The following is a 64,252-nucleotide window of genomic DNA, read 5'->3' as shown; positions in this document are numbered from 1 at the left end:
ATGTTGATGTTGGATGAGATGAGAATATACCAGGCATGATTAGTAAGTTTGTAAATGACACTGAAGTGCGTGGTGATGTAGATAGTGAAGATGGTTATCAAAATTACAGCCGAATCTTGATCAGGTGGGTAAGTGGATTGGGGAATGGCTAATGGAATTAAGTGCACAGAAGTGTGAGGTGTTGCATTTTGAGAATTCAAATGAGGGCATGATCTTTACAGTGAATGGTAGGGTCCTGGGGAGTGTTGTAGAGCAGAGGTATCTTCGAGTACAGGTGCACAGTTCTCGCACTGGTGCACATCGTACCCATCGAGAGTCAAGAGTACATTAATATAATGTGCTGGACAAATAGGAATCATGCCCATGCAAGCTCGGGATTTGGAGACTCGCCAGTCAGAAATCGTGAAACTATGCCCATGAAAACTCGGGAAGTTACTTAGAGTTTTGATAAATTACATCGCCATCATTATTAAATTGTATAACAGGAACCGTGGTCATCTTACTTTGTTTGTTATCATATATGATAAAAGAAGGGAATGATCATAGAAACATAGAAAATAGGTGCAGGAGGAGACCATTTGGCCCTTCGAGCCAGCAAATTCATTCATTCATTGCGATCATGGCTGATCGTCCCCTATCAATAACCCGTGCCTGCCTTCTCCCCATATCCCTTGACTCCACTAGCCCCTAGAGCTCTATCTAACTCTCTCTTAAATCCATCCAGTGATTTGGCCTCTACTGCCATCTGTGGCAGGGAATTCCACAAATTCACAACTCTCTGGGTGAAAACGTTTTTTCTCACCTCAGTCTTAAATGACCTCCCCTTTATTCTAAGACGGTGGCCCCTGGTTCTGGACACGCCCAACATTGGGAAAGGTTTTCCTGCATCTAGCTTGTCCAGTCCTTTTATAATTTTATATGTTTCTATAAGACCCCCACTCATCCTTCTAAACTCCAGTGAATACAAGCCTAGTCTTTTCAATCTTTCCTCATATGACAGTCCCGCCATCCCAGGGATCAATCTTGTGAACCTACGCTGCACTGCCTCAATCACAAGGATGTCCTTCCTCAAATTAGGAGACCAAAACAGTATGCAATACTCTAGATGTGGTCTCACCGGGGCTTTTTCAACTGCAGAAGAACCTCTTTACTCCTATACTGAAATCCTCTTGTTATGAAGGCCAACATTCCATTAGCTTTCTTCACTGCCTGCTGTACCTGTAAGCCAGCTTTCAGTGACCGGTGTACAAGGACACCCAGGTCTCGCTACCTTACCTAACCTAACCCCATTGAGATAATAATCTGCCCCCTTGTTTTTGCCGCCAAAGTGGATAACCTCACATTTATCTATATTATACTGCATCTGCCACGCATCTGCCAACTCACTCAACCTGTCCTGGTCACCCTGCAACCTCCTAACATCCTCTTCACAGTTCACACTGCCACCCAGCTTTGTGTCATCCGCAAACTTGCTAGTGTTGATCCTAATTCCCTCTTCCAAATCATTAATATATATAGTAAACAGTTGCGGCCCCAACACCGAGCCTTGCGGCACTCCACTCGCCACTGCCTGCCATTCCGAAAAGGACCCGTTTACTCCTACTCTTTGCTTCCGGTCTGCCAACCAATTTTCTATCCATGTCAACACCCTACCACCAATACCATGCGCTCTAATTTTAGTCACCAGAATCCCGTGCGGGACCTTATCAAAGGCTTTCTGAAAGTCTTGATACACTACATCCACTGGCTCCCCTTCATCCATTTTACTTGTCACATCCTCAAAAAATTCCAGAAGATTAGTCGAGCATGACTTCCCTTTCATAAATCCATGTTGACTTGGACTAATCCTTTCACTGCTATCCAAATGTCCCATTATTACCTCTTTAATAATTGACTCCAGCATCTTTCCCACCACCGAAGTCAGGCTAACTGGTCTGTAATTCCCCGTTTTCTCTCTCGCTCCTTTCTTGAAAAGTGGGATAACATTAGCTATTCTCCAATCCACAGGAACTGATCCTGAATCTATTGAACATTGGAAAATGATCACTAATGCGTCCACTATTTCTTGAGCCACTATTTCTTGAGCCCCCTCCTCTACTCCCTCTTCACCTATGACTGCACACCTGTACATGGTACTAATACCATCATCAAGTATGCAGATGATACAACGGTGATTGGCCTCATCAGCAACAACGATGAGTCGGCCTACAGGGAGGAGGTCCAGCACTTAGCAGCATGGTGCGCTGACAACAACCTGGCCCTTAATTCCAAGAAGACCAAGGAGCTCATTGTAGACTTCAGGAAGTCCAGGGGCGGCACGCACACCCCCATCCACATTAACGGGACGGAGGTGGAACGTGTTTCTAGCTTCAGGTTCCTGGGAGTCAACATCTCCGATGACCTCTCTTGGACCCACAATACCTCAACTCTGATCAAGAAGGCTCACCAGCGTCTCTTCTTCCTGAGGAGACTGAAGAAGGTCCATCTGTCTCCTCAGATCCTGGTGAACTTCTACCGCTGCACCATCGAGAGCATCCTCTTACCAACTGCATCACAGTATGGTATGGCAACTGCTCTGTCTCCGACCGGAAGGCATTGCAGAGGGTGGTGAAAATTGCCCAACGCATCACCGGTTCCTCGCTCCCCTCCATTGAGTCTGTCCAAAGCAAGCGTTGTCTGCGGAGGGCGCTCAGCATCGCCAAGGACTGCTCTCACCCCAACCATGGACTGTTTACCCTCCTACCATCCGGGAGGCGCTACAGGTCTCTCCGTTGCCGAACCAGCAGGTCCAGGAACAGCTTCTTCCCGGCAGCTGTCACTCTACTCAACAACGTACCTAGGTGACTGCCAATCACCGGACACTTATTATTATTTATTCAAATCATTCGCTCTTCCAGGGAGATGCTAAATGCATTTCGTTGTCTCTGTACTGTACACTGACAATGACAATTAAAATTGAATCTGAATCTGAATCTGAATCTGAGGACCCTGGGATGCAGACCATCAGGCCAGGGGATTTATCATCCTTCAGTCCCATTAGCCTACCCAATACTATTTCTCGCCTAATGAAAATTTCTTTCAATTCCTCCACCTCCTTAGATCCTCTGTCCTCCAGTACATCTGGGAGATTGTTTGTGTTTCTCCTTAGTGAAGACAGATCCGAAATACCTATTCAACTCTTCCGCCATTTCCTTGTTGCCCGTAATAATTTCACCTGTGTCTGCCTTCAAGGGACCCACATTTGACTTTGCTACTCTTTTTCCCTTAACATATCTAAAGAAGCTTTTACTGTCCTTCTTTATATTCCTGGCCAGCTTCCCTTCATACTTCATCTTTTCAGCCCGTATTGCCCGTTTTGTTTCCTTCTGTTGTCCTATGAAAGTTTCACAATCCTCTGGCTTCCGGCTACTCTTTGTTGTGTTATACATCTTTTCTTTTAGTTTTATTCTATCCCTAACTTCTCGTCAGCCACGGTTGCCTCCTACTCCCCTTAGAATCTTTCTTCCTTTTTGGAATGAAATGATCCTGCGTCTCCCGGATTATGCCCAGAAATTCCTGCCATCCCTTTCCAGTCGACCTTGGCCAGCTCCCCTCTCATGCCTTCATAGTCCCCTTTGTTCAACTGCATCACTGACACTTCCGATTTAACCTTCTCCTTCTCAAATTGCAGATTAAAACTAATCATATGATCACCACCTCCAAGCGGTTCCTTTACCTCGAGTTCTCTTATCATATCTGGTACATTGGACAACACTAAATCCAGAATTGCCTTTTCTCTAATATCAGGCATTTTGGGTGCTTGACAAAATTTCTGCTTCTGTCAACCTGCTTGTCATCAAGGATCATGGCTCCAGAAAATCTGTGGCCTGGGAAGGGGTTGAATGGAGGTTGATGTCCAGATGGCCTTTAATTGTTTATATATATGAGATTTTGCAGAAGGAGCTAGATCCTGTTGCAAATGCATGGTTGGGAAATGATACAATAATGTTGCAGACTATGTTGCATAGTCTTTGGGCCGTTACTTGTGATTGGTCAAGGAGAGGGGCCTTACCCAAAATGTTTACTTTCCCTGGGAGAATGTTTCTTTACCGAACAGAATTCTTTCCCTCTAAGTGATTTTGTTGAAACTATGTTATGTGATATTTTATGATTAGGTTAGGGAACTGTCCTTCAATGTATTTTGTAATCCTTATGGATGATTGGCGTGTAGGGGTTTCCCCCCCCTCACCCTCATGTATTTTTGTGACAAAGGTAAGGGTATAAAAGTGGGGAGAGCACATTGAAGCAAAGAGGCTCCTCTAGTATATTTGCATTGAAGTGTGCCAATCTTCTGGAGTTGTTCTATTCGCACGAGGCTAATGGGCTCGAATGAGCAGAGACAAGGGTCGGACCCGCGACATTGTATTGGTGTTGGATAATAAAGAGTGTTGGATTTACAGTGTTCGTATTCGGTGTTTGACTGAACAGACTAGGGAGGCAAGATAAGGACCAGAATTACGATTCCTTATGCCCACCACCCTCAGAGTGAAATAGTTGCCTGGCAGTTTCCTATTAATTCTTTCCTCTCTCTCGCCTTAAACCCATCTTGCCTGGTTCATGATTCCTCTTCTCTGAGTAAAAGACTATGGTGGATGTACAGAAGAAGCAGCCAGAGGAGGTAGTTGAGGCAGGGACAATCCCAACATTAAAGAAGCACTTAACAGGTACATGGATAGGACAGGTTTGGAGGGATATGGACCAAATGCTGGCAGATGGGTCTAGTGTAGGCATGGGGTAGGTGTAGGTGGCTGGGATCAAGTGCATCCCTGGAAGAGTTTTGGGAACTAAGGAGTAAACTGAAAAAGGGAATCAGAAGGGGACAAAGTGACCAGGAGATAGTTCTGGCGGGTGTCATTAAGGATAATCCCAAAAGATTTTATGAATACTTTAGTGGGAAAAGGGTAACTAGAGAGAGAGTGGAACCTCTCAGGAATCAAAGTGGTCTCCTCTGTGTGGAGCCACAGGAGATGGGAAAGGTCCTCAATGAGTATGTCTCCTCAGTATTTACCGAAGAGAAAGACAGTAGGACGGAGGGACTTGGGGCAGTCGCTGGAAGTGTCTTGAGTGCAGACTGTGTTACTGTCGAAGAGGTGCTGAAGGTACTGTTGTGTATGAAAGTAGACAAATGTCCAGGCCCTGAACAGATATATCCGAGGACATTGTGGGAAACTAGAGAGGAAATTGCGTGAGCCCTGGATTAAATGTAGGAAAAAAGTAATAGGAATACTTTATTGTCACATGTGACTAGGCAGAGTGAGATTCTCTGTTTGCATACACAATATACACAAATAGCAGCCAGCTATGGTGCTGACAAAGTTACAAAGCACGCCGGCTCCCCCTTTTGTTCCTCCCCTCCCCCCCACGCGGCTCCCCCTTTTGTTCCTTCCCCCCCCACGCGGCTCCCCCTTTTGTTCCTCCCCCCCCACGCGGCTCCCCCTTTTGTTCCTTCCCCCCCCACGCGGCTCCCCCTTTTGTTCCTTCCCCCCCCACGCGGCTCCCCCTTTTGTTCCTTCCCCCCCCCCCCACGCCGGGTCCACATTGTCCTTTATCTGCACCCCCCCACATTGTCCATTGTTCTCCCCCCTCCACCCTCATGGTGGTTCCCCCATGCCGGGTCCCAAGTCGTCCTTAAATACAGGAGAAGTTTTGGAAAACTGCAGGGTGGCAAAGAGCCTCTATTCAAGAAGAGCTGCAGGGGAAATGCAGTGAGCTATAGGTCAGTGAGCTTAACATCTGTAGCTGTAAAGTTACTAGAGAGTATTCTGAACAGAACTGCCCTGGCAGACCCATTGTTTTTGGTTGCTCCTGTCCCACTGAATTAATTTCCACATACCTCGACCCTATCCTATTCCCCCGGTCCAGTTCCTCACTAACTATGTACAAGACACCTCACGCACCCTTCTGTCTTTAATTACTTCCGTTTTCCATGTGTCCACTCCCTCATCTTTACTCTGGACGTTCAGCCAATCGACACATCCATCCCCACCACGATGGTCTTAAAACCTTCCGTTTCTTACACAATCGACAGACATCTATTATAAATCTACTGACTTCCACAGCAATCTGGATTACACTTCTTCCCACCCTGCCTCCTGCAAAGACTCTATCCCCTGCTCCTAATTCCTCCGTCTAAGCTACATTTGCGCCCAAGATGAGTTGTTTCATTCCAGGACATCTGAGATGTCCTCATTCTTTAGGGTACGGGGGCTCTCCTCTTCCATCATAGATGAGGCCCTCACTAGTGTCTCTTCAATATCTCCTCGAACCTGGGTCTCTGGCACTGTGGGGCAGCAAGTCTACCGCTGCGCCACCGTGCCACCTGTAAAAGAATACTGAGTACATAGTGATGCACACTGGTGTGGGAGGTGGCAGGGAAATATGAGGAGATGGAGGGATTCAACGGAGCGAGAGAGAGAGAGAGAGAGAGAGAGAGTCAAGTCAAGTCAAGTCACATTTATTTATATAGCACATTTAAAAAACAACTAGTTGGCCAAAGTGCATTACATTTGTTATAAGAATAGTATAAACAAACAAACTACACACATATAGACAATAAGCCCTCGCTCAGTGGACATCAGGAAAGGCTTGGGAGTACAGATAAGTTTTTAGTCTTGACTTAAAGGAGTGGATGGAGGGGGCAGTTCTGATGGGAAGGGGGATGCTGTTCCACAGTCTGGGAGCTGCAACCGCAAAGGCGAAAGAGAGAGGAAAGGAGGGGGGAGGGAAGGGGAGAGATGAATGGAAAGAGGTGGAGAGAGCAGGAGGGAATTCATAGAGAGGGGGGAGAATGTGTGGAGGGAGAAAGGGAGAGGAAGAGAGTGAGGGGGGCAGATCTTAGAGAAGGAGGGGGATGGGGAAAGCAGAAAGGGAAGCTGGTCTGGCGATGGCAAAGAAACTGGAGAGGCCGCGAGGGATGGAGAGAAAAGGGAAAAATTGCAGATGGAAGGGAGGGAGAGAGAGCACAGAGAGAAGGGAGAAGAGAGAACAGACAAGGTGAGGTGGAGGGAGGCAGCAACATTGGATTAGCCTGGAGATAGAGTGATGAGACGTTGTGATATATGGGCCGAGGGGAGGGAGTGTCCACAGACAGTGTGAGCCCCCTCCACATCCCCTCTGGGCTCAGTCCACATCTGCTAATTATTGACCAGGTAAACAAGAGCTGGGTTCAACAAACTTTACACAAGAGTCAACAACAAACGTTATCTCCCTGGCCCTAAAGGTATCTCTGGACATCTAGATAACAAGCACACCCACGTTAACTTCCAATTTATTGACCATAGCTCCATCATTAACTGTAATCTCATCCAAACCCATCTCCAAACTCCTGGGCCAAGGCGTACCCATCCCCCTCTGCCACTGGATCCTCTGCGTTATGACCCACACACCACAGTCAGTGAGTATGGGCGACAACACCTCCTCCACAAAATGCATTTTTAGCCCACCTACACTCCCCACACATTCACAACACCATGGGCAAATTTGGCTCTAACTCCATGTACAAGACAATGGACAATAGGTGCAAGAGTAGGCCATTCAGTCCCTCGGGCCAGCATCGCCATTCAATGTGATCACGGCTGATCATCCATAATCAGTACCCCGTTCCTGCCTTCTCACCATATCCCTTGACTCTGCTATCTTTAAGAGCTCTGTCTAGCTCTCTCTTGAAAGCATCCAGAGAACCAGCCTCCATCCTAAGGCAGAGAATTCCACATAGTCACAACTCTCTGTGTGAAAAGGTTTTTCCCCGTCTCCGTTCTAAATGGCTTAGCCCTTTTTCTTAAATGTGGCCCCTGGTTCTGGACTCCCCCAACATCAGGAACATGTTCCCTGCCTCTAGCGTGTCCAAACCCTTAATAATCGTAGATGCTTCAATAAGATACCCTCTAATCCTTCTAAACTCCAGAGTGTACAAGCCCATCCGCTCCATTCTATCAACATGACAGTCCCGCCATCCTGGGAATTAACCTTGTAAACCTACTCCGCACTCCCACAATAGCAAGAACGTCCTTCCTCAAATTGGGAGACCAAAACTGCACAGAATACTCCAGTTGTGGTCTCACCAGGGCCCTGTACAACTGCAGAAGGACCTCTTTGCTCCTATGCTCAACTCCTCTTGTTATGAAGGCCAACATGCAATTTGCTTTCTTCACTGCCTGCTGTATTTGCATGCATACTTTCATAGACGGATGAACAAGGACCCCCAGATCCCACTGTACTTTCCCTTTTCCCTGCTTGACTCCATTTAGATAATAATCTGCCTTTTTGCCACCAAAGTGGATAACCTCACATTTATCCACATTAACCTGCATCTGCCATGCATCTGCCCACTCACCTAGCCTGTCCAAGTCACCTTGCATCCTCATGTAATGTATATTGTAAATAGTTGTGGTCTCAGCACTGAGCCTTGCGGTACCCAACCTGCCTGCCATTATGAAATGGACCCGTTAATCCCTACCTAGCTATCCAGCATGTAGCCATCTAGCTAGCTATCTAGCTTTTCATAATGTATCAGGTATATAGCTATCTGGGTATGTAGCTCAGTCGTGCTAGCTATCTAGCTCTCCAGGATGTAGAATAATCCAGCTCTCTACCCAGCTATCCAGTATGTAGCCATCTAACTAGCTACATAGCTGTCCAGTTTGTAGCTCAGTCTAGCTAGCTATGTAGCTAACCAGTATGCTGCTCAGTCTCGCTAGCTATCTAGCTATCCAGGTATGTAACTCAGACTAGTTAGCTATCTAGCTATCCAGTATGTAGCTCAGTTTGAAGAAGGGTCTCAACCCAAAAAGTCGCCATCAGTCCGAAGGGTCTCGACCTGAAACGTCGCCTATTCCTTCTCTCCATAGATGCTGCTTCACCTGCTGAGTTTCTCCAGCATTTTGTATCTACCTTCAGTCTAGCTAGCTGGATTATTAAGGGTTTGGACACGCTAGAGGCAGGAAACATGTTCCCAATGTGGGGGGAGTCCATAACCAGGGGCCATAGTTTAAGAATACAGGTGCACAACCTTTTATCCGAAAGCCTTGGGACCAGACACTTTTCGTAATTCAGAATTTGTCGGCCTTCGGAATGGAAATTTTTTAGCGTAGATTTTAATGGCTGGCTCAGTGGTAGAGTGCTCGGCTCATATCCGCAAGGTCGCGAGTTTGCGCCTTGATCCCGGCAGTTACTCGGTCGCGAGTTTGAGTCTTCAATGTCGTTTTTTCTTGCAGAATAAATGTCTGTATGAAATGCAGTGTGTTGAATGAATTCCTGAATTTGTAAATGTGCCCGCAGCATTGAATCACCTCTCGCACTCATGTCACCCTAGCGGGGCTACATGCCCTTAGGCGGCCTAGCTCAGGGAACCCCCCGAGCTAGGTCGCGAGTTTGCGCCTCGATCCTGGCAGTTACTCGGTCGCGAGTTTGAGTCTTCAATGTAATTTTTTCTTGCAGAATAAATATTTGTATGAAATGCAGTGTAGGAGAGGTGTACTGACTGTGTGGGCAGAACTTTGGAAGTGATTGCCCACCAGTCTAAAAAGCCGCTGTGTCTCCCTGTCCCTGGGATAGCAGGGGGCGATCAAACAGCACAATACCCCCCTCCCCCTCCAACTCCAGAGGAATCCGCTCCCCGATGGGCCACTACGGCGACAAGTGGCAGTTTGCCCACAGCCCGAGCTGCGCCCCCTCATCCGCCACCCCAAGAACAAGACGTACCTTGCACACCATCAGCTTCTGCCCCTACGTGTTCCTCTGGAGTTGGAGCGGGGCTGGGCTGGAGTTGCTGCTGGCTGTGGGTCTCTGGGATCTCCGTGCTTGCAGTGGGCCTGGGGGTCGGTGTCCCGTTGGTCCTGACGTCTCCGGCCACCCCCCTGGACTGGAGCTGAGACTGGGAACTGTACCGCCCTTGCCCCTTCCCTCTGCAACTGCAAACAACCCCACTCTCCTGCAAGGGCGGTACAGTTCCCGGAGGATGGCAGGTGGCCGGAGACGTCAGGACCAACAGGAACCCGCTCCCCGATGGGCCCCTACGACGCCCCGAGCTGCGCCCCGTCATCCGCAACCCAGGTTCCTCTGTAGTTGGAGCGGAGCGGGGCTGGGCTGGGCTGCTGTTGGCTGTGGGTATCTGGGATCTCCGTGCTTGCAGTGGGCCTGGGGGTCGGTGTCCCGTTGGTCCTGACGTCTCCGGTGATTGGCACTGACCTGCTGGTATCGCCGACGTGAAGACAGTGCAAAGCCCCCACGCTGGTGCAATGAGCGGGGAGCTGGAGAGGGGAGGGAAGGGGTCACACACATGGCCGGGAAGCAGAGGGGTGTAGGTGGGGTGAAACTGAAGGGAGCGACAATCTGCTCCCTTCAGAGGTGACAGCGGAACCTCCGGTCGGTCCTCGAAGAAAGGGGAACTAAATCCCCATTCATAAAAGCGAAGGTGAGGGTATATTGTGTGGGAGGGTTAATAATATTGTCAATTATTAACCCTCCCGCGCAATATACCCTCACCTTCTCTTTTATGAATGGGGATTTAGTTCCCCTTTCTTCGAGGACCGACCGGAGGTTCCGCTGTCACCTCTGCGGGCCGCCCTCGGTGAACGTTTTCAAGGACCTTTCTTCAAGGACCGAAAAAATGTCCACTATTCGGAGGTTTTCGTTATTTGGATCTTCGGATAAAAGGTTGTGCACCTGTAATGGGTAAGCTATTTAGAACAAAGACGAGGAAACACTTTTTCTCACAATGGTAAGCCAATTAGAACGGAGATGAGGAAAAACTTTTTCACACAGAGAGTTGTGAGTCTGTGGAATTCTCTGCCTCAGAGGCGGTGGAGGCTAGTTCTCTGGATGCTTTCAAGAGAGAGATAGATAGAGCCCTTAGGGATAGCAGAGTTAAGGGATATGGGGAGAAGGCAGGAACTGGGTACTGATTGTGGATGATCAGCCATGATCATATTGAATGGCAGTGCTGGCTCGAAGGGCCGAATGGCCTACTCCTGCACCTATTGTCTATTGTCTATTGCCTAACTCTCTTATCCCTTCTCGAACTTTCCTTCCCATTAATTCGGGAATCTTTTGTAACTTTCCTGTACTCACTTCCCCTTTAACTCCATCTTTATACTCCCAATTTGTCATTCCCTCCCCCCGACTATTTAGTTTAAACCCACACATGTAGCATGAGCAAACCTGCCTGCCAGAACGTTGGTCCCCCTCCAGTTAAGGTGTAGCCCGTCCCTTTTGTACAGGTCACCCCTGCCCCAGAAGAGATCCCAGTAGTAGGGAGACGAGTGTGTGGCCAGGATGGTGTGGGTCTTTGATGATACTGCCATCCTTTTTGAGGCAGCGACTGCGATAAATCCCCTCGATGGAAGGAAGGTCAGAGCTGATGATGGACTGGGCAGTGTTTACTACTTTTTGTAGTCTTTTCCTCTCCAGGGCGCTCAAATTGCCGAACCAAGCCACGATGCAACCGGTAGCATGCTCTCTACTGTGCAACTGTAGAAGTTAGAGAGAGTCTTCCTTGACAAACCGACTCTCCGTAATCTTCTCAGGAAGTAGAGGCGCTGATGAGCTTTCTTGATAATTGCATTAGTGTTCTCGGACCAGGAAAGATCTTCAGAGATGTGCACGCCCAGGAATTTGAAGCTCTTGACCCTTTCAACCATCGACCCGTTGATATAAATGGGGCTGTGGGTCCCCCTCCTTCTCCTTCCAAAGTCCACAATCAGTTCCTTGGTTTTGCTGGTGTTGAGGGCCAGGTTATTGCGCTGGCACCATATGGACAGTTGCTCGATCTCTCTTCTATACTCTGACTCATCCCCATCAGTGATACGCCCCACAACAGTGGTGTCGTCAGCGAACTTGATGATGGAGTTCGCACTGTGACTGGCTACGCTGTCATGAGTATAGAGTGAGTACAGCAGGGGGCTGAGCACGCAGCCTTGAGGTGCTCCCGTGCTGATTGTTATCGAGGTTGACACATTTCCACCAATGACTCTGGTACAACCATTCTGTAACCCCACTTAATGCATCCCTGCTCGCATGATAATCATGGCGTCGATTATGGAAAGGCTTCAGCTCTGAGTTCAATCCATTATCGATTTCAGTCCATCCGTTCAATGTCTCTTCAGACCCACTTCAACACATAGTCTGTCTTTGTTTCTGCTGCAATTTCTGTTGCAGTCACTGGAAAGTCTCCATCTACAACTTGCAGTGTGTAGATTGAGTTCTCACTTCCCACGTCAGAGTTTTCATGGGGCAACCGGGACAACGCATCTGCAACTGCGTTGCACTTGGAGCTTCTGTACTCCACCTTGTAGTCATATTGGGACAGCAACATTGCCCAGCGCTGCATCCTTGATGCCGCCATGGAAGGTATAGCTGACTTGGGACCAAGTATCACTAGTAGTGGCTTGTGATCAGTCACCAGGGTGAATGGTCTGCCGAGAAGAAACTGAAGGAATTTCTTGATTCCGAACACAATGCTGAGTGCTTCCTTTTCTATCTGTGCATAGTTGCGTTCACTCGGTGACAGGGTGCGGGATGCAAAAGCAATAGGCTTTTCCTGTCCGTCATTCATTACGTGGGAGATCACTGCACCTACACCATAACTTGAGGCATCACAAGCAAGTTTCATCTCGTGTGTCGTATCGTAGTGAACAAGAAGTTTGTCACTTGTCAAGTTTTCCTTGCAGATGTCAAATGCACGTTGCTGCTCCATTCCCCACATCCATTTCGCATCTTTTTGTAGCAGATGATGAAGTGGCTTTAGCACAGTTGCTAAATCTGGAAGGAATCGTGCATAGAACTGCACCATCCCAAGGAATGATCGTAGCTCTGACACATTGTTGGGTTTTGGAGCATTCACTACTGATTCCACTTTCGCCTTCACAGGGCGAAGACCGTTGGCATCTACCTTGAGTCCAAGGTAGACCACCTCTGACTGTGCAAATGCACAGATGCAGTTTGACATTGTGGCAGTTCAGTCGTGTGAGGATTTCCAGATGTTCTACCATGCCCTCTGTGAGGTCATCCTGTAGGTCATCCTGGTTGCACACACAGTGCGGAATGCCTTGTAATGTTTGGTCCATGACAGACTGGAAATATTTTGGGGAGGATTTCACACCATAGGGCAGCTTTGTATATGAATACAAGCCCTTATGTGTGTTGATAGTCAAGTACTGCTGACTTTCCTTGTCGACATTGAGTTGGGCATAAGCGTGTGACAAATCCAGTTTAGTGAAGACTCTTGCGTAAAGATCTTGTGAGGTTGGTAACGGATATTGTTCGTCACAACGGCTTGGTTGATTGTGACTTTGTAATCACCACATAGTCAAACAGTTTTATCAGCCTTGGGTACGGCCACGATTGGCGTTGCCCAGTTACTCTGTTCTGTCTTCACAAGTACTCCATTACGCTCTAATCTGTCAAGTTCTTCCTCCACTTGTTGCTTTAGTGCATATGGTACAGGTCTTGGTCAACAATACACAGGTCTCACATCTTGCTTTAGTCGAATGTGTGCGGAGTATCCCGTTATTCCCGTGTAACTGTCAGCAAAAATGTTTGCATGTTTGCTTATGACGTTTTCAAGACGTGATTTGGACAAATTGACGCGGAAAATGTACTTCCAGTGTAACTCAGCCATTCTTTCATTCTGCTCAGCCAATCCTTTCCAAGGAGGGTTGGTTTATTTCTGTAGCTGGCCACTATGATGGGCAGTGTTACTGACTGACCATTATGCTGAACTTTACAGTTCATTTGTCCACATGTCTCCAAAACTTCGCCCGAGTAGGTTCTCAGTTTGACCTTACTCTCAAATAATGGTATCTGTGGGAACTTTGTTTTGTACAGGTCTCTGATCATGACCGAACAATATGCTGCCGTGTCAATACACATATCGATTAACTGTTCATTAATCAATAGTTTAGTTCGAAAGTCCTTGCCTTGACTGGTTGTATGCTTATCGATGTTGGTTGCATAAATGGTGTACAACCCAAGTTCATTTCCATCTGGGTTCATCTCCAAGTTGTGAACTCCTCTCTGGTGTTGTTGCTTGTTTCCCGCAGATTGTTGGTTTCCTGTTTTATGCTTGGCCCGACATGCTGAGGCGATATGGCCTTTCTTCTGGCAGTTATAGCACTTGGCCATTTTGAACTGACAACATTGGGATGAGTGATTGCTGTTGCAATGATAACAACTGGCTGAACTCGGCTCCCCACCATATTTTGGTTTTGGTTTAGCGCCTCTTGGTTTGGCCATAGGCACTGCCTTGTGACTGTAAACGGCCACTGCAGTCTGTGGTGGGCGAAACTCGCGAGCATTCTTTGATGCCATCTCCATTGTGGTAGCAATCTTGCATGCTTTCTCGAATGTGAGATCTGGAGTGTTCATCAGTTTGGACTGAATTCGTTCATCCACTAGACCACAAACAAATCTGCTCCGTAGTGCGCGTCCAAGAAAGGTTCCAAAGTTACAGTGTAAACTTAAGTTTTTCAAGTCAACAATATACTCATTGATTGTCTCATACTGCTTCTGGTTTCTAGTGCCAAATTTATAGCTTTCTGCAATTTCCAGAGGCTTTGGGTTGAAGTGCTTCTCCAACTTCTTCATAATGTCATTGAATGGCACGTCTTTTGCCTTTAAGGGCGCAAGGAGATTCACGAGTGTGCCGTACACTTCAGGACCAATCTCCGTGAGCAGAATCGCAAGCGGCCTTATTTGTTTCAGTCACTATCTCTCCTTCACCACTAATCTCCATTATGTTGTTTGCCGTGAAAAACATGTTTGCTCTCTCCATATAGGAGCTGAACAGCTCCCTACTCTTGACAAAAGTGCCAAGGTTTCCGATGCAGCTCGTGGATGCTGCCATCGTATTGCTCTCTTTTTTTTAAAACCCTGAATTCCTGTCTGTTCTGGTGTAACAATTCACCTAAAACTTTGCTGTACAAAGGCTATTCAGCTTGAGGAATTCAACAAAAAAAACTCAGTCTAAAATGGCAAAAGGATTTGAGTATAGGAGCAGGGAGGTTCTACTGCAGTTGTACAGGGTCTTGGTGAGACCACACCTGGAGTATTGCGTACAGTTTTGGTCTCCTAATCTGAGGAAAGACATTCTTGCCGTAGAGGGAGTACAGAGAAGGTTCACCAGACTGATTCCTGGGATGTCAGGACTTTCATATGAAGAAAGACTGGATAGACTCGGCTTGTACTCGCTAGAATTAAAAGATTGAGGGGGGATCTTATAGAAACGTACAAAATTCTTAAGGGTTTGGACAGGCTAGATGCAGGAAGATTGTTCCCGATGTTGGGGAAGTCCAGAACAAGAGGTCACAGTTTAAGGACAAGGGGGAAATCTTTTAGGACCGAGTTGAGAAAAACATTTTTCACACAGAGAGTGGTGAATCTCTGGAATTCTCTGCCACAGAAGGTAGTTGAGGCCAGTTCATTGGCTATATTTAAGAGGGAGTTAGATGTGGCCCTTGTGGCTAAAGGGATCAGGGGGTATGGAGAGAAGGCAGGTACAGGATACTGAGTTGGATGATCAGCCATGATCATATTGAATGGCAGTGCAGGCTTGACGGGCCGAATGGCCTACTCCTGCACCTATTTTCTATGTTATTATGTCTGTCATACAATCCCAAGGAAAACATCTTGCCACATAGACACAACATAGAGATAGCCTGACAAACTCTGGCCGATTTGTACAGCTGATGTTTTAAACTGCAGTCCCCTGCATAGAAGGATCTGCGGCCTACCGAGTCCAGCTCCAAACAACTGCAACACAACTCCATATTTACTGTTTAAAATGTTAAACAATACTGCGTGTTGCAAAATAGTCCTGCACTGTATTTAAAGGATGAGTTTACAAACTCTATCCCATCCTCGTCACCAATTTTGTTATATTCCAGACGGCAGAATGAATAACAACTTACATGCAGGCTGCCTGGATTTGTGCCTGGAAGGTCATGTTTGACTAATCTTCTTGAATTTTTTGAAGAGGTTACCTGGGAAATTGATGCGGGTAAAGCGGTGGATGTTGTCTATATGGACTTCAGTAAGGCCTTTGACAAGGTTCCTCATGGAAGGTTAAGAAGGTTCAATTGTTGGGTATTAATAGTGGAATAGCAAGATGGATTCAACAGTGGCTGAATGGGAGATACAGGGAGTAATGGTGGATAACTTTTTGTCAGGTTGGAGGCCGGTGACTAGTGGGGTGCCTCAGGGATCTGTGTTGGGTCCACTGTTGTTTGTCATGTACATCAATGATCTGGATGATGGTAAATTGGATTAGTAAGTATGCAGATGATACTAAGATAATGAAGTAGATTTTCAAAATCTACAGAGAAATTTAGGCCATTTGGAAGAGTGGGCTGAAAGATGGCAGATGGAGTTTAATGCTGATAAGTGTCAGGTGCTACATCTTAGCAGGTCAAAATCAAAATAGGATGTACATGGTAAATGGTAGCGAATTGAGGAATGCAGTTGAAAAGAGGGATCTAGGAATAACTGCATAGTTCCCTGAAGGTGGAATCTCATGTAGATAGGGTGGTAAAGAAAGCGTTTGGTGTGCTGGCCTTTATAGATCAGAGCATTGAGTATAGAAGTTGGGATGTAATGTTAAAATTGTACAAGGCATTGGTGAGGCCAATTCTGGAGTATGGTGTACAATTTTGGTCGCTAAATTATAGGAAAGATGTCAACAAAATAGAGAGAGTACAGAGGAGAATTACTAGAATGTTGCCTGGGTTTCAGCAACTAAGTTACAGAGAAAGGTTGAACAAGTTAGGTTTTTATTCTTTGGAGCGCAGAAGGTTAAGGGGGGACTTGATAGAGGTCTTTAAAATGATGAGAGGGATAGACAGAGTTGACATGGATAAGCTATTTCCATTGAGAGTAGGGAAGATTCAAACAAGAGGACATTATTTGAGAAATAAGGGACAAAGGTTTAGGGGCAACATGAGGGGGAACTTCTTTGCTCAGAGAGTGGTAGCTGTGTGGAATGAGCTTCCAGTGGAAGTGGTGAAGGCAGATTCGTTTTTATCATTTAAAAATAAATTGGATAGGTATATGGACGGGAAAGGAATGGAGGGTTATGGTCTGAGTGCAGGTAGATGGGACTAGGTGAGAGTAAGTGTTCGGCATGGGCTAGAAGGGCCGAGATGGCCTGTTTCCGTGCTGTAATTGTTATATGGTTATATATCACGAGAGAGAGTTTTATTACCCAACATTCCCTGCTTATATTGAGCACCAACTCATTAAAAATATACATGAATATGCATGAATACATTACAAACAATGATGAGACAGAGTCCAGGAAGGAGATAGAGAACGCAGATTCATGGTGTCAGGACAATAACCTCTCCCTCAATGTTTGCAAGACAAAGGGTGAGGTGTAGTACATGCCCCAATCAATGGGAAAAATATTTGATACATATACATAAATGTTCGATCAATGCTAGACATAACTTAATTCAATTTAAAATATTACATAGATTATATTATTCCAAAACAAGGTTGAATAAATTTTATCCAAATATTTCTCCCATTTGTGATAAATGTCTCTCAAAATGCCAATATTACGCACTCATTTGTCTCTTGTTCAAAACTTTATAAATTTTGGTGTGTTATATTTGATATATTCTCAAAGCTATTTAAGACAAAAATGGAACCTAACACTGAAATGATTATATTTGGAGTAAGTGGAGATGGGAACAAATTAAATACACACCAAAACTCATTTTTCAATTATGGGTTAATGACAGCAAAAAAACTTATACTTAAATTTTGGAAAAATGCTAATATACCAACATTTAAAATGTGGATCAGTAATATGCTGGACACAGCACATTTGGAAGACCTATTCTTAAGGAGTTGGTCCCCATTTATTGATTTCTTGGATTCATGTGGTGATATAGTATCATGAAAACCAACAGTTTCAGGTATGGGTGAAAGATGATTTAGAATATTAAAAAAAAAATCATCTCACTGTGGCGATGGAATAATCTCCCTCCTGCTTTCCTTCTTCACTTATTCCTTCGCTTTCACTTTTTCTTTATTGGTTTTTCACCCACGCTCACTAATCTATTCTTCACTTCTCACAACCTCTTTTTCTTCTCTCCTTTCTCACTTCTCTCTTTAAAAAAAAAAGGGAAGTTGTACAGAGAATGTAATATGTTAACATCGTTTTTGTGCCAATGCATTGTACTCACTTCTAATAAATAAAATATTAAAAATAAATAAAAAATGCCCCAATCAGCAGCCAAAGTGGAAATGGTTGAGAGCTTCAAGTTCCTTGGCATTAATATTACCAACGAGACCAACCACCTTGATGCGACAGCCATGAAAACACACCAACGCCTCTCTTTCCACAGAAGAATAAAGCGTGGCATGTCTCCAAAGGCTCTGAGCAACTTCTCCAAATGCACTGTAGAAAACCAACTGTCAGGTTGTATCACAGCTTGGTTTGGGAACAGCTCTGCCCAGGATTGCAAGAAGCTGCAGAGAGTTGTAGATGTAGCCCAGTCCATCACACAGACTAGACTTGCCCCCATTGGCTCCATGTACGTTTTACACTGCCTTGGGAGAACAGTCATCATAATTATGGACCACTCATATTCCGGTCGTTCCTTCTTCTCCCATTGCCCTTCAGGCAGAAAATACAGACGTTTGAAATCACCATATTCAGGAACACATTCATCCCCTCTGTTATCAGACTTCTTATAAGGTCATAAGTGATAGGAGATGATTTAGGCCATTCGGCCCTTTAAGTAATTCAGCCATTCAATCATGGCTGATCTATCTCTCCATCCAAACCTTATTCTCCTGCCTTCTTCCCATAACCTCTTGACACCTGTACTAATCAAGAATCTCTCCACCTTAAAAATATCCACTCTCGGCCTCCACAGCCTTCTATGGCAAAGATTTCCACAGATTCACCACTCTGACGAAAGACATTTCTAGGACTAGAAGTAATGGCCTTCTTTTAGAACGTCCTCTAATTCTTTGGCTTTGACCGCTAGACCTAGACTCTCCCACAAGTGAAAACGCCCTCTACACACCGCTCTATTTAAGCCTTTCACTATTCAATGACATTCCCCCTCATTCTTCTAAACTCCAGCGAGTACAGGCCCAGTGCCGACAAATGCTCATCATAGGTTAACCTATCCTGGGATCATTCTTGTAAACCTCCTCTGGTCCTCTCCAGAGCCAGCACATCCTTCCTCAGATATGGTGCATCAAGCAAGACCTCCCCTTCACAAAGCCATGCTGACTTTCGCCTATTTTATCATGAACTTCTAAGTGCTCAGTAAACTCATCCTTTATAATCATATCATATACTTATTAAAAGACTGATCTTGTATGTGTGTGCATATGTATGTGTGTATATGTATGTGTGTATATATGTAGTTGTCTTTAAATCTTTGCAAAAACACTATGCGGTGACAATTACATTTTTACATATTCAGATTGACATTTTTCCCTCGAGGCAGAGAACACCTTCACTGAACATTTTATGCTTTATTTCACAAGTTATTCTCGACTCATTACTGATTAAAAGTTTTTAAAAATCGAAAGACTTTGAATTTAAAACAACCAGCTTCAACTGATGATGTCACAATGGCTCGGCTAGCAGTGATCAGCTTTACTTACTTTCGGGAATGGCTTGAGTTGGAGGACTATGCCTCCCGTGGGGGCCATGGGTAGGGAATGGGTGCGTTGGGGAAGCAGACCCAACGGGTCTGCACTTGGTCTAGTGGACTCTAAAATCTTACAAACCACCAAAGTCAGACTAACCGGCCACTGTTCTGCATTGCTCCCTTGTGCAGTGCCCCCAATATGCAGTCCATCTGATCTAGGTGACTTATCCACTTTCAGCTCTTTCAAGATCGAGTTAGATATAGCTCTCAGGGCTAATGGAATCAATGGATATGGGGAGAAAGGAACGGGGTACTATTTTGGAAGATCACTCATAATCATTATGAATGGCGGTGCTGGCTCAAAGGGCCGAATGGCCTACTCCTGCACCTATTTTCAATGTTTCGGCTTCCCAATCACCTTCTGTCTAGTAATAGAAACATAGAAAATAGGTGCAGGAGTAGGCCATTCGGTCCTTCGAGCCTGCACCGCCATTCAATATGATCATGGCTGATCATCCAACTCAGTATCCTGTACCTGCCTTCTCTCTATACCCCCTGATCCCTTTAGCCACAAGGGCCACATCTAACTCACTCTTAAATATAGCCAAGGAACAGGCCTCAACTACATTCTGGCAGAGAATTCCAGAGATTCACTACTCTCTGTGTGAAAAATACTTTTCTCATAGATACATAGAAAATAGGTGCAGGAGTAGGCCATTCGGCCCTTCGAGCCTGCACCGCCATTCATTATGATCATGGCTGATCATCCAACTGAGTATCCCGTACCTGCCTTCTCTCCATACCCCCTGATCCCTTTAGCCACAAGGGCCACATCTAACTCCCTCTTAAATATAGCCAATGAACTGGCCTCAACTATCTTCTGTGGCAGAGAGTTCCAGAGATTCACCACTCTCTGTGTGAAAAATGTTTTTCTCATCTCGGTCTTAAAAGATTTCCCCTCTATCCTTAAGCTGTGACCCTTGTCCTGGACTTCCCCAACATCGGGAACAATCTTCCTGCATCTAGCCTGTCCAACCCCTTAAGAATTTTGTACGTTTCTATAAGATCCCCCCTCAATTTCCTAAATTCTAGCGAGTACAAGCCGAGTCTATCCAGTTTTTCTTCATATGAAAGTCCTGACATCCCAGGAATCAGTCTGGTGAACCTTCTCTGCACTCCCTCTATGGCAATAATGTCCTTCCTCAGATTTGGAGACCAAAACTGTATGCAATACTCCAGATGTGGTCTCACCAAGACCCTGTACAACTGCAGTAGAACCTCCCTGCTCCTATACTCAAATCCTTTTGCTATGAATGCTAACATACCATTCACTTTCTTCACTGCCTGCTGCACCTGCATGCCTACTTTCAATGACTGGTGTACCATGACACCCAGGTCTCGTTGCATCTCCTCTTTTCCTAATCGGCCACCATTTAGATAATAGTCTGCTTTCCTGTTTTTGCCACCGAAGTGGATAACCTCACATTTATCCACATTATACTGCATCTGCCATACATTTGCGCACTCACCCAGCCTATCCAAGTCACCTTGCAGCCTCCTAGCATCCTCCTCACAGCTAACACTGCCCCCCAGCTTAGTGTCATCCGCAAACTTGGAGATGTTGCATTCAATTCCCTCGTCCAAATCATTAATCTCAGTCCTAAAAGATTTCCCCTTTATCCTTAAACTGTGACCCCTTGTTCTGGACTTCTCCAATATTGGGAACAATCTTCCTGCATCTAGCCTGTCCAACCCCTTAAGAATTTTGTAAGTTTCTATAAGATCCTCCCTCAATCTTCTAAATTCTAGCGAGTACAAGCCAAGTCTATCCAGTCTTTCTTCATATGAAAGTCCTGACATCCCAGGAATCAGTCTGGTGTACCTTCTCTTTACTCCCTCTATGGCAAGAATGTCCTTCCTCAGATTAGGAGACCAAAACTGTACACAATACTCCAGGTGTGGTCTCACCAAGACCCTGTACTGCTGCAGTAGAACCTCCCTGCTCCTATACTCAAATCCTTGCTAAGAATGCTAACATACCATTCACTTTCTTCACTGCCTGCTGCACCTGCATGCCTACTTTCAATGACTGGTGTACCATGACACCCAGGTCTCGTTGCATCTCCCCTTTTCCTAATTGGCCTCCATTCAGATAATAGTCTACTTTCCTGTTTTTGCCACCAAAGTGGATAACCTCACATTTATCCACATTATACTGCATCTGCCATGCATTTTCCCACTCACCCAGCCTATCCAAGTCACCTTGCAGCCTCCTAGCATCCTCCTCACTGCCCCCCAGCTTCGTGTCATCCGCAAACTTGGAGATGTTGCATTCAATTCCCTCGTCCAAATCATTAATATATATTGTAAATAGCTGGGGTCCCAGCACTGAGCCTTGCGGTACCCCACTAGTCACTGCCTGCCATTCTGAAAAGGACCCGTTTACTCCTACTCTTTGCTTCCTGTCTGCCAGCCAGTTCTCTATCCACATCAATACTGAACCCCCCAATACCGTGTGCTTTAAGTTTGTATACTAATTAAGTTTGTATACTAATAGCCACACCACTAACTTCCAACCCCTGACTCTTGAATTTCAGGCACGTTGCTGGTGTGAAGACTGATGCAAAAACGTTTTTCAACATCTCTGCCATTTCTTTATTCCCTGCTACCATTCTCCAGTGGTCCAACGTCCACTCTTGCCTTTTTCTGACTCTTTATATAACTGAAGAAATTCTTGCAATCATTTATATTTTTGGCCAGCTTGCCTTCATATTTCACCTTTTCTCCGTATTGCCTTTTTAGTTACCTTCTGTTGCTCTTCAAAAGCTTCCCAATCCTCTGGCTTCTCACCAATCTTTACTATATTACACACCTTCTCTTTTAGTTTTATACTGTCCTTGTCTTCCCTTGTCAGCCATGGTCGCCTCTAGGGCCTGTCGCACTTGGTGATTTTTTCGGCGACTGCCGGCGTCACTGATTGATGTATCAGGGTCGCCGAGAGATCTTTGAACATTTCAAAATCCAAAATGTTGCGACACTTGAGGAAACACCGCGCGTCAATATGTCATCACGCCGCGTCACCGCTGTGTCACCGCCGTAGCTCGCCGCAACTTTTTCTGTGACCTGGCACAGGCCCTTCTTTCTCCCCGTGGTGTCTTTTGTTCTCTTTGGAATGAAAAGATCCTGCATCTTCCGGACGATACCCAGAAATTCCTGCCTTTGCTGTTCCACCATCATCCCTGCTAGGGTCCCTTTCCAGTCAAGTTTGTCCAACTCCTCCCTCATGCCTGTATTCCCCTTTGCACAGCTAATGAGGCAAAGCAAGCAAATGCAAGGAAGCTTGGCTGACGAGGGAAATTGAGAAGTTAAAGACGTCAAAAGGATGCATGCGACAGGTATACACAGCTGGGATCAAGTGCATCCCTCGAGGAGCTTCGGGTACCAAGGAGTAAACTAAAAATGGAAATCAGAAGGTCAAAAAGAGGCCAGGAGATTGCTCTGGCGGGTAAGCATTAAGGACAATCCCAAAAGATTTTGTAAATACATAAGGGGGGGGGAAAGGATAACTAGAGAGAGAGTGGGATCTGTCAGGAATCAAAGCGGTCACCTCTGTGTGGAGCCACAGGAGATGGGCAAGATCCTCAATGAGTATTTCTATGAGAAAGACAGTAGGCCGGATGAACTTGGAGCAGTCACTGGAATTGACTTGAGAGCAGTCAGGGTTCCTGTCGAAGAAGTACTGAAGGTTCTGTCGTGTATGAAGATAGACAAATCTCTAGCGTCTGATCTGATATATCTGAGGACATTGTGGGAAACTAGAGAGGAAATTGCGGGAGCCCTGGTTGAAATTTACAAGTCTTCCTTAAATACAGGAGAGGTGCCGGAAGACTGGAGGGTGGCAAATGTTGTGCTTCTAGTCAAGAAGGGCTGCATGGAAAATGCTGGGAACTATAGGCCAGTGAGCTTAACATCTGTTGTTGGTCAGTTACTGGAGAGTATTTTGAGGGATAGGATATACAGGCATTTGGATGGGCAAGGGCTGATTGGGGATAGTCAGCATGGTTTTGTACGTGGGAGGTCGTGTCTCACAAATCTGATTGATTTTTTTTGAAGACGTGACCAAAAACATTGATGAGGGCAGAGCTGTAGATGTTGTGTACATGGACTTCAGTAAGGTGTTCGACCAGGCCGAGTTCGGCGATCATTTGGCTGCTTCTGCTGCTGTTGAAGGTGAGACGTTGCGTCGCGCCAGGTTCTTGGGCCTGTCCCACTTTGGCCGTCAGTTCCGCGACAGGCTGTTGGCGGGCGAAGATTTCGTTCACGACAAAAATTTCGGAGCCCCGCGTGATGTCGCGCACAACTACATACCCCTCCACGCTTCTCAGTGAGACCAGCCCCGCGCGGCCACACGATCCCCGTATGCCTCAATGCGACCACGAAGTCGCGTAATTTGCGTGCCAAGGACACCTAAGTGGGACAGGCCCTTTAATGCTCTGATTGACTTGGGGGCAGATGATAGCTTCATCGATATCACTGTTGCTAGGAAATGTCTGATTCCCACCGTTAAAGTAGAAGAGCCCCGCCAAGCCAGTGGACCTGATGTAAGAATAATTGGTACATGACTAAGCTTCACACGGGAAGGCTGGTCCCTCAACACAATATTCCACCTTTCCACCAATTCCAATATACACACACTCTCACACACACTCTCTCGCACACACTCATACATACACACACCCTCCACCTCACACACATACACTCGCACACATACACTCACTCACACCCACACACTCCCTCACACACACACACACACATACACTCACGCTAACACATACACACACTCACTCACACACTCACTCACACGCACACTCACACGCAGACTCACATACTCACACATACACACACACACTCACACAGACTCACACACACATTCACACACACATACACTCACACACACACACACAAACACACACACACTCACACACACACATACAATCACACACATATACACACATACACTCACACACATACACTCACACACACATACACTCACACACACATACACTCACACACACACACTTACACACATACACACACACTTACATGCATACACTCACACACACACACACATAAACACACTCCCACACATACACTTACATGCATACACTCCGCACACACACACACACATAAACATACACTCCCACACATACACTTACATGCATACACTCACGCACACACACTCACGCACACACACACATACACTCACACACATACATTTCCATGCATACACTCACACACACACATACACTCACACACACACACACACACACACACACAGACTCACTCATACACTCACACACACACATACACATACACACACACACACACATACACACACACACACACACACACACTCTCACACACGCATACACTCACACACACACAGACTCACTCATACACTCACACACACACATACACTCACACACACACACATACACTCACACTTACACTCACATTCACATACACACTCACTCATACTCACACCCAATGACTCATACACACAGTAAACTTTCTTGAATCTACTCACACAGCCTCTCCACTGTGGGGCTTCCGCAGTCAGCGGAACTTCCGCAATCAGCGTGACGTCTGCACTTACCGGAAATTATGCAATCAGCATGACCTCTATGCTTGCCGGAAATTACGCAATCAGCAGGACCTGTCCACTAAACGGAAGTCACGAAATTAGCGGGTCTTTTGGACTAAATACAATTGGACCTAATAAAGCATTTATTCCTTCCAAACACAGTCAGACCTAATAGAGCATTTATTTCTTCCAAACACAGTTGGACCTAATAAAGTATTGCAGCTTGAAGCACAGGCAGGGCAGCAGGCCGAACAACTCATAGCATTGTCATTTCATTTCATTTCCAATTAAGCATTGCACAGGCAGGGCAGCAGGCCAAACAACTCATGGCATTGTCAGTAAGGGCTAACAAATCATTTTACTTCGAAGTCACGTGAGTGACTACGTGAAAAAGCCTGCCAGCCCGCATGCACGTCAATACGTCTTACGCATGGCGCACGACTGGCTGGGAGGAGCGTCGCTTTGGTGGCCTTTGCTTGTTGCTCAAGCTCATCAAAATTTTCTCTAATTTTGCTTACAAAATCCTGAAGTGAACTGTACAAACTTGCACAATTACTCAATAACAGTTTTGTTTTCTGAATCGCTTTGTTGACCATGTGGAAATGACCTAGCAGAAGGGTCCAAAAATGCAGCATAAACACAAATTCCAGTTCTTCCATTTTCTGAAAAAGATTATTAGCTTGAAGCCTGGTATCACCCTTCACATTAACATCAGAGTACAAATGATCAGTGATAGCGCTGTAACTTTCCAAAATAGCTTCTGTGGCTTTTGCATGTGCCTCCCACCTAGTGTCTGACAAATATTTAGGCACTTTTGACTGAGGTTGCAAAAATGATTTTAGAACTGCCCATCTCGTTGTGGAGGATGAAAAGAAGGTATAAATTTCACTGATAATTCCAAAACAGTTCATTGCATCAAGGCAGCGATCAACAGTCGAACGGCCCACCAAATTTAATGAGTGAGCAGCGCATGGAATAAATCTTGCAAATTTGTTTTTTTCGAGGATTTTTTGCTGCATACCCTTGTACCTACCAGCCATGTTGGCAGCGTTGTCATAAGACTGCCCTCTGCATTTTCGAAAGTCAATTTCAAGCTCAGTAGTGAGATAGTTAAACACAAAATCAGCCATGCTTTCTCCTGAGTGGTCTTTTAGCTCAAGGAAAGTTAAAAATCTCTCACTTGGTAAACCGTCTTCAGGTGATACACATCTGATGATTAAAGTCAACTGATCAGTATGTGAAATGTCACGGGTGGAATCCACTGACAAGCTGAAATATCCAGCCTTTTTCAAGTCAGCCAGAATTGCATCCTTAACTTTTTTTTCCATGAGTTGAATTTTACCATGGTGCTGAACTTGAGAGGGGCCGCTTTCTACACAATAGAATACGTCCTCATGCGATAATTCTGTCCACAAACCAAAGTCTGTTACAGTACATCTATATTTGGCATCATCAATCAGTTCTATATTTTCATTTTGAGCCGGCATCATGGCTGCTTCCTCATATTCAGCTTGCTGTTCCATATTCAGCTTCACTGTTTCTGTTTCAGGGAGGTTTTCTTCTGGTTGAATGCTAGTAGATGGCTGGATAGCTCCGCCAGACTGATTTCCTTGTGTTAGTAGCAACGTATCTGCTTCACCGCTGGCACTTGTTGCCTCTGTCTGTGGCTGACCCAAGAAAGCAGTGATTGGTCTTAACTTCTTTACTGTATCACTTTCAAGTCTCTTTCCCTTGCGCTTGCTAGATCCACTTTCACATTTTTTACTCATGCTCAGATTAGAATCTGAAAAGAAAAAGAAAAATTAATCTTCAACAGTTATTAGAAAGGAAAGCATGAAGGGGCGTTCTCACAAAATGGGGTCCACGAATGACGAAAAAAAATCTGTATAATAGTTGGGAAATATTTCTTAAAGAATTGTTCGTCATTGACAATTATATTGCAAAACCTGATTCAAATCTGAATCAGATCTGCTTGAAAAGGGCCAACATATAACTAAACAAACAGGTTCACTTCTTAATAAACAGACAACTCACAAAGCAGTTTGGTAGACAAATTCAAAACTTTACTAATTATCGGCGGATGGAAGTGGCAAGGAAAACAAACCCCAGCCAAGTGAGCAACACAGACACTTGGCTGTTCTCTCTCCACTTCCCTGAACACAGAATTACATGGTATTATATACTGTTGAGGCAGTTGATGTCCCGCGTGCAGTTTAAAATAAAATGGTCTAAAGCCGGAAGATGGCCATGGTTCAAGAGGAGGGGGACCGTTGGAGACGGGCAAAGGGATCATCAATGGGGGCGAGGACTCCTTCCCATGGAAGAACGCTGTGAGGCGGAGGCGGAGACGACGGAAGAAAAGCTCCAAATCGCGGCGGGCGTGGAACTCATTGAGGTGGGGACAGAGGGGGACAAAGGTAAGGCCTCTGCTGAGGACAGACCATTTGGTATCTGAGAGGGGGAGGTCAGGGGGGGATGGTGAACACACGGCAGGGATGGGGGTTGGGGCCGGAGGAAGGCAGGTGAGTGGATTGAGGACGAGGCGATGTCTGGTGGGGGGGGGGGTGGTGGCTGGTCAGGGGGTAGGAGGGTATGAGGACTGTAATGTGGGTGGGGTAGAGCTGGGGTCACATGGTTTGAGGGGAATGGGGAAGACCCAGTGGAACAGCCACTGAGGTTACTAAGGTTGGGGGGACTAGCACTAGGACCCAGCGCAGTCAAGCTCAGGGGAGTTGGAGTCTGCAGCGTGGAAACTTCAGGCTCGGTGCTGAGTCCAGGCTGCAGGTAATGCGACGGCTGCGGGCTGCTGGATGGCGGTGGAGTGGCGAGGGTCAGCGGTCAAAACGTGGGAGGTCCCGTTGGGCGGATGGTCGGTGAGGCGGGGAGGTGGGTAGTCCCGGTGCGGCGGGGAGATGGGTAGACCCCGTGCAGCGGAGAGGTGGGTAGACCCGGTGCGGCTGCGAGGTTCGGCGGGGGAAAAGGGTTAAATAAACTACATGCCTTTTGCTTTGTCCTGCACTTCCAAAGATCTTTGGAGCAAATTCCTCTCCACAACGAATATAAACCTCACCTGCATTTTAATCCCGCCCCCCCCCCCCACCACCAAAGCCTCCGGAATCGCAAGTTTTATTGTGGAACGGGCAGAGGCCTCCCTAGATCTCGAGGCCCTAAACTGAAGCTTGTCTAGCTTATACGTAATCCGGCCCTGACCCAGATCCTGTTTCTGGACCCCCAATAAGTTATTTGTCCCGGCCCACCGTAGAGGCTGACGATCGGTCTTTGCCTGTGCACAGAATAAGACATCGCACCAGCCTCCCTCTGGTCTCCTTCATCCCCTGCCTGTTCCCCGCCGTCCCTGGTCCCACATCGTCCTGGACTTCATCACCGGCGTGCCTCTGTCCAGGTTCGTCCGAGAAACTGAGTCGTTCCTCGACAAGTACTACAGTAAGATTGTTACACCTAAGGTACTGGAAGAGAGAAGGTGGGTGACGGTGAGAAAGGGAGGGAAGCATGGAATGCAAACGTCCCCGGGTGTTGTACCTCTTGTGAATAGGTTCACCCACTTAGAAGATGTCAGGACGGAAGACGTTATTACACTGAGCGGCGGACTGGCTTGCGAAGCAAAATGGGCTGTTGAGCCAAAACCAAAGAGGCCAGCATCAGGCAACGTCATTGTAGTTGGAGACTCCATTGTGAGAGGTACGGACAGCGGTTTCTGCGGGAACAGACGGGATTCGAGGATGGTGTGCTGCCTTCCTGGTGCCAGGATCCAGGATGTCAAGGACAGAGTGCAAAAAATCCTCAAGGGCGAAGGTGAACAGCCGGAAGTGGTAGTGCATGTTGGCAGAAATGATGTCGGAAAGAAGGGGTTGAATATTGATGAGATGCGAAATGAGATGAGAAAGGCTAACTTTGATGAGATGCGAAAGGATTTAAAAGGAGTAAATTGGGACAGTTTGTTTTATGGGAAGGAGTAAATGAGGTGCTTGAGGAGTATAAAGAATGTAAAAAGAATCTTAAGAAAGAAATTAGAAAAGCTAAAAGAAGATATGTGGTTGCTTTGGCAAGTAAGGTGAAAGTAAATCCAAAGTGTTTCTACAGCTATATTAATAGCAAAAGGATAACGAGGGATAAAATTGGTCCATTAGAGAGTCAGAGTGGACAGCTATCTGCAGAGCCAAAAGAGATGGGGGAGATATTGAACAATTTATTTTCTTTGGTATTCACCAAGGAGAAGGATATTGAATTATGTGAGGTAAGGGAAACAAGTAGAGTAGCTATGGAAACTATGAGATTCAAATAAGAGGAAGTACTGACACTTTTGAGAAATATAAAAGTGGATAAGTCTCCAGGTCCTGACAGGATATTCCCTAGGACATTGTGGGAAGTTAGTGTAGAAATAGCAGGGGCTATGACAGAAATATTTCAAATGTCATTAGAAACGTGAATAGTACCGGAGGATTGGCGTACTGCGCATGTTGTTCCATTGTTTAAAAAGGGTTCTAAGAGTAAACCTACCGCAGACACTCCCCCCACCTCCAGAGTCTCCCTCCCCCCACTGCTGTCCCACCCCACCCGCTGTCTCCCCTCCCTCCCAAGTCTCCCCTCCCACCCCCACTTCCCCAGACCAGTCTGCCCTCCACCGCTGTCATTGTCTCCCCCGGCAGTCTCTCTCCTCCCCGCAGCCCTCTCTCCCCCCGCTGTTACCCCCCCCCCCCCCCCATGTCTCCCCACTTCGCTCACCGTGAACTGGACGCAGCCGTGGGCTCCAATATCCTGCGTCTCCAGCTGGAGGAGGGTGATGTTGGCCCGGGCGTAGAAGACAGTCACCCCGAGGGAGCTCCCTCTCCCCCCCTCTCTGGCCGGCTGCACAACACACAACCTCTCCGGGCTTCCCAGCTGGATCTCCGACGGGATCAGGACCAGTGCGTGCCTGGGAAGGGGGGGGGAAACAGTGAGAAAAACTCCCACCCAGAAACCAAGGGACTACTCGCCCCAAACTGTAAGACCATCAGAGAGTCTTAGAGGTGTACAGCATGGAAACAGGCCCTTCGGCCCACCTTATCCAGGCAAACCAAGATGGCACCTAGTCCCATTTGCCTGCATTTGGTCCATATCCCTCTAAACCATTCTTATCCAAATGCTTTTTATATATGATGTGTATCCCCTTCTATTACCTCTCCTGGCAGCTCATTCCGATGCTGAATGAAACGTAGACCTGAGGTCATTTGAAATTTCTCCCCACGGACCGATGCCCTCCAGCTTTAGAATCTTCTAATAATAATAATATCTTTTATTGTCATTGCACATAAGTGCAACGAGATTTGGTATGCAACTTCCATCCGATGTCATGACTTAAATAACTAATAAAATTTAGATACCCTGAGAACATGGTTTGTAAAAAGAACAGTAAATAGTAAAAACAGTTCAAACAGACTAAAGTGCAGATGTGTCTGGGCGACGTGACCATCCGAGGGAGACAGTCCATGGGGGGTGGGGGGACACTCAGCAGGGCCGGTTCAGAGCCGCTATATCTCTGGGAATGAAGCTGTTCCTGAGTCTGGAGGTTCGGGCGTAGAAGGCCTTGTAACGTCTGCCGGAGGGAAGTACAGGGTAGTTCGAACAGTCCATTACAAGGGTGTGAGGAGTCTTTATGGATGCTGACTGCCTTCCTGAGGCACCGTGTGTGGTAGATGCCCTCTACATTGGGAAAAAGATTGTTCACTTCACTAGGTTCATCCCTCAGCCTCCTACCCTCCAAAGGAGAAAGTCCCAATTTATCCAACCTTTCCCTGTTACAGTTGTACAAGACATTGAAGCCACATTTGTACAATTGTACTCTGATCACGCTACTATGGGAAGGGTGTCATTAAGCTGGAAAGAGTGTAGAAGGAATTGACAGGGATGTTGCTGAATCGAGGGCCTGAGCTATAGCGAGAGATTGGGCTGGCTGGGACTATATTCCTTGGATCGCAGGAGGCTGAAGGGTGATTTTATAGAAGAGTTTCTTCGGTATTCACCAAGGAGAAGGATATTGAATTATGTGAGGTAAGGGAAACAAGTAGAGTAGCTATGGAAACTATGAGATTCAAAGAAGAGGAAGTACTGATACTTTTGAGATATATAAAAGTGGATAAGTCTCCAGGTCCGGACAGGATATTCCCTAGGACATTGAGGGAAGTTAGTGTCGAAATAGCAGGGGCTATGACAGAAATATTTCAAATGTCATTAGAAACGGCAATAGTGCCGGAGGATTGGCGTACTGCGCATGTTGTTCCATTGTTTAAAAAGGGGTCTAAGAGTAAACCTAGCAATTATAGACCTGTTAGTTTGACTTCAGTGGTGGGCAAATTAATGGAAAGGATACTTAGAGATAATATATATAAGCATTTGGATAAACAGGGTCTGATTAGGAACAGTCAACATGGATTTGTACCTGGAAGGTCATGTTTGACTAATCTTCTTGAATTTTTTGAACAGGTTACTAGGGAAATTGATGAGGGTAAAGCAGTGGATGTTGTTTATATGGACTTTAGTAAGGCCTTTGACAAGGTTCTACATGGAAGGTTGGTTAAGAAGGTTCAATTGTTGGGTATTAATGCAGGTGTAGCAAGATGGCTTCAACAGTGGCTGAATGGGAGATGCCAGAGCTGTTTGTCAGTTTGGAGGCCAGTGACTAGTGGAGTGCCTCAGGGATCTGTGTTGGGTCCACTGTTGTTTGTCATGTACATCAATGATCTGGATGATGGTGTGGTAAATTGGATTAGTAAGTATGCAGATGATACTAAGATAGGTGGTGTTGTGGATAATGAAGTAGATTTCCAAAGTCTACAGAGAGATTTAGGCCATTTGGAAGAATGGGCTGAAAGGTGGCAGATGGGGTTTAATGCTGATAAGTGTGAGATGCTACATCTTGGCAGGACAAATCAAAATAGGACGTACATGGTAAATGGTAGCGAATTGAGGAATGCAGTTGAACAGAGGGATCTAGGAATAACTGTGCATAGTTCCCTGAAGGTGGAATCTCATGTAGATAGGGTGGTAAAGAAAGCTTTTGGTGTGCTGGCCTTTATAAATCAGAGCATTGAGTATAGAAGTTGGGATGTAATGTTAAAATTGTGCAAGGCATTGGTGAGACCAATTCTGGAGTATGGTGTACAATTTTGGTCGCCCAATTATAGGAAGGATGTCAACAAAATAGAGAGAGTACAGAGAAGATTTACTGGAATGTTGCCTGGGTTTCAGCAAATAAGTTATAGAGAAAGGTTGAGTAAGTTAGGTCTTTATTCTCTGGAGCGCAGAAGGTTAAGGGGGGACTTGATAGAGGTCTTTAAAATGATGAGAGGGATAGACAGAGTTGACGTGGATAAGCTATTCCCATTTAGAGTAGGGAATATTCAAACAAGAGGACATGACTTGAGAATTAAGGGACAGAAGATTAGGGGTAACATGATGGGGAACTTCTTTACTCAGAGAGTGGTAGCTGTGTGGAATGAGCTTCCAGTGGAAGTGGTGGAGGCAGGTTTGTTGGTATCATTTAAAAATAAATTGGATAGGTATATGGATGGGAAAGGAATGGAGGGTTATGGTCTGAGTGCAGGTAGATGGGACTAGGGGAAAATAAGTGTTCGGCACGGAGTTGTAGGGCCGAGACGGCCTGTTTCCGTGCTGTAATTGTTATATGGTTATAATATTCTGCAGCGTGACTTTAGAGAGCTCGGAAAAATGCTGAAAAGCAGGACCTCCAGGGTTGTTATCTCCGGTTTGTTTCCAGTTCCTCGTGCTGGCGAGAGCAGGAACAGGGAGATACAGGACCTGAATGAGTGGCTGAGGAACTGGTGCACGGGGCAGGGATTTAGATTCTTAGATCACTGGGATCTGTTTTGGAGTAAGGGGGAACTGTACAAAAGGGACGGATTGCATCTTAACAGGTGGGGGACCAGCATTCTGGCAGGTAGGTTTGCCACTGCTACACGGGTGGTTTTAAACTGAATAAGGGGGTGCGGTGTCAAATGGGGTAGTCGAGGATGGAGTTAAAGGGAATGATAGTAAAGGGATGGTTAATGACCCTAGAATTAACGGGAAAGGAAGCTCACAAAGGGATAGGAGAGTATGGCCAAGTGTAATAGGGATCGATGTGAAAGGTGAGATGCGTAAGGAATTAAAAGTATTGTATATGCATGTGCGAAGTATAAGAAGTAAAGTAGATGAGCTTGAGGCTCAGTTGCAGGTTGGTAGATATGACATTGTGGGGATTACTGAGACGTGGCTGCAGGAGGATCGGGCCTGGGAACTTAATATTCAGGGTTATACACCCTATAGAAAGGACAGGCAGGTGGGCAGAGGAGGTAACTTTGCTGGTGAAGGATGGAATTCAGTCCCTTGTGAGGGAAGACATAGGGACTGACGAGGTAGAATCACTGTGGATTGAGTTGAGGAATTGCAAAGGCAAGAAGACACTAATTGGTGTTATTTACAGATCCCCAAATAGTAGCCCGGATGTAGGGTGTAAGTTGCAGCAGGAGTTAAAACTGGCATGTAGCAAAGGTAATGCCACTGTGGTGATGGGGGATTTCAATATGCAGGTAGACTGGGAAAATCAGGTTGGTTCAGGACCCCAAGAAAGAGAGTTTGTAGAATGCCTCCGAGATGGATTCATAGAGCAGCTTGTAATGGAGCCGACCAGAGAAAAGGCAATTCTGGATTTAGTGTTGTCCATTGAACCAGAAATGATAAGAGAAACATAGAAAATAGGTGCAAGAGTAGGCCATTCGGCCCTTCGAGCCTGCACCGCCATTCAAAATGATCATGGCTGATCATCCAACTCACTATCCCATCCCTGCCTTCTCTCCATACCCCCTGATCCCTTTAGCCACAAGGGCTCCCTCTTAAATATAGCCAGTGAACTGGCCTCAACTACCTTCTGTGGCAGAGAATTCCACAGATTCACCACTCTCTGTGTAAAAAATGATTTTCTCATCTCGGTCCTAAAATACTTCCCTCTTATCCTTAAACTGTGACCTCTAGTTCTGGACTTCCCCAACATCGGGAATAATCTTCCTGCATCTAGCCTGTCCAACCCCTTAAGAATTTTGTAAGTTCCGATAAGATCCCCCCTCAATCTTCTAAATTATAGCGTGTACAAGCCGAGTCTATCCAGTCATTCTTCATATGAAAGTCCTGCCATCCCAGGAATCTGTCTGGTGAACCTTCTGTGTACTCCCTCTATGGCAAGAATGTCTTTCCTTAGATTAGGAGACCAAAACTGTACGCAATACTCCAGGTGTGGTCTCACCAAGACCCTGTACAACTGCAGTAGAACCTCCCTGCTCTTATACTCAAATCCTTTTGCTATGAATGCTAACATACCATTTGCTTTCTTCACTGCCTGCTGCACCTGCATTCCTACTTTCAATGACTGGTGTACCACGACACTCAGGTCTCGTTGCACCTCCCCTTTTCCTAATCGGCCACCATTCAAATAATAGTCTACTTTCCTGTTTTTGCCACCAAAGTGGATAACCTCACATTTATTCACATTATACTGCATCTGCCATGCATTTGCCCACTCACCCAACCTATCCAAGTCACCTTGCAGCTTCCTAGCATCCTCCTCACAGCTAACATTGCCCCCCAGCTTCGTGTCATCCGCAAACTTGGAGTTGTTGCATTCAATTTCCTCATCCAGATCATTAATATATATTGTAAACTAGACCAAGTGCAGACCCGTTGGGTCTGTTCCCCCAACGTGCGGTTGTGGGGGGGGGGGGGGGGGGGGGGCGGCATGCAGCATCACGCACACTAACTATCCCCCCCCCCGCACTCACGCTAATTACCCACCTTGATATTATATTAATATTATTAACTTGCTCCTTTTACCCCATAACCACCCTATCAATTGACGCATAGCCCCCAACACATCTAGAGAGGGGGGGGGGGGAGCGGGGGTAGAGAGTTAAGGCAGATAGAGAAGGGGCAGAGACAGAGAGAGAGACAGAGACACAGAGAGAGGGGCAAGAGGGAGGGGGGGGGTGGAGAGGAGGAGAAGAGGGAGGGTGGGTGAGGGGGGAAAGGTGGGGGAGGAGGGGAGGAGAGAGAGAGGGTGAGAGTGGGAGGAGAGAGAGAGGGTGAGAGTGGGAGGGAGAGAGAGAGGTTGCTGAGAGGGGAGTGAGGGGGAGAGCTGGGGAGCAGGGAGGGGGAGGGAGGGTGGAGGGAAGGGGGTAGGGGTGTGTGGAGGGGAGGGGGATTTAGGGGAGGGACGGTGGGGGAGGGGATGGAGGGGAGGAGGGGGAGAAAAAGAGGGGAGAGAGAGAGAGAGGGGGTGAGGAGAGGGGGGGAGAGGAGATGGGGGAGAGGAGGGGGGGAGAGGAGAGGGGGGGAGAGGAGTGTAGAGGGGGAGAGGAGTGTAGAGGGGGAGAGGAGAGTAGAGGGGGGAGAGGAGAGCGGGGAGAGGAGGGGGGGGAGAGGAGAGGGGGGACAGGAGAGGGGGGAGAGGAGAAGGGGGAGGAGAGGGGGAGATGAGAGGGGGTGAGGAGAGGGGGGGGGGCAGAGAGGGGGGGAGGATAGTGGGGAGAGGAGAAGGGGGAGGAGAGGAGAAGGGGGAGGAGAGGAGAAGGGGGAGGAGAGGAGAGGAGAGGAGAGGGGGGAGAGGAGAGGGGGGGAGAGGAGAGGGGGGGGAGGAGAGGGGGGGGGAGGAGAGGGGGGAGGAAAGGGGGGAGAGGGGGGATGGGGAGAGAGTTGGGGAGAGAGAGGAGGGGAGAGAGAGAGAGAGAGGGAAAGGGAGAGAGACAGGGGGGAGAGAGAGAGAAAGAGAGAGGGATAGGGAGAGAGAGATGTGGGGAGAGAGAGGATGGGAGAGAGAGAGAGAGAGAGAGTGCCTTTTTACTTCAACCCAAACCCCCGAAACAACCATTTGCAGGCAGTGCTTTTTTACTCAAACTAACCATATTTTCATTTTCAAACCACATTAAGGGTACTTACTCACAGTTGTGTGGACATTTGTTCAGTGTCATTCAGAGCTCAGAGTGCCCTCCAGCTTGCAGACACTGATTGAGGCACACCACTTCCTGGTTTTATAGTCACTCCCCCTCCCTCCAGCAGGGGCAGCAGAGAGAATGGTGAATTTTTTTTAAACGTTAATTTCTCTCTGATTTTTCATCGATGGGAAAAATACTCTGGTTCAGGAAGGCAGACGTGGGCTCTGATCGAGGTGGCCAAAAATGACGGCCGTAGGTGGCGGCGTTCTCTCGGAAATCGCAGCACAGATGGCCAAAAGCGGTCAAGAACAGAGATTTCGTAATATAGATAGCTGGGATCCCAGCACTGAGCCTTGCGGTACCCCACTAGTCACTGCCTGCCATTCTGAAAAGGACCCGTTTACTCCTACTCTTTTCTTCCTGTCTGCCAGCCGGTTCTCTATCCACATCAATACTGAACCCCCAATACCGTGTGCCTTAAGTTTGCATACTAATCTCTTATGTTGGACCTTCTCGAAAGCCTTCTGAAAGTCCAGATGTAACACATCCACTGGTTCTCCCTTATCCACTCTAGACGCGAGGTAAAGGAACCGCTTGGAGGTTGTGATCATAATATGATTAGTTTTAATTTGCAATTTGAGAAGGAGAACGGTAAATCGGAAGTGGCAGTGATGCAGTTGAACAAAGGAAGAAGGTGAGTAAACGGAATGGCAGAATGAGAGACAGAAAAATCCGGTTAGAAAGTCGACCTTATATCCAAGCTTGAGAGACCATGAGTCCCCCCCTCCCTACCTGAACCCGGATGGTGTTAAACAGTGTCCCATGGTAAGGGGAACAGTAGAGATAGAAGGAGAAATTACAGGTTGGGATGATGAGAAGGAAATAAGAGAATTTAAGTACAGAAGGGCAGGAAGAGAAAGGGAAAGGATGGAGCAAGAACTGAGGGATTTAGAAGAGGATGTTGAAAGATTGCGGAGCCTGAGGAATGAGAGGGATCTTCAGGTATACCCTGGTGAAGAAAGGGGGAACCAAGAAAGAAGCCGACAGGATTGGAGAATGATAGATGAATGGCAACCGAGAAGAAGGCGTGGCAGGGAGGAGGGAGCAGATGCAGACAGTGACAGAAGAGGTGAAAAGGGAAGAAGGGAGGAAATCTGGGAAGAAATAAGAAGAGAAGCGAGAAAATCTGAAAGGCAAGAGTTTGAGCGTGGAATAAGAAAGGAGACACTGCAAAGAGAATTGGAGTGGCAAGAGATAGAAATAGAAGAAGAAGTACAGAAGGAAAAAGTGATGCCATTGCTTATAAAAAGAGCAGGACAGACACAGTATATTCCTTGGGGGACCCAGGACCTGGAAGGGCTAAAAAGTAGTCTGCCCAATATTTATGAGGGGGAAGGAAAATGGATTAGGCCTTTTGAGGAGGAGAATGCAGGACGCTTATTGGCTATGGGAGATTTGAAGGCACTGTTGGTGAAAGTAGTAGGAACCACTAAAATGACAGAACTTTTGAAGATGGCTGGTATAAAAAATGCGGTGGATAATGCAATGATCAATGGCACGCTGTTTGACATAGTCAGGCAGAGGGTATGGCAGGCCCTCAGACACTGTTTCCCACTCAAAGTGGACCCCAAGGCACTAAGGGGAGATTCACTGGGGGAGACAGAGAATCCAGCAGCCTATCTGGAAAACCAACTGAAAGAGTGGAGACTCGAAACTGAACAAGAAATAAAAGGCAACCAGTTAATGAACACTTTACTAGAATGAACACTATATTCTGAACCACTGTGGTGAATGTCATGCCTCCTCAAATCAGAAGTCTAGATTGGGGGAGGTGGTGGGATTGTCATCTATGTCCCACCCCCGGTTCAGCAATCATTTGGTCCATGTGGTCGAGAAATATTGCAAAGATAAGAAAAAGACTTGCAGACTCGCAGGAAGAGTTGCAGAGAAAAGTGTTGCAACTGTAACATGAAGAGCTGAAAAGAAAGAGCATGAAAAAGGAAAGACAATGTTGTCAATAACAACAGACTTGGCTGGAAAAACTGAAATAAGTGATGCACCGACACGCAGTCAGTCCTATGACAGAGCCAAACAGGGGCCAGAGAATCCCATGCCAATAATTAACATCTTTGGGAGAGCGTTACCTCAAATGCCCTATTAGGAGTGAAATAAATCTGGACATGAGCCCTGACAGGACTGGGGTCCCTAAGGGAGGGAGGGATCTCAAGGAGGAGGTCAAGGAAGGCTAGTAGAGAGGCAGGTAATGGATAAGGTATGTTGGGGATGTGAACAGGTATGGTAATCAGGAAATAATAATTATATTAAGATAGTGGTGAATATAGCTATGATAGCAGCATTAAGAAAAAATGTTCAATCCACATGGCTAGGATGCCGCAGGGATTTAAATACTTGCCTCATGTTTTTAATCAGATGTTCAAGGTAGATTTGGAAGGTGCACCAGAGATGCCAGAGAGTAATGGTGGATGATTGTTTGTCAGGTTGGAGGCGGGTGATTAGTGGGGTGCCTCAGGGATCTGTGTTGGGTCCACAGTTGTTTATAATATGTATCAATGATCTGGATGATGGTGTGGCAAATTGAATTAGTAAAAATGCTGATGATACTAAGATAGGTGGTGTTGTGGATAATGAAATAGATTTTCAAAGTCTACAGAGAGATTTGGGCCATTTGGAATAGTGAGCTAAGAGATGGCAGATGGAGTTTAATGCTGATAAGTGTGAGGTGCTACATCTTGGCAGGACAAATCAAAATAGGACGTACATGGTAAATGGTAGTGAATTGAGAAATGCAGTTGAACAGAGGGATCTAGGAATAACTATGTATAGTTCCCTGAAGATGGAATCTCACATAGATAGGGTGGCAAAGAAAGCTTTTGGTGTGCTGGCCTTATTAAATCAGATCATTGAGTATAGAAGTTGGGATGTAATGTTAAACTTGTACAAGGCATTGGTGAGGCCAATTCTGGAGTATGGTGTACAATTTTGGTCGCCAAATTATAGAAAAGCTGTGAACAAAATAGAGAGAGTACAGAGGAGAATTACTAGAATGTTGCCTGGGTTGCAGCAACTAAGTTACAGAGAAAGGTTGAATATGTTAGGTTTATTCGTTGGAACGCAGGTTAAGGGGGACTTGATAAATGTCTTTAAAATGATGAGAGGGATTGACAGAGTTAAGGTGGATAAGCTTTTTCCATTGAGAGTAGGGAAGATTCAAACAAGAGGACATGATTTGAGAATTAAGAGACAGAAATTTATGGGGTAGAATGAGGGGGAACTCATTTACTCAGAGAGTGGTAGCTGTGTGGAATGAGCTTCCAATGGAAGTGGTGGAGGCAGGTTTGATTTTATCATTTAAAATAAATTGAATAGGTATATGGACGGGAAAAGAATGGAGGGTTATGGTCTGAGTGCAGGTAGATGGGACTAGGTGAGAGTGAGTGTTCGGCATGGACTAGAGGGGCTGAGATGGTCTGTTTCCGTACTGTAATTGTTATATGATTATATGGTGTACCCTGAGAAAGTATTTGAAACAGTATGTGGATGATTTATTGGTTTGTTCCACAAGTAAGAAGCAATGTGAGTGAGACATTTTAATTTCTTGGAAAAGCTGGCATAGGAGGTCATAAAGTATCCAGGAAGAGGTGGCTGTTTTGCCAGCAGCAGGTAGAATATTCAGCACAAGTAGTATCCAAAGAAGTGAAAGCTATAGCACAGGATCAAATTGAAGCAATAATTAAAGCTCCTAACCCTCAGACAGTAGGACAGATGATGATGATTTTGGGAATGGCAGAATATAGTTTAGACTAGATTGGAGAGTCTGTTAAAATTGTGAAGTCATTAAGAAAAATAATGAAGGAAGTAGGACACACAAGTCTGAGGAATGTTTTACAGTCGGAGTCGTTGAATGAAGATGACAAGGGTCTTGTTTGTGGATGTTTCTGGTTAAAGGGATCATAATAGCAAGTCTGCAAGGTTTGCAGTGGTGCGACAGGATGAATTAGAATTTAAGGTAATTAAATTGGAAGTTTACCTGTAAACTTGCTCAGCTCAGTTGGCAGAAATTAGGGTTTTAAGAGCATGATTAGAAAGGGAAATCAAGGTGCAGATAACGCAGCCAGAACAACATCTGGAGGATGTTCAGGTATTACTACGCCTGAGGTAAGTTTGGATCTGGACCCCACAGAGGACATAATTCAAATGCAAGGTAAGGTAATCTAAGCAGAACTTAAAGGGCATGTGGATACTGAAGGATTATTGATAGTACCTACACCATTGCTGACCATTCTTATGACAGAAGTACATGGGTTAGATTATTGCACAAGGGGGGAAGTTATAAGGAGGGTAAAAAGTATGGGTTTTGGTCACTTTACTTGAAGGTGTCGGTGGACCACATTTCATCCCAATATGAGGTATGTGATCTAAACAAGATTATGACAATGTCAGAAAGGGAATAACAATGCCTATAGGTCACATTCCTGTGCCTGAAGGGCCATTTAGGCACCTGGTGATCGACTATGTGGACATAATAAAGAAGGTAAGAGGAAAAAGGTATATGCTAGTAGTGATTGAGCAGGTGTGTGGAGGCAGTACTGTCCAAAGATTTAGATGCAAGGACTGTAATAATGTTTCTGACGAATGAGGTAATCTCAAGGTTTGGTGGGCCTACAGAAATCATAATGATAACGTATTGGTTTTCATTCAGTGAGTAGTCAAGCTGGTGCTACAGTCTTTAGAGTAAAACAAAGATTTGGGTGTGTGTATCATCTGTAGTCACAGGGCATGGTGGAAAGAATAAATGGTACATTGAAGGCTAAGCGAAATAAGATTTGTGTAACTACAAAGTTGAATTGGATCGATGCCCTGCCATTGGCACTGATGAGTTGTCGCATGCAAACTAACCAAATAACCCACATAACACCACATGAGATGCTTACTGGCTGACCCATGCAGGTGAGTCAATGGAGAAGTCCCAATAAGGGACCGAGTTTGGAACAGTTAGAGGTAAAATGTAAGCAGTGTATGCAACAGTTAATTATGATGCATAAGTCTATTTATGCACAGACAACGCAAAAGCAGTTGAAGGTGAACCAGGAGGAAGGATCCTTTAAACCTAAAGACACGGTGTATGCATGAGCTTTCCAGATCACCCACCGCTGTTCAGGTGGAAGGTTGATCTACCTGGTACCATCTCAATCCGTACATGAGGGCTGTCCCACAGGTATGACTCGATAATAGCCCTGAGGTAAGTGAACAGGAGGACAAAGAAGTGAGGGAAGAGCAGAGCTTTAACAAGATAATAAGTGAGGTTTTTGGAGACATTAGTGACTCTAAGAATGGTGTAAATAAGGTCAGAATAAGGGGGTGTATGTGTTTTGGTTTGGGGAACAATGCTTCACCTTCATACCTAATAATACTAGCCCAGAGGGGTTTTTCACTAAAGCAATGGATAGATTGAGAATTTTGAAGAAAGAGAACGAGCAGAGTGTGGGTTTTGGACATGACGTCTTTAATTGGCTGGGGGAAATTAGGCAGTTGGGGATCATGGCTGATTAAGATAGGGTTGAATATTGGAGTTGCATTGCTGGGGTTTATTGTGGTGCTATGTTGTGTCTTACCCCTGTGTTAAGTTTTTTCTAGTAAGAGCCACTGCCAAGCAGCTTTCGTTAATCCAGGATAAAGGTTTCCCCTAAGAAGCAGACACGGAGGATAGAATACTACGATGATGTGCAGAACATGCCAGAGATGTTGAACTATAGATTGTGCGGAGAACTGGGTCTTTTTCCCCACCCTAGTAGAAAGGGGGTGGGTTTTTGGCTCAGATATCCAGGTTTTTAGAGAAAGAACACTATAAAACTGAGCATTACAAACTTAAGGTCCCTGACATTGGTCGTAGTTTATTTTGACAACCAAGATGTGAAGCTTGTGGTGTTCTTTTTCTATGAGACTTAAGAAGTCTCAGAGGGGGGATATATAGTAGATATTATTTTCTGTATTAAATGTATCTTATATAATCTGTATATGAAAGTTGTTTAAGAAGTGTGGCCGTTCTCAGGTTACAGGCCATTTGGTCAGTCACAGACCACATGCTTTTTCTCAGGAGACATTCTGTAATACAAGGGGCTCAGCATTTACCATTGGCTCATGGTGGGTGGAGGGTGTGACCTTTGTATGTAGAATTTATTTTGTTTATACAAACTGAGGGGACTAAGATGTTGAGAAAGAATGGTGGTCTAGAAATGTACCAATCTTTGAATAATGTCAGTGTGAATGCAAGGTCGTAAAGAGGCCCATGGAATGTCTCTCCCTATAGAAGGGGGATCCCTACAAGGAGGGGGAGGGAAGTGTAAGATAGCCAAGAGACAATTATCGTTTGTCACCTGGGACAGTTTTATGATCCTGGCTATAGGAGATGTGGGTTTGCAAAGAGAGTGAATTCCTATTTTAAAGTGTGTAACGTAAGATAACGTTAGTTTAGATATGATTTATAAAGAAGATCATCTGTGATATATATATTGTCCTTTAATTAGTGAAATATATATGGTATTTTTATTTTACATTAGATCTTTGTGTTTGGATCTGTAGTTTGAGAAGTTACATTATTTCCCAAGATGTATAGGTTTAATTGGAGCAATGTCTTGTATATACAAATTGTGTAATCACTTTATCTTTAGTATTTTGAGAAGTGGGTTCTGGGAAGTATCTATTTTTTGTGAGTTTCACTTTGTTGGAATGAAATCTGAACAAAGGAGTTACACGCACATGGCAAAGAAAGGAAGAAGCCACGAGGCTAGCAAGGGGCCATAAAGGGGAGTCATGTGACTTATGACTGGGGTTATTGTGGAAAAGTACTGGTAAGAAGGGCATAAGAGGAAGCGAGTGATTGGCTGGAAATAAGGGAATGTTAGCAAATGATTGGATATGGAAATGTAACAGGGGTGGGGCATGCTGATTTGAAAATGGTATAAGAAGCAACGATCCTTTGTCTTGAGGAGAGCGCGGGAGAAAGCTCCACGTGATTTGATGTGTGGAAAAGTAGTAGCCTTTATTTGCAAATAAAGTTTGAACTTCTTGAAGAATTCTCCACGTGATCTGAATTCATTTGAGCATCGGAAAACCACAACAATAGCAGTAAAAGGATTAGTCCAAATCAACGTGGATTTATGAAAGGGAAATCATGCTTGACTAATCTTCTGGAATTTTTTGAGGATGTGACAAGTAAAATGGATGAAAGGGTGCCAGTGGATGTAATGTATCTAGACTTTCAGAAAGCCTTTGATAAGGTCCCGCAATTAGAGCACATGGTATTGGGGGTAGGGTGTTGACATGGATAGAAAATTGGTTGGCAGACTGGAAGCAAAGAGTAGGAGTGAACGGGTCCTTTTCAGAATGGCAGGCAGTGGCGAGTGGAGTGTTGCAAGGCTCGGTGTTGGGGCCGCAACTGTTTATCATATATATTAATGATTTGGAAGAGGGAATTAGGAGCAACACTAGCAAGTTTGCCGATGACACAAAGCTGGGTGGCATTGTGAACTGTGAAGAGGATGTTAGGAGGTTGCAGGGTGAGCTGGACAGGTTGAGTGAGTGGGCAGATGCGTGGCAGATGCAGTATAATATAGATAAATGTGAAGTTATCCACCTTGGCGGCAAAAACAAGGGGGCAGATTATTATCTCAATGGGGTTAGGTTAGGTAAGGGGGGGGTGCAGCGAAACCTGGGTGACCTTGTACACCGGTCACTGAAAGTTGGCGTGCAGGTACAGCAGGCAGTGAAGAAAGCTAATGGAATGTTGGCCTTCATAACAAGCGGATTTCAGTATAGGAGTGAAGAGGTTCTTCTGCCGTTGTATAGGGCTCTGGTGAGACCACATCTGGAGTATTGTGTACAGTTTTGGTCTCCTAATTTGAGGAAGGACATCCTTGTGATTGAGGCAGTGCAGCGTAGGTTCACGAGATTGATCCCTGGGATGGCGGGACTGTCATATGAGGAAAGATTGAAAAGACTAGGCTTGTATTCACTGGAGTTTAGGATGAGGGGGATCTTATAGAAAGATATAAAATTATAAAAGGACTGGACCAGCTAGATGCAGGAAAATTGTTCCCAATGTTGGGGAGTCCAGAACCAGGGGCCACAGTCTTAGAATAAATGGGAGGTCATTTAAGACTGAGGTTAGAAAAAAAATTTTCACCCAGAGAATTCCCTGCCACAGAGGGCAGTGGAGGCCAAGTCACTGGATGGATTTAAGAGAGAGTTAGATAGAGCTCTAGGGGCTAGTGGAGTCAAGGGATACGGGGAGAAGGCAGGCACGGTTATTGATAGGGGATGATCAGCCATGATCACAATGAATGGTGGTGCTGGCTCGAAGGGCCGAATGGCCTCCTCCTGCACCTATTTTCTATGTTTCTATGTTTCTAAGGGTTATTATGGACCGAGCGGAGGTGTTATGCGAAGCGATCGCCAAGCCTGCGCTTGGTCTCACCGAGGTTGATCATATGGTTAATAATAGTAAGATTAAACGAGAACTTACCAGTTTGAAGTTTGATCTGTATTTTATGAGGAGTTACGATGAGGGATTACGTGAAGAGCCCGCTTAGCACGCATGCGCGGCATACTTCAAAGCAGCGGTGTGGAATCACAGATAGACACAGTTATTGAAGTAAACATAGTAAAGACAAGGAGACATCAGTTTATCAGTTTGACCCATATTATTGAGGGTGGGAGCGGAGGGCACGTAATCCCTCATCGTAACTCCTCATAAAATACAGATCAAACTTCAAACTGGTAAATTCTCATTTAATCTTACTATTTTACTTCGGAGTCACGTGAGTGACTACGTGAAGATTTTAAAGCTCTGTGATCTCAAACCGTGTAACAGTTCATACTTCATTCGCTGCCGAAGTCATTCGAGGGAGGAAGTATGTTATCGTAATCAACCATGAATCTGTTTGTAAAAACAATAATGGTGTTATTAACAACAACAAGACCAAATGCTCCTCCGGGCTTAAATTATATATTTTTTGCAGATTCTTTTTCTGCAAACGATACAGGTTCTGTCAGTGGTTTGTTATAAAAGTTTGGAACGTATACTCCCTAGACCACCCTGCTGTAGCCAGGATGTGGTCCATAGGCTCGTCCATCCTCTTAGTTACTGACGTGGAAGCTGTCCTGGTGGAATAAGATTTATACACGTTAGTATTTACTGCAGCAACTCCCAGTACCTGCTTGAGCCACTAGAGATAGTTTAGTTCGTCACCCGACCATGAGGTGTCTTGTGGCTGACCCATAAGGCTTTTTCCTCTCCCTCGGTATTCCTTATTGTGTCGATGTAGATCTCTAAGTGGGTCATGACACATAAAACGTGGTTCAGGTGGGTATGCCCGGAATTCCATGACTGGACCTGATGTTCCTGGTCTGCTCTGTTTGGTCCGCCCTTGAATGGGAAATGTGACACTATCTGGTGTTATAACCATGTTGTCCAATCGCAGTAGATGGGAGAACTGGCTCTTTATGTTGAGGTAAGGCCATCTTCAGGGTAGGCTGTTCCAGGGTGAGGGACCTGGCTGGTGATCATCCCCTAAGGACATCCCAATTTGGGTGTACCTATTTCTGGGGAATGGATTGAATATACCTCTCCTGTATCTGATCACCAGTGAGTGGTACCCTTTACCCTGCTGTCGTGGTGCCCAAGTTGAGTAGGCGGACAGAACATTTCCTTCATTGTGGTGAAGACCTGCCAGGAACTCCAGTACAGTTTTTTGTTGTAGTTGAATGTGTAGTTCCTGTTTTGGAACAGTGTCCCATTTCTTGATGTTCCTCAGGTATGTTCCCTAGGATATGCAACGGAATGCTGTCATCATGTTGATAGTGCTGCTGATCCAAGCACAGCAGTGGTCTTCCCAATTCTGCAATTCTTTTAATGACCATGTCGAGGACCACCGGGAACCATGCCTGTGGACTTAGTCCACTGTAATTTGCGTAGTACCCGACTGATGAAGCCGTAGTACTTATTGAAGAGGGAGAAGGAAGGGAGAACATAGAGATTAGATTCCCCCCCACCCCTCAATACGCGGGGATGTATCCATCGCCGCTGCCTTGAGATTGGTTTCATGCGACGTAGGTTAGTACGTGGCGATTTAATTGGATATAAGGAAATCGATATCTGGTGTCCATATTCCTTAGTAATTTCAGCAAATATTTTTGGTTTAAATGTTTGTTTACAGCATTTAGCTCACCTGAATAGGTAAGTTACTGATGGTCAAACATGTTTGACGACATACGGTTACCAATTGTTAATAAATTGTCACCTAATATCGATGTTCTACGCCCAAGTGGTTTGGTATATGCCACTACTGTGATGTTGTTAATTTATAAACGAACATGCAAAATGGTGCATTACTGAGCAAATGCTTCACTAGAAGTAAGTAATTTAATATATAACACGTTTAAGTCAATTCGCATTGGCACTAAGTATTACAAGCTTAGTAACACATCAGGACACATAAGATGTTACTCAAAACAGGTGGAAGTGTACAACCATAATCCTTCCTATGCAGATAAATTCCATGATAACACTCCAGATTAGTTCATTTGCCACCATATTACAGGTATGGAGATAGTTTGAACACTAGTATCTCAGCTCATAGGAAGGTACAATGTTCAGTAGCTGGTAATGCTGCTACTATCCCAATGACTTTGCCACGTAGTTGATTGGTGGTTAAATGTTACCATAACAGAGCATTAATGATACCAGATAGACAATGTTGTGGATGGTCAACGTAAATATCTGGATATATGACAGAGCCCGCTAAATACGTTAGTAACTAATGCAGCTAATAAGCTATATCCAAGGATAGTCTGTCGTTAATATATAGACATGCCATGACGGAATGTTTCTTAAGTGTCAGGGCTGGTTGATTCTGGAATAGCTTTGACTTAAATGCCAATTCAATACTCAAATCAAGTTTTTTTGTCACATACCCACGCGAGATTTGCAGTGAATGAAAATGGCAATGCTCATCATGGTTACCCCATCCAGGTAATTGTGGTATATCCGAATTGGTGGCAAGATATTAATTCTATTCCCCTTGTATATATTTTTTGGTATATAACTACCAAGAGTGATAGCTTCCTAACCAGGCGTGATTCACCCACCCCTTGTTAGTACAAACCCTTCACCTTTATGTGATGGTAGGAACCATACTTATCTGTCTTCATTGTTGTTTTCTTCGGTTTCTGGTTCCTTGTTCTTGTAGGGACGATGTTTGTTGGGGGGTGGCGCATTTTCCATGGGGCCTGCTGTGGGCCCTGGCCTAAAAGGCTTACGGGATTGGCATGCAGGCCCCGAGCTTTCACCAGTACCATGATGAAACCAACGCCTCATGGCTACCTGTCTTGGAGAGGTTTTTTGGAAAAGACAGGTAGTAGGCTGGCCATCAGTTAAGACTGAAAGCCATCTTGCTCGTGGTGAAACCACGTAGGGGCCACACCCAGCAGCTCTTCCTGATCCTGTACCTCAAGCATACTCCCGATGTTGTTCAGCCAGTGCCCCTCTTCTTGACCAGCCCAGCTCTGGTCGCCAAAGCTGTCCTCGGATGAGGAGGAAGCAATGGCCAGTGCACGAGGCACTGTGGAGGGAGTGCCTGAACTCCCTCTGCGAAACTGCTCCTGCAAGTCTCGCTGGAGCTTATGCTCCACGAGCTGCTCCAAGCGGCTCAGGCGGCTGTCTCTGCCCTAAGCGGGCGGTGAGACGTCCCCGTCCGATGAATCGGATACCACCGGCCGGATGTCTTGACATCCAGTCCGCTGCTCAGGCACTAGTGGAACTGGGCTCGGCTCGGTGTCGGGGATGGCGGAGCGCCGGTTAGCGGTCCTACCGCCCTCTGTCCCCCACTGATGAGACGCCTGTCTGCTGGAGCCGAGCTGGGGACAGGTTTCTTGGAGAGTCTTGTTCCTTGAACTGTAGCGGGAGCACCTGACTCTCGCTGTGCCTCTGGACTGGAAACGGCGCAGCTCTGTCTGTGGATCGCAGCGTGTGCGGTCCTGTGCCGTCTCTCCCCCTTCCGCGAACGGAACACTCCTTCCCCGGAGTCCAAGGGGGGCCGCTTGCGTCTGGACTGGCACCGGCGCAGCTCCCTGTCCGTGGACCGCAGCGTGTGCGGTCCTGGTGGCGTCTCTCCCCCTTCCGCGAACGGAACGCTCCTTCCCCGGAGTCCAACGGGGGCCGCTTGCGTCTGCTGCTTTGCTCCACCTGGAGCAACAAACAGACGCGAGTCGCTGGTTAAACGGAAGGTAAGTACTTACCTAAAGCTTCCTCTTTCAGGCTTGTAGCGGGAGCGCCTGACTCCCGCCTGCCGCTGTTGCCTGCTGAAACGTAATGCCGCGCTGCGTGCTGAGCGGGCTCTTCACGGAATCACTCATGTAACTCCGAAGTAAAATAGTAAGATTAAACGAGAACTTACCAGTTTGAAGTTTGATCTGTATTTTATGAGGAGTTACGATGAGGGATTACGTGAAGAACCCGCTCAGTGCGCAGGCGCGGCATACTTCCAAGCAGCGGTGTGGAATCACAGATAGACACAGTTATTTTGAAGTAAACATAGTAAAGATAAGGAGACGTCAATTTATTAGTTTGATCCATATAATGAGGGTGGGAGCGGAGGGCACGTAATCCCTCATCGTAACTCCTCATAAAATACAGATCAAACTTCAAACTGGTAAGTTCTCGTTTAATCTTACTATTTTACTTCGGAGTCACGTGAGTGACTACGTGAAGATTTCAAAGCTCTGTGATTTCAAACCGTGTAACAGTTTCATTTCACTCACTGCCGAAGTTCTTGAGGGAGGAAGTGTTATCGTAATGAACCAATGAGTCTATTTGTAGAAAAACACAATGGTATTTTTTAAACAATAACAACAAAGAATTAAGTTGCTCCCCTGGGCTTAAATTAAATATTTGCAGTTCGTAAATCTTTACTGCAAATACACCAGGTTTTGCCAACGGCTTATTATAAAATTTCTGAACGGTCTTTTCCCTTCCCACCATCCTGCTGTAGCCAGGATGTGGTCTATAGGCATGTCCATTCTTTAGCCGTCGACATGGATGCTGCCCTGGTGGAATAAACTTTGTACATGTTAGTGTTTATCCCAGCAGTTTCTAGCACCTGCTTGAGCCATCTCGCAATGGTTTGGCTCGTACCCCACCATAAGGTTTTTGTGACTGACCCACAAGGCTTTTCATCTCCCTCGAATATTCTGGTTGTGTCTATGTAGGATAGTAGGTGGGTCATGGCACATAACCGTGGTTCTGGTGGGTAAGCCACGACTGGATTAGGTGTTCCTGGTCTGCTCTGTTTGACCAGTCGCTGGATAACGACAGATCTGGTCTGGAGCTGTGATCATGTTGTCCAGTCGCAATAGGTGTAGTGACTGGACCCTCTGAGTGGATACAAGTGCCATCAACATGAGCGTCTTTAGTGTAGCTTGCTCGAGGCTGGGGGATCTGGCTGGTGGCCATTCCCTGAGATATGTCAGGACCACATTGATATCCCAAATATGGGTATACCTGGGCTTAGGGCTTGATATTGTAAATGCCCTTCATCAGTTTTACCACCAGTGGATGGGATCCCATCGCCTGTTGTCCTGCCGCTGGTTTGAGATAAGCAGAAAGAGCACTCTGCGCTGTGTTGATGGCACTGTAGCTGATCCCTACATCGTGGTGTAGATGGCCAGGAACTCCAGTATGTTGGTGGCTGTAGCTGTTGCGTATGTTGTCCATGTTTCCTGGCAGTACTTCTCCCTTTTTTGATGCTGGTTAAGTACTGCCTCTTGGTGGATGTTCGAAGGGATGCCGACATGGTGGTGATGGTTTGTTTGGACAATCCCAGTTCCAGGTAAGGTCTGTTCAAACTTGCAACCCAGGCGTTTAATTTTCTCATGGCATGGGTGTTTAGCTTACCTGGTAGGTAAGTAGCTGATAGCCAAATATGTCTTTCGACATACCATTGCCAAATCATGTTGACCAATTTGTCGCATGATAATGATTTTATGCCACCCATATGGTTAATATAAGCCATCACCGTAGTATTTATCAATTTGTAACCGAACATGCAAGTGCTGCATATTAGATAAATATGCTTTTAAACCATAAAAGGCGCCCAACATCTCTAGATAGTTAATGCCCAGTGTAAGTAGTAATGATGACTCTAGTTTAGTCCATCTACCACTTGTGCTGGATATGGAGTTAGTCGCTCCCAGCCTTGAGCACTGGCATCTGTTTGAATAACTAAAGTAGGGTTAGTGATAAAGATAGGGCTGAAACTATGCCAAACGTTTTCTGCCCACCACTGTAGCTCTGATATTGCTTCAGTGGGTAAGTTCATGACACGATCATAGTGACCTGTATGTCGTTTTATTGCCCGTACCTTTGCTCTGTAAAATGTTTTGATAGTGCAAAGGTCCGAATTATGTAGCCGGAAATGCTGCTACCATTTCCCCAATTACTCTTGCTACTTGTCGAATAGTTGGTCGCTCGTTGACCATTAATTTGTTGCATGATTGTGCTAATTCAACCATTTTTGCCTTTGGCAAGGTAACAGTCATATGGACTGAGTTAATTGTGAAGCCCAGGTAGTCCATGATAGTGGATGGCTTCAACTTAGATTTATCTGGATGTAGGACGAACCCCAGAGTTTCGAGGAGCTGTTTTGTAGCTGATACTGCTGCCACAGCCAATTCCATCGTTTTCCCTACTATGAGAATATCCTCCAGATATGCCATGACAATATGTTTTTGTTTTCTTAGTATTGCCATGGCTGGGTTCAATATTTTGGTGAATAATCTTGGGCTGAAGTTCGCCCATAGGGCAATGCTTTGTACCATCCAGATAAATTTTAGGTATCTGCGATGATCCTTGTATATGGGTACTAGATAGTAAGCATCTTTAAGATAAATGCTTGCCATGAAGTGTCCTTTGGAATTCAGTTGTTTGGCAGTAACATATGTCTCCATTTTGAAATGTATATACTTAACAAATTTGTTTAGTGATGTTAAGTCAATGATGATGCGACAGACACCATCTTTTTTGGTTTTAGTGAATATATTCGATACAAATTCCAAAGGTTCATGTTTGGTCTTTTCGATGACCCCCTTTGTGATAAGTCTCACCAGTTCAGCTTGTCCCTCACGTTTCTCTTTGATGGAGGGAGAAATACCCTTTGGGGCCATTGTTGAACTGGCGGCGTTTTTTCTGACATGAATTGTATTTTATATCCTGTAATGTTGTTGAGTATATACTTGTCACTCGTGACCATACCCCATGCTTCTTTAAACAAGTGTAATCTCCCCCCTGTTAATAAAGCACCCTTATTCTCTATATGCTGGTAGGGACCAGACCCACCTACCTCCATGGTTATTGGCGATTCTGTTTCTTCATTTTCCTGAAGATTTTGTTCTGACGTGCTGGCGATGTTGGGGGGAGGCGCATTTTCCAGAGGGTCCGCTGCGGGCCCTGATCTGAAAGATCTTTGGGGATAATGTGCGGACCCCAAGCGTTCACCAGTCCCATATTGCGGACGTCGACTGGTGGATGCCGTGGGGTGCTGCCGCTTGGGTATCGGAGGTCTTGGTTTGCTCGTCCCGGGGCCTGCCCTCATTAGGCCGAAGGTTTTTGATGCTTCCTGCATCTCCTTCAGTTTTTTATTGAAATCTTTCCCAAATAGCAGCGCGTCCGTCTCCGCAGCTGGGGCTTTACACAAGTCAGCAAATTTGGGATTGAGGGCAGGTCTTATGTTTCCCTCCGGAGATTGTTGATCTCAAATTGTGTGGTACACATTAATGCCAGCACATCCTGCTGGCAGGTATCCATCTCCGTGGTCTCCACGGAACGAGCAAAGGCTGTGATGGCTGACGTCAGGAGCCTTAGGATCCGCTGTAGCTTGAGTTCTTGGGTCTGGATATGTGACCCACATGCCCCCAGATTTGGCTGTTGACACTTTTTACTTTGAGGGCCTCATCGTTTTTTGGTGCTGTGTTGTTTCAGCACCTCAGCGAGCACCTTTTCCAATATTGGTTGATGCTGGCCGCCATTCTTGGTTCCAGCGGTGCTCCAGCCCGTGGGGTTGCTACAAGCGGTCCATCACACCCAACAGCTCTTCATGTTCCTGCACCCCTGGCATACTCCCGAATTCGTCCGCCTGCCTCTGTTCCAGACCAGCCCAGCCCTGGTCACCAATGCTAGCCTCCAGTAATGAGGGAGCAGAGGGCAGTGCATGAAGCACTGTGGAGGGGGTGCCTGACCTCCCTCCGCGAGAGCGCTCTTTCTGCGCATCTCGCTGGAGCTGCTCCAATTGCTGTTGGATGCAGCTCAGGCAGCTGTCTCTCCTCCATTTAGGTGGAGACATGTCCCCGTCCGACGAATCGGACACCACCGGCCGGGTGCCTGTTCGGATGGCTAGACATCCAGCCCGCAGTTCAGGCACTAGCGGGACTGGGCTCGGCGCGGTGATGGGGATAGCGGGGCGCCCGGTAATTGTTCCTACCGCCTGTTGCTGCCCCCCCCCTGCAATGGAACGCTCCTCCGCTGGAGTCGAGCGGGGGACAGGTTCTTCTGGAGCTTTTGTGCCTTGTAGTAGCGAGAGCGCCCCTCAAGCAGCGCGTCTCGCAGGCACCTGCTCCGTGAGCCGCTCCAGCGGCTCAGGCGGCTCTCTCTCCCCCCGTGCGGGTGGAGAGACGTCCCGTCCGACATCGGGAACACCTGCCGGATGCCTCTCGAGTGGCTAAGCGTCCAGCCCGCTGCTTCAGGTACTAGCGGGCTGGCCTCGGCACGGTGTCGGGGAATTACGGAACACCGGTTAACGCTCCTACCGCCTGTTGCTGCCCCCCTCCCCAACGGGAAAACGGGGGACAGTTTTGTTCCAGAGCCTTTTTCTCTGCCTGTAAAAAACACAAGCAGAAAAAGGCTCACCTGTAAAAGAAAAACCGACCTCAGGGTACTCACCTGACGGTCCGGTTCATTCTGTAACGGGAGAGCCTACTCCCGTGGCAGCCGCTGTTGCACTGCTGGCGTAATGCCGCGCCTGCGCACTGAGCGGGTTCTTCACGTAGTCACTCACGTGACTCCGAAGTAAAATCCAACCACATTTTTGTTTAGAAGTGGAAAGAAATAATAAAAATTGCATTAATTGCAATATGTAAAAAGAGTTGAGATACTGTATTATAATTTTGCTGCATGTCTTTGTGGTATATATCATGTCTTGATTGGTGAATATGTTTAGTTTGTGACTTTATTTGAAGCAGAAATAAAATGTGGATGCTTCATTGAGCATAATTCAGACTGGTAACTACGCACTTGATCCGAGCACATTATCGCACGTGTCATGCAAGTCATCTTAAATGACCACCTACACTGTCATTTGGCAACTTAAAGTGGAACAGCTCTTCTTCTAAATCTGGCCCTGTATCCCGGGTAAAGCCTGTGTCCTCCAGCTACCTGTCTTCCTCCCCTCCGCCACCCCGCATCATTGACGGTTGTCTGGTGTACACGGTGAAGCAACTGCTGAAGTCCCGACAGTGTGGCAGAGGGATCCACTATCTGTTTGACTGGGGGGGCTGTGGTCCAGAGCAGAGGAGCTGCATTCCTGCCCATGGCATCATGGACACCTCCCTGATCTATGACTTTCATCAGTAGTATCTGGACAAGCCAAGGAGGATGCCATTCCTTTTTTACATGCCAATTTTATATCATGATAGAAACATAGAAAATAGGTGCAGGAGTAGGCCATTCGGCCCTTCGAGCCTGCACCGCCATTCAATATGATCATGGCTGATCATCCAACTCAGTATCTCGTACCTGCCTTCTCTCCATACCCCCTGATCCCTTTAGCCACAAGGGCCACATCTAACTCCCTCTTAAATATAGCCAATGAACTGGCCTCAACTACCTTCTGTGGCAGAGAGTTCCAGAGATTCACCACTCTCTGTGTAAAAAATGTTTTTCTCATCTCGGTCCTAAAGGATTTCCACTCTATTCTTAAACTGTGACCCCTTGTTCTGTACTTCCCCAACATCGGGAACAATCTTCCTGCATCTAGCCTGTCCAACCCCTGATGAATTTTGTAAGTTTCTAGAAAATCCCCCCTCAATCTCCTAAATTCTAGCGAGTACAAGCCGAGTCTATCCAGTCTTTCCTCATATGAAAGTCCTGACATCCCAGGAATCAGTCTGGTGAACCTTCTCTGTACTCCCTCTATGGCAAGAATGTCTTTCCTCAGATTAGGAGACCAAAACTGTACACAATACTCCAGGTGTGGTCTCACCAAGACACTGTACAACTGCAATAGAACCTCCCTGCTCCTATAATCAAATCCTTGTGTAACTATATCCTGGCTACTGTTTGGGGGCCTGTAAATAACTCCCATTACGGTCGTTTTGCCCTTATTATTTCTCAGCTCTATCCACCATGAAACTCCATCTTCAGAAACTATGGCTTGGTCTCGTCCCCTTCCCTTTTCTTGATCTCTAACCCTCCCTGCCCACCACAATTGGTCTGAAAAGGGGTCCCAGCCTGAAACATCACCTATCCATGCTCTCCAGAGATGCTGCCTGAGCCGCTGAGTTACTCCAGCACTTTGTGCCCTTTTCAGGAACTGCAGTTCCTTGTGTATAATGTTTTTCACTGTATGTTTGTTTACGTGAAAATATGAAACCAATACCAACTATCATTCCTTTATTCCCCTACCTGACCCCCCACCCTCCCTTCTCTCTCTGCTTGTGTCCCGCAGTTCACTGGAACCTCTCTGTGTCAACATGTTTATCAGCAAATGATGGTGAAACTCACTCTGTGACCTTCTTTTGCTGATTTAAAGATCAGTCGGGAGTCACACTCGCAGTCGGTGGAAGACTGAGATGGACAGGAGAGAGATGGTGGCTGGTGTCCTGTTCCTCCTACTGGGGGTAGTAGGAGCAGCCCCGTGAGTACTGGTGGACAGGGGGCAGGGGAGGGAGGGGGTTTGGGGAGGGAGAGACTGGGGAAGAGGGAGAGATTGGGGGTGAGGGAGACAGGAGGAAAGGGAAATGATTGAATGGCAGAGCAGACCCAATGGGCGTAATGGCCTCATGCTGCTCCTATGTTATATGATCATATGATAGAAGATGGAGGCTTGTGCTGGAAGGACAATATTCAGGCTGGAGGTCTGTGACCAGTGGAATTCCACAGGAATCTGTGCTGTGATCTCAGCAGTTTGTGATTTATAACCATATAACCATATAACAATTACAGCACGGAAACAGGCCATCTCGGCCCTACAAGTCCGTGCCGAACAAGTTTTTCCCTTAGTCCCACCTGCCTGCACTCATACCATAACCCTCCATTCCCTTCTCATCCATATGCCTATCCAATTTATTTTTAAATGATACCAACGAACCTGCCGCCATCACTTCCACTGGAAGCTCATTCCACACCGCTACCACTCTCTGAGTAAAGAAGTTCCCCCTCATGTTATCCCTAAACTTCTGTCCCTTAATTCTGAAGTCATGTCCTCTTGTTTGAATCTTCCCTATTCTCAAAGGGAAAAGCTGATCCACATCAACTCTGTCTATCCCTCTCATCATTTTAAAGACCTCTATCAAGTCCCCCCTTAACCTTCTGCGCTCCAGAGAATAAAGACCTAACTTATTCAACCTTTCTCTGTAACTTAGTTGTTGAAACCCAGGCAACATTCTAGTATACAAACAAATTGGATAAAAACGTAGACAGGTTGGTTAGTAAGTTTGCCATCACCATTATTGAGTCATGAACTGTGAGCCAAAGTAAACAGCGGGGTACAGATCAGCCTCTTATAATTTTAGGCCTCTCTTGGACCTGATGGCATCTATCCCAGGTTTTTGAGATAGTCAAGAGAGGAGACGGCGCAAGCCTTGCTGAATATCTTTGTTTCTTCTCCAGCCACAGACGATGACCCAGAGAACTAGAAAACAGTTAATGATGTTCAGAGCCACAAGGAGCTGATGTTCCTTTGTTTAAGAAGGGAAGTAGTCAGAATGCAGCGAGTTATGGGCCGAGAGCATCACGTCAGTGGTAGGGAAGCTGTTGGAGAGGATTCTTCAGAATAGGATTTACTCCCATTTGGAGGGGAATGGGAACAATCCCATTTACTCACGTTTGGCCCATTTACTCTAAAGACTTCCTACGCATGTACCTGTCCAAGTGTCTTTTAAATGGCGTTATAGTGTGTTGATATGAAGTCTACGTGTCCACGAGCCCTAAACTTAAGCCAAGACTTGTCTGTTATAAGTATCTATGTACTCTCACTATATGGAGGTTATACTGTATAAACCTATATTTCAAAGACTAATGTACTTCACTATAGTCTCTGCTGGGGGGTCAGCTGTCAATATCACTGTTTTGAGAGGTGGGTTCCCTCTCCCAACCAAGGAGGAGTTACTTCCAACTAACGAAGCAGAATAAACACAGTTATATTTTTAAATGAAGCACGTTTAATTCTGAAGAGTAATTTTAACGGAGATCATAGTTTACAAAGGATTTCCAAAAGTACAATTCTTACAATTTAGGGTAACATACCAATGAGTTGCAGTTGAACAAGTCTTGTGTCACAGAAAGACGGCTATGGGGAGAGTCGTCTTTGAGGATTCTTTTCTCACTCCAATTCCATTTTAATTAACTCCAACCAATCCTGGCTTTCTTCTAACATTGAAACTGTTTCTCTCCTGGTTGACCTCACCATCATACAATATCCTTCAAATACCTTGATTAGGTCAGGATGAATTAGGTCTGGAGAGAAGGAATGGGTAACGTTTAGGGTTGAGACCCTTCTTCAGACTTGTCAGGGAAAGAGAAACTAGATAACGACTGTGATGTGGAGAGATATAGAACAAATGAATGAAAGATCTGCCAGGTGAGAACGAAAACCTGGTGCGACTTGGGTGGGGGAGGGATGGAGAGAGATGGAATGCAGTGGTTACTTCAAGTTAGAGACATCAATATTCATTCCACTGGGTTGTATGCTGCCCAAGTGAAAAATGAGATGCTGTTCCTCCAATTTGCGTTTTGTGTCACTCTGACAATGGTGGAGGCCTAGGACGGAAAGGTCAGTGTGGGAATGGGAATGGGAATTGGCAACCGGGAGATCAGGTCAGTCCAGGTAGACTGAGCGAAGGTGTTCAGCGAACTGACTGCCCAGTCTACGTTTGGTCTCGCCGATGTTAAGAATCCAAATCATGAACTACAGTAGATGAGGTTGGAGGAGGTGCAAGTGAACTTCTGCCTAACCTGAAAGGACTGTCGGGGTACACAAAATTGCTGGGGAAACTCAGCGGGTGCAGCAGCATCTATGGAGCGAAGGAAATAGGCGACGTTTCGGGCCGAAACCCTTCTTCAGGACTGTCGGGGTCTCTGGACTGAGTCAAGGGACCTTATACCTCCTCCCTCGACTCTCTCCAGTGGTATGAATATTGATTTCTCTAAATTCAAGTAACCCCTGCATTCCCTCTCTCTCCATCCCTCCCCCACCCAAGTTGCACCAGCTTCTCGTTCTCACCCAGCAAACAACGGTCTGCTTCCTTTATCATAGTTACTTTTTTGTATATCTTTCATTCATCTGCTCTATATCTCTCTACATCATCGTTTATATCTCTCATTTTGTAGTGTTGGTGGCGCGACTCACCCGTTGCAGCGGCCCCTACAGCCTGTCTGTCTTTTTTTATTTTTTGTCTAGTTAAATGTAGTGTTTGGTGTTTTTAATACTGGTTTAAATGTGTATATGTGGGGGGGGGGGCAGGGGGAAACTGTTTAAATCTCTTCCCTGTCTGGGAGACCCGACCTTTTCCCTGTCGGGTCTCCGTTGTCGTTGGGGCCTAGCACCGTGGAGCGGCCTCCAGCCTGAACGACCCGGGGGCTCGGGAGACTGCGGAGCTGCGGAGTACTCACCATCGTGGGGCTGGCCGGCCTCGGAGCGTGGGGAGCGGTGGTGACTCGCTGCTGCGACTCGACTCCTAGGGCTCGGAGGCTCCAGCAACGCAGCCGCAGGTCCGGTGGACTGGGACATCGGGAGCTCACGGGTCCGGGGGGAGAGAGAGACCGCTTCCCGGAGCTCCCGCAACGCGACTTCTCCAGCCCGTGTCGCGGGGTTGGAACGACCTGGAGCGGGGTCATACATCGCCCGGCACGGCTTCATGGCCGTGGGACATTCCAGCGCCCGCCGGGGGCTCCAACTTCGAGACTTCTAGACCGGGAGCGGGGCCGTAAATCGCCCGGCACGGCCTAAAATGGCCGTGGGACTTATCATCGCCCGCCTGGGGCTTCGACATCGGGAGAGACATGGAGAACAGGGGAGAGAAAAGACAATTTAGTTCACACAAACATCCATCACAGTGGACCCACTGTGATGGATGTTTGTGTGAACTAAATTGTGTGTATGTCTAGGAATTGTCTTTGTTTGTATGGCTGTGGAAACAGAATTTCGTTTGAGCCTCACTGAGGCTCAAATGACAATAAAATTGTATTGTATTGTATTGTATTGTATTTTCCTTTCACCTGACGAGTCTGAAGAAGAGTCTCGACCCGAGACATCACCTATTCCTTCTCTCCAGAGATGCTGCCTGTCCTGCTGATTTACTCCAGCATTTTATGACTATCTTCGGTATAAACCAGCATCTGCAGTTTCTTCCCACACAGGATGAAGTATTTGTCAGGCCAACTTTGGACCCGTTGTACATTTGATTACACCAAGGTGAGCAAACTGTGCACTGATTAGATCTTTAACTTACTAAACAACAAACATCTTGAGCAGGTACACAAAAATGCTGGAGAAACTCAGCGGGTGCAGCAGCATCTATGAAGCGAAGGAAATAGGCAACGTTTTGGGCCGAAACCCTTCTTCAGACTGATGGGGGGTGGGGGGCGGGGAGAAGAAAGGAAAAAGGAGGAGGAGGAGCCTGAAGGCTGAGGGATGGGAGGAGACAGCAAGGGCTAACAAAATTGGGATAATTCAATGTTCATGCCCCCAGGATGCAGACTCCCCAAGGTGCTGTTCATCCATTTTCCGGTGTTGCTCGCTCTGGCCATGGAGGAGACCCAGGACAGAGAGGTCGGATACGGAATGGGAGGGGGAGTTGAAGTGCTGAGCCACCGGGAGGTCAGGTTAGTTATTGTGGACCGAGCGGAGGTGTTCGGCGAAACGATGTAGATCAGCTGACATCTAGAGCAGCGGATGCAATAGATGAGGTTGGAGGAGATGCAGGTGAACCTCTGTCGCACCTGGAACGACTGCTTGGGTCCTTGAATGGAGTCAGTTCATTGGCTAGATTTAAGAGGGAGTTAGATGTGGCTAAAGGGATCAGGGGGCATGGAGAGAAGGCAGATATGGGATATTGATTTGGATGATCAGCCATGATCATATTGAATATAGAAGTTTGAGTGTAGAAGTTGGGATGTAATGTTAAAATTGTACAAGACATTGGTGAGACCAATTCTGGAGTATGGTGTACAATTTTGGTCGCCCAATTATAGGAAAGATGTCAACAAAATAGAGAGAGTACAGAGGAGATTTACTAGAATGTTGCCTGGGTTTCAGCAACTAAGTTACAGAGAAAGTAAGTAAGTAAACTTTATTTATATAGCACATTTTAAGTCAACTTGCATTGACCCCAAAGTGCTTCACATAAATTAAATAATAAGTTCCATTGCAAACCATAGAAAAAGGTTTAAAAAAAAAAAATGAATAAAAAATGGACACAACATATTATAGAGTTCAACACAAATGTCCCCCCACAGCAGAATCAAAACATTTCCACTGTGGGGAAAGGCACCAGAAAGTTAAGTCCTCTTCCTCTGTGAAACACCCGAGGTCGGGGCCCATTTTTGGCCTTGCAGCCAGTCCGATGATTTTTAGGGCCCTCTTGCCGTGAAGATGGAACAACCGGCGTTGGGTGAAACATTCCTCAAGCGGCTTGGAAAGTCTGGAACGGCTGCCTCCTCCCCGGAGACCGGGGCACTCGTAGCCCTCAGACCGCGCCGGTTAGAGCTCCAACCCCGGCAACTCGATCCCAGGCTCTGTGGCGCTCCAAATCCAGCGCCGCCCGCGGCCGGACGCCCACAGCCACAGCTCCGCAATGTTGGGATCGACAGCCACAGTGTTCCGGAGCTTACCGCACGGCGACCCGGTATGGTATCGCCCGCTCCCTGTTGGTATCCCAGCGCTGCGCCGCCGCCGAAGCCGTAGTCCCGGCCGGTCCCGACAGGAAACGCCGCTCCATTCTCGATGGTAGGCCGCGAGGACGGGGCGAAGAAGCAGCTTGGAGGGATGCTGCCTCTCCGACCAGGTAGGGGACTACGAAATAAAGTTTCCCCCTTCCCCACCCCCCACATAGAAGACCTCCACTAACATTTTTTAACAGGACTTGACATAAAATAAAATAAAGAAAGGTGTAGAGACGGACTGCGGGCAGGCTGCCATACACAGACGGCGCCCACTCCCGCACATCCGCCATCTAAAGTACATCTAAAGGTTGAATAAGTTAGGTCTTTATTCTCTGGAGCGCAGAAGGTTAAGGGGGGACTTGATAGAGGTCTTTAAAATGATGAGAGGGATAGACAGAGTTGACGTGGATAAGCTTTTCCCTTTGAGAGTAGGGAAGCTTCAAACAAGAGGACATGACTTCAGAATTAAGGGACAGAAGTTTAGGGGTAACATGAGGGGGAACTTCTTTACTCAGAGAGCGGTAGCTGTGTGGAATGAGCTTCCAGTGGAAGTGGTGGAGGCAGGTTCGATTTTATAATTTAAAATTAAATTGGATAGGTTATATGGATGGGAAAGGAATGGAGGGTTATGGTCTGAGTGCAGGTAGATGGGACTAGGGGAAAATAATTGTTCGGCACGGACTTGTAGGGCCAAGATGGCCTGTTTCTGTGCTGTAATTGTTATATGTTTATATGGTTAATGGCGGTGCAGGCTCGAAGGGCCGAATGGCCTACTCCTGCACCTATTTTCTATGTTTCTATGAGTCGAGGGGGGAGGTAAAGGGACAAGTGTTGCATCTCTTGCGGTTGCAAGGGAAAGTGCCCGGGGAGGGGGTGGTACGGGAGGGAAGGGAAGAATTGACAAGGGAGTTATGGAGGGAGCGGTCTTTGCGGAAGGCAGACATGGGGGGAGATGGGAAGATGTGGCGAGTGGTGGGGTCACGTTGGAGGTGGCAAAACTGATGGAGGATTACTTGTTGTATGTGACGGCTGGTGGGGTGAAAGGTGAGGACTAGGGGGACTCTGCCCTTGTTGCGAGTGGGATGGGGAGAGAGAGCAGTGTTGCAGGGTATGGAAGAGACCCTGGTGCGAGACTCATCTATGGTGGAGGAGGGGAACCCCCGTTCCCTGAAGAATGAGGACATTTCAGATGCCCTGGTGTGGAACGTCTCATCCTGGGAGCAGATGCGGCGTAGACGGAGGAATTGGGAGTAGGGGATGGAGTCCTTACAGGAGGCAGGGTGGGAAGAAGTGTAGTCTAGAAAGCCATGGGAGTCAGTAGGTTTATAGTGGATGTCGGTCAGAAGTCTATCACCTGCGATGGAGATAGTGAGGCAAGGAATGGTAGGGAAGTGTCGGAAATGGTCCAGGTGTATTTGAGTGTCGGATGGAAGTTAGTGGTGAAGTGGATGAAGTCAGTCAGTTGTGTGCGGGTGCAGGAGGTGGCACCAAAGCAGTCGTCGATGTAGCAGAGGTAGAGGTCGGGGATGGGGCCCTGGTACATATTGAACAAGGATTGCTCAACGTACCCGACAAAGATGCAGGCGTAGCTGTGGCCCATGCGTGTGCCCATAGCTACGCCTTGTATTTGGAGGAAATGGGAGGAGTCAAACGTGAAGTTATTGATGGTAAGGACCAGCTCCGCTAGGCGAGAGAGAGTGTCAGTGGCCGGGTATAGGTTGCTTCTCTGGTCGAGGAAGAACCGGAGGGCTTTGAGACCATCCTGGTGGGGGATGGATGGAGGTGTAGAGTGACTGGACGGCAATGGTGAAGATGAGGGGGTGAGGGCCTAGAGAATGGAATGCGTGGAGACGACGGAGAGTGTCTGAGGTGCCTTGAACATAGGTAGGGAGGGATTTAACCAAGGGGGATAGGATGGAGTCAAGGTATTTGGAAATTTGGAGTTCAGTGGGGCACGAACAGGCAGAGACAATGGGTCTACCGGGACAGTCAGGTTTGTGGATTTTGGGGAGAAGATAAAAACGGGCTGTGCGGGGCTGGGGAACGATGAGGTTGGAGGCTCGGTCGGGCAGGGCGTGGGAGTTGATGAAGTCGGTGATGGTGCTGGAGATGGTGGACTGGTGCTCGTCAGTGGACTTTTTGTGGGCAATTGTTTCTCTTCATTAAATAACCATATAACCATATAACAATTACAGCACGGAAACAGGCCATCTCGACCCTTCTAGTCCGTGCCGAACACGTATTCTCCCCTAGTCCCATATACCTGCGCTCAGACCATAACCCTCCATTCCTTTCCCGTCCATATAACTATCCAATTTATTTTTAAATGATAAAAACGAACCTGCCTCCACCACCTTCCCTGGAAGCTCATTCCACACAGCCACCACTCTCTGAGTAAAGAAGTTCCCCCTCATGTTACCCCTAAACTTCTGTCCCTTAATTCTCAAAGTCATGTCCCCTTGTTTCAATCTTCCCTACTCTCAGTGGGAAAAGCTATACCACGTCAACTCTGTCTATCCCTCTCATCATTTTAAAGACCTCTATCAAGTCCCCCCTTAACCTTCTGCGCTCCAAAGAATAAAGCCCTAACTTGTTCAACCTTCTCTGTAACTTAGTTGCTGAAACCCAGGCAACATTCAGTAAATCTCCTCTGTACTCTCTCTATTTGTTGACATCCTTCCTATGAATTAGGCGACCAAAATGTACCCCATACTCCAGAATTGGCCTCACCAATGCCTTGTACAATTTTAACATTACATCCCAACTTCTATACTCAATGCTCTGATTTATAAAGGCCAGCACACCAAAAGCTTTCCTTACCACCCTATCTACATGAGATTCCACTTTCAGGGAACTGTGCACAGTTATTCCCAGATCCCTCTGTTCACCTGCATTCTTCAATTCCCTACCATTTACCATGTACGTCCTATTTCGATTTGTCCTGCCAAGATGTAGCACCTCACACTTATCAGCATTAAACTCCATCTGCCATCTTTCAGTCCACTCTTCCAACTGGCATAAATCTCTCTGTAGACTTTGAAAATCTACTTCATTATCCACAACCCCACCTATCTTAGTATCATCTGCATACTTACTAATCCAATTTACCACACCATCATCCAGATCATTGATGTACATGACAAACAACAGTGGACCCAACACAGATCCCTGTGGCACCCCACTAGTCACTGGCCTCCAACCTGACAAACAACCATCCACCATTACTCTCTGGCATCTCCCATTCAGCCACTGTTGAATCCATCTTGCTACTCCACCATTAATACCCAACCATTGAACCTTCTTAACCAACCTTCCATGAGGAACCTTGTCAAAGGCCTTACTGAAGTCCATATATACAACATCCACTGCTTTACCCTCATCAATTTCCCGAGTAACCTCTTCAAAAAATTCAAGAAGATTAGTCAAACATGACCTTCCAGGCACAAATCCATGTTGACTGTTCCTAATCAGACCCTGTTTATCCAGATGCTTATATATATTATCTCTAAGTATCCTTTCCATTAATTTGCCCACCACTGACGTCAAACTAACAGGTCTATAATTGCTAGGTTTACTCTTAGACCCCTTTTTAAACAATGGAACAACATGCGCAGTACGCCAATCCTCCGGCACTATTCCCGTTTCTAATGACATTTGAAATATTTCTGTCATAGCCCCTGCTATTTCTACACTAACTTCCCTCAATGTCCTAGGGAATATCCTGTCTGGACCTGGAGACTTATCCACTTTTATATTTCTC

The 64,252-nt window shown here is 46.4% G+C and overlaps 1 long non-coding RNA gene across 1 annotated transcript; it reads right to left on the bottom strand.

Annotated features, from left to right (window-relative positions):
- Window positions 1-30,038: 30,038 nt before the first annotated feature.
- On the bottom strand, window positions 30,039-53,145 carry LOC116966852. The gene is made up of 3 exons (XR_004410076.1): window positions 53,134-53,145; window positions 36,484-36,490; window positions 30,039-30,223 (listed from the first exon to the last, which is right to left on the bottom strand). It is a non-coding gene; the product is annotated as an uncharacterized LOC116966852 (long non-coding RNA).
- Between the last annotated feature and the right edge of the window lie 11,107 nt (window positions 53,146-64,252).

The sequence above is a fragment of the Amblyraja radiata genome, chromosome 38, assembly GCF_010909765.2.
Source record: "Amblyraja radiata isolate CabotCenter1 chromosome 38, sAmbRad1.1.pri, whole genome shotgun sequence".
Classification (NCBI taxonomy): Eukaryota; Metazoa; Chordata; class Chondrichthyes; order Rajiformes; family Rajidae; genus Amblyraja; species Amblyraja radiata.
This window is presented reverse-complemented; position numbering and strand designations above follow the sequence as displayed.